The sequence below is a fragment of the Arvicanthis niloticus genome, chromosome 2, assembly GCF_011762505.2.
Source record: "Arvicanthis niloticus isolate mArvNil1 chromosome 2, mArvNil1.pat.X, whole genome shotgun sequence".
NCBI lineage: Eukaryota > Metazoa > Chordata > Mammalia > Rodentia > Muridae > Arvicanthis > Arvicanthis niloticus.
Window position 1 is genome coordinate 55,577,171 of NC_047659.1, and position 72,089 is coordinate 55,649,259.

At 38.7% G+C, this 72,089-nt stretch overlaps 1 protein-coding gene across 1 annotated transcript; it reads left to right on the top strand.

Annotated features, from left to right (window-relative positions):
- The first annotated feature begins 6,199 nt into the window (after positions 1-6,199).
- On the top strand, positions 6,200-46,938 carry Dnajc10 (DnaJ heat shock protein family (Hsp40) member C10). The gene is made up of 23 exons (XM_034494579.2): positions 6,200-6,333; positions 7,705-8,053; positions 9,368-9,530; positions 11,235-11,285; positions 15,371-15,453; positions 15,706-15,837; positions 16,323-16,416; positions 17,329-17,406; positions 18,847-18,890; positions 23,184-23,321; positions 26,166-26,255; positions 26,980-27,093; positions 28,753-28,867; positions 33,364-33,491; positions 33,690-33,806; positions 36,826-36,927; positions 37,861-38,016; positions 39,485-39,618; positions 40,305-40,358; positions 40,588-40,735; positions 42,116-42,235; positions 43,438-43,542; positions 45,725-46,938. Exons 2-23 carry the CDS (start codon positions 7,850-7,852, stop codon positions 45,734-45,736), a joined length of 2,382 nt encoding a protein of 793 aa, XP_034350470.1. The 5' UTR covers positions 6,200-6,333; positions 7,705-7,849; the 3' UTR covers positions 45,737-46,938.
- The last annotated feature ends 25,151 nt before the right edge of the window (positions 46,939-72,089 follow it).

The following is a 72,089-nucleotide window of genomic DNA, read 5'->3' on the forward strand; positions in this document are numbered from 1 at the left end:
CAGTCTTCTCTGATAACATCCTTAAAGAACATCCCAACAAAATCTGTCACCAGTTTCTTAAGTATTTGTTAATCTCATCAAGTTGACATCTAAAAGTAATAATTGCAAAAACCCTTACATGTTTTGATGCAATTAAGAATTGTTTTTTCTTGTGAAGGTGTCTGACATATATAGGTAGTTAGTTATGGGTCCTCAAAAATCTCCATAATTATATAAGCCAGTTCCTCTAATAAATATTCTCATATCTGCTTGTCTGTCTGTCTGTCCTCTTGATTCTGGCCCACTGAGAACCTTGATTGGTATAATGACCTCCCACACACAATGAGCTAGGTGTATCATATTATCTTATAGCATAGTGCCTGATTCTTTGGTTTAGCCCTTCTTCACATCTTATTTTGTTTTTTGTTGTTGTTTGTTTTTTTTTTTTTTTCACATCTTATTTTGAATTGGCTTCCTTCAGGTCTTTAGAAGTAAACCCATTTTCACTTATAGCTAATAGCTGTTCTCCTGTCCATAAATCACAATATTTTCAATTTGTATGCATGCATGTTCCTTTTGCCCATGGGTGCCCTCTCTTTTAGGACTATTTCACATTTCCATGCACCCCTGAACCTGTCCTGAGTAGAAAACTAGCAACTCTCAGAGTGTCCTGTGTAGCATTTTTCCTGAGCACTTCTCCGGACTGTGTCATGGTATCTCTTCCCAGTCTGTTTCAGGTGACTGGGATGCACTACCATCAGAAATGACAAAGCTCTTTTATCCTAGGTGGAATGCAAAGTTATTTGTTCTTGAGAAGGTAATACAATCTCATGATTGGTTTTGTGATCCGACAACAGTTCTATTAACAGGAATCTCATTTATTGCCTGTGAAAATTCAAATTGGTATAGCCACTCTGAGAATTATTTACTACTTTTCTTTTAAAAACTAATTATGTATTTACCATATAATCAGCTATAGCATTCCTGCCTATTTATTCCAGAAAAATGAAAACCTATGCGCACTAAACACACTCTGCATCCTACACACAAATGTTCAAAGCAATACTATTTGGCATAGTCCTAAACTGGAAACCCTCAAGGAGGCAAACAAACTGTGATACATATATGTTATGTAATGTTTCAAAATGATTGGGCAGCGGTGGCACACGCCTTTAATCCCAGCACTTGGGAGGCAGAGGCAAGCCGATTTCTGAGTTCAAGGCCAGCCTGGTCTACAGAGTTAGTTCCAGGACAGCAATGGCTACACAGAGAAACCCTGTCTCAAAAAACAAAACAAACAAAAAAAAAGATAAAACTGCAAAAATGTAAATCAATTGCAAAGGCTTACTGCTGAGTACAAGGAAATCTTAAAAGGTCGTACAGTAGTTTAAATAACACCGTCAATGATGATAATATAAAGATGGAAGTTTCATTCCTATGGAGTGGGGATGGGAGAGGGGTCATGTGTGGGTAATGTGTGCATAGGAGACCTGAGCCAAGATGGTTTGGCGTTGTGGTTGTTATGGTTACACACAACTGTATGCTCACTAAATATAAAGAAAGATAGAAGCTCTGTGTCAATGGCACTTTTCTGTCTCAATCTGGATCATAGCTATATAAAGCCCAGCCATGAGAAAACCTGAGAGGGGCCTCAGTGGAGCTCTCTCTACTATCTTCCCCAAACTTCTCTCAATACAGAATTATTTTAAATTTTGAAAAAATGAATAAATATACTTAATAGCCCTGTATGTATTTTTAATTGGATTTTAAAGTTTAAAGCACCACAACTTGGAATATAACTTAGTTTATGAAGTCAGTCTAGGCTGAGAGGATCCTGTTTCTTAAAAAGTCTAATCAACCCTCTTTTTAAACATTTATTAAACACAATATTGTTTTCCTTTTGACAGAGCTAGGTTGTTGTTCTCTTTCAATATAAATTTATTCTTTGTATTCTGTTCCTCTAGAGAACCCTGACTAGTTTAATACTTATAGAATATGTTATTTTCAAACATCAATCAAATATTTTCTGTAATTAAGTACAAACTGCAGCCAATAGATATATGTTGCTCCTATGTCCGGCAACCTCTCTCTGATGTTCACAAAGAAGGTGCTGTGTCAATAATCAGTTTTCTAAATCTAACTTGTCCTCCTCCCACCTTGCAGACAAAACCTGTTCTTTGATATTTCAAAGCTCATGACGTCCTTGAATCTGTGGCAGAAGGTGCTGGCTCTGTGTACCACCCAACCGGTGAGAGGGTAGGGGTGACTTTAGGTACACAGTAAAGTGTTATCACAGCCAGCAGGACAGCTGCTCTTAGGAGTTCTTCTCAAAGGGTTAGCCTTTGGCTAGCATCCAGAAATTTAGCTGGTCAATAGTTTCCTCCCACGTTATTAAACTTTCTTTGAATGATAAGACTGGCCCTGCAGTGCCTGAACTACACAACGTGATTTGAGCTGAAATACCTCCTTTCCTTCTGGGAGGCCAGAGCGTCGACAGCTGCTAAGGAGATATTTTTGTGTCTGGCTCCTATAAAACCTCAGGCATTTAGCTTTCACTACATTTCCATGGGCACAACATAACACATATCAAAGCTTGTTTCTGGAGTGGGCAGCTCTACTCAGCTCCATAGGGTCAGGACTTGGGGACCTTAGACCTTGTCTCCTTCAAACTTTGTCCAGACTCCTTTGCCTTCCAGATTTTGTCTTGTATTACTGTGTTATTTGTTTTGGCATATTTCTGATAGAGACTACCTATGATGGAATCCAAAGTCTATCACAACTGACTATGTGATGAGTGCAAGAGGCTTACCCTCCTCTTTGCTTTGGTTTCCTCCTAAGTAGAATTCCAACAGTGCCTGGAGGGCCGGCTCAGCCAGTAAGCTCTCACTGCCTACTGCCTGACTGCTCAGACTCTCCCTGCTGGGACTGCCTGAGTTGGATTATCACAACCAATGTTGGGTGGTTCACAACTGCCTGTGACTCCAGCAGCTCCAGGGAGCCTTGACACCTCTGTCCTCTGAGGTCACCTGCACATGTCCAAACACAGATACACACGCATACACATAATAATTAAAAGCAAGAAATAAACTCATTTTTTTTAAAGAATTGCCAATAACATTGCTTACCTCAGAGGGTTGTTGGGGTAATTAAATGTATTAATGGTGTGTTTTTAGATAGTGACTGAGACATATGAAGTATATGCAGTTTTAGTTATAGTTGTCATTTCACACTAAGAATGCAGAAGATAGAGACTGCACTTGAGTGACTTATCCAAAGTCACTCAAGTCTTCCTGTGAGTGGAAGGAATAGGGGTAATGACTGCAGGATGTACCCAATTCTGAAAGTTCAAATACTTTTAGAAACGCTTTTTATTAGAATCCCACATACTTTCCTCTAATTCTCTGAGCATGTCACCCTAAAATTCACCATATGGACCATACTGTTTCTATCACTCATTTGTCATTTATTTTTGTCCTGTGAATGTGCGCTTTACTCAGCCCCTAACCATAGCTTTAGGAACAAAGGGCTACTCTTGCTCTTTGTATAAACCAAATATTGATTCTTCATGCCACACTAATGCATGTGTTGAACAGATGCCAAGGTCTCTTCTAATGAGGCATTGAGTGAAGAAGTAAAACCAAATTTCTGATCTCAAAGAACCAGTACTATAAACCAGCCAATAAGACGTTCTTGCAATATGTTGTGATTAGTGTAACAGTAAAATATAAAAGTGGTCAGATACACTTTCTGTAGAAAGTGTCTGCAGAAGAAACATACTGAATCTTGAATGATACTTAGTTCCCCAGATAAAACTAAAAGTTAAAGGGAAGTACCCTTCTTGTTATAATGTGTCTCATGCATAAATGATGCAGTTACAATGTTGAGATTTGATATTTCTACTCAGACAATGAATATCTTGGTCTTGCTAAAATGGGTATCCTTCTTTTTAGTTATCTAAAATAAAGATATGTCTTCAATATCCTTCCTCATCATGGCCAATTTATTACCAAACCATCTATATAATTTTTCTTTCATTGAAAAAATTAGCCATGTCTGTCAAATGTACACAACCTAAATCGAATCATGAAGAACTTTCAGTCAAATAAAAATAGGAAGGAATGTGTAACATAACTGGCCTGTATTCTATATAAGTTTACGACCTTGAAATCTAGGGAAAACTGGATAAACATTTCTCATTAAGAAAGTCTAAAACACTATTGTGATAAACAGAAAAAAAAATAGCTCCTTACTAGATACTTCTATTGGCAAGTCTTACTCATAACTGGAAAAACCGGAATCTGACATTTGTGGACTACACATCGATAATGTGTTGACAGTAACTTCATGTTTTTGAAGGTTGTACTTATAAAAGAAAGTATCCCATCTGTGAAAAATGCACACTAGTTTTGGGAGGTCATGGGAGAAGTTAACTTACTCCCAAACTATTGAGAAAAACAATTTTTTTGTGCTACACATTTAATTCCTTGTAACTTTGAGGTCATTTTCAAATTAAGCAAAGTCATCCTTACATAAAACATTTCATCATTTAAAACTCTTCTTCAGCTTCCCATTGAAAAGAGGAGGGCTTTTAAAATTTATTTTTAAAGTCGTTTATTTTTATGTACATTGGTGTTCTGTCTACATGTCTGTGCAAGAGTGCCAGATCCTCTGGAACTGCAGTTACAGATAGTTATGGGCTGCCATGTGGGTGTTGGAAATTGAACTCAGGTCTTCTGGAAGAGCAGCCAGTAATTTTAACCACTGAGCCATAAAACCTCTTAAAATGAGCTGAAAGCTGTTGGGGTGGCCGTTTCTACCTTTTTGTCTTGCTGCAGTCTGTGTTTCTTTTTGTTTCACTAAGTAATTTTCCTTCCTAATTACAAATATATTTGAATAACTAACAGACTAATGTGTCCCTCCATTATCCAATTTCTTGGGGGGCAGTTAGTCTTTGTTCATGTTAGGCACCAGTACTTATCCCAGAGAAGAGATTCACATACTGCTTTACTTGCAACATGTTGCCTGTGTCTCTTGTGTTCTCCCTGCTCTCCCTTTCCTAAGCATGTCTCCTTTGTATCCTTCCTTCAGGAGTTGTAAATTATGTAAGATGCAACTCCAGTTCCTTACAATAAACCTTTAAGAAGCTTCCTTATCATCTAAAAGATATAGTCATGTATTCACCATGGTAACAAAAACCTACTATTAGCTTTCACTTGATGCTTCAGTTCTTTGTTTTGCTTTCAGATTTTGTTCTCAGCAGTTTTGGATCACTGTGGCATAATGAACTAGTTTGCTTAAGTGTTAATCTTATTTTCTTCAATTTTCAGTTACCCATTTATTTACCCATTTTGAAACGTGTATAATAATCAGCAGTATCTCCCAAGATTATTTGTAGGAGTGAGTTAATGCATGTGTACTTCGGCCAGTTTAACAGCTGCTACTTCAGGCTGTTTCTGATATTTCTGCCTTTGTTCGTTATACTTCCGCTTCTTTCCTACAATATGTTGGTTTAGCAACAGGTCCTACACCCATAAAATTATTAACTGACATCTGGTTTACTACCCAAAGACTTATTATCAATTTCTACTTATTTCAAATTATGACTATCAGTTTCCATAGTTTCCTCTTTCAGGGACTTTAAGTATGTCTACTTCAGTGGTCAAAGTGTCGTGACTCAAAAAATGCAGTTTCTGTATCAAATCGAGTAAAGGACCAGAAGGCAGATTTACAAACCCAGAAATCCTATAGAACGCTTCATGTTTGTTGGTACACAAAAGTTGTAAATAATTTTATTTCTAGAAAGTTTTTTATTTAATTATTCTGTCCGGTCCCTTGCAAACGGGGTCAATTCAGGCGAGTTCTCCACTTTCTGCCAAATCTGCCCTTTCAAATGATACCCACCCTTTAACCAAACCTCTGGAGAGGACTCTCAAGCCGGATCTCTTCACCCAGGTTTTCCCGTCGCCCTGGCAACGGGACCGGAAAAGGCGGGCTTCTCACTCTTCCTTCCGCTAGCGGTTGAGTAGTGCCGCAAAATGCCTGTGGGCCGCGCTGCGGGATTCCTCCCTATCTCTGGCTAAGAGCGGGACCCGCAGCCGCCGCAGCAGCTGCACATAAGGCCACGTCAGCCTATGCGGTCCCACCCGTCGCACCCGTCCAACCCCACCGGCCGCTTTCTGGCCTTCTCCCCGCCCCCATGCCTTTCCCACAATGCCCCGCGCCAGGCCCCGCCCCTCCCCGCCGGCTCGACGGGAGCGGCAGAATTGCTGTTGCGCGCGTTCGCTGGCGGCGACCGGTCCTGCCGGGTCCTGAGCTCGGTGGCCTAAGGATGGGGCAGTAGCTGAGGACGCCGAGGTGGGCGCGGGCCGGACTCCACACACCGCGGGGACATCAGGGAGGGAAGGGGCTAGACTGCATCCCACCGTCTCGGTTCCCCCCATTGTGCCGGTTCTCACTGCTCCTAACACCCTACCTCTGCGGGCCCCCATTTGCTCGCACTTTCTTACTCGGGTTCTCTCTCCCAGGTCCGACCTGTGACCTCAGACGCACTCTTGCCAGCCCCGTACCCTCTGTCTTTGACCTCTCCCGGATCCCGCTCTGTAGCGATGGCACCATCCATCATTAACATTGCGTTTACCTGCAGCCTCACTGGCTCCGGGCTGTTCAGTTATTCCCAGGCTGCCTGAGAACCACCCTGAGCCGAGGGACACCTTATCCCAAAGTCCTCATTGAGATTTGTTCTTCATTTGTTTTCCTTCCTGGTGGTTGTCAGTCTGGATATTTCTGTTTTTCTAGCAGTATATTTTACAAAGGTATATTGGGGGGGGGGGGGGGGGAGAGATGAAAAGGAGGAGTTAGAAGTGAGGTGAGGCCTATTCCCTGGTAAAGAGGAATATTTAGAAACATACCTGGACTTCAATGAAGAGAGCTGAAACTTGGGATGTTAGGGAAGTTAGATCTTTTTTTCCCAAAGCATTTTAAGATATTAAAGAATACTAGTTTAGCTGTAAGGGTAAATGCTAGTGTTTTACCCTCAAGCATGCTTGGTTCTCTTTGTTTTCCTATTTTTGTTTACTCCAGACAGGAGCTTTACAGTGAAATTGAACTGATTTGCAGTTATTAATTCTGTTTTTTATAAAATAATTTCAGTGCTAACACTTGAGACCACGTGTTTTGGCCTGCTTTTTAAGTTACCTGTTTTTATTCTGATGTTCTTAAACGGTTATCTAAAAGGTTCAACCCTCTTAGAAAAGCTTTATGCTTCTTTTTATTTCCCACAAAGGCATTCTCTACAAATGAGATTAGATTAAAGAAAGAAAACTGAGCAGCTTTCCAGTCGTGGAAGGGGCTGAAAGAGAAAAGATATTGGAAAAGGGCATCGGGCTGGGAGAGGAAGGAGATACTGCTGATTCTTATCCTGGTAGAGTCTTATTGACCAGAGCCTTTTTGTCCCTGTCTCTCTCCATCTCTCAGTCTGTCTGTGTGTGTGTGTGTTTCTTGTAGCTACTACCACTCATCACCTTTTTCCTGCTATCTAGAGTGATTTTACACACATGCCTACCTGAATATAGAGGCAAGGGAGGGGCCTAGAGGATAGGTGTGTGAAGCCATTCACAGTGATGTGACCTTCAGTGGAGACTGTACTGCTGACTGTGTCACTTGGCAAATCATGTTATAAATGTTTGGTTTGAAGAGTGTTCTAACGGCCTGGTTTGCTCTCTTTAGGTTAACACTTCTGAGCTGTGTTCCGAGATGTTTGATTGACCCTTGAAGTAATATGGACAGAGATTCTCACGTGTGTTTCTTATAGCCACGGACCCGGCATTGTATCTTAATGTTCACATAAGTCAGAACTTGCATAAGAAAGAGAATGGGAGTCTGGTTAAACAAAGATGACTTTATCAGAGACTTGAAGAGGATAGGTCTCTGTCTTCTGATACTGTATGTGGTCATTGTAGTGGGCACAGATCAGAATTTTTACAGTTTACTTGGAGTATCTAAAACTGCAAGCAGTAGAGAAATAAGACAAGCCTTTAAGAAATTAGCACTGAAGTTACATCCTGATAAAAACCCGGTAGGTAAAATTTCTCTTTTAAATATCTGATTATTTTGCTATGTCTCTATTTTAATTATTTTTAAATAACCATTTGAAATGTTTAAGCATAATGTCAAAAATTATAATTTGGGAACTGTAGATATAATTCAAAAGTAGAGCCCTTGCCCAGCATGCCCAAGGCTCAGGAGTTTGATCCCCACCACCTGAAACTAATAATTCATCTGTTAAAGTAAAACCAGGAAAAGCAAACTGCAATGATTTGGTTGGTATCAAATACACAGTTACCTCTTCTGTAAACGGATTTCCAGCAGAAGTAGAGACGCTAACACCAAGCCCTGTCTATGAAGCTGTGTTCATATTCAAGCGGGTGAAGAACGAGAGAGACAAATCTGCCCTCAGAACTCAAGTGTCCTGCAGATGTGACAGCAGTGGCTAGTCACAGTGTGCTCTGACTTTCAGTCTTGTTTTCCATGCACGGCTTTAACTTTTGACGTACACACTTACAAATGAAAACTTGAGAGCTCCAAATGGATTTCCAGCTGTAAATATTTGATTGTGCACCCAAGAATCTTTAAAAACAGTTGTATTTTGAATGTGATGGTATTTAAAGTTTTTTTCATTAATTTTTAGCTTGTCATGAGAGGACATGATGGAGGTAATTTTGGATGTAGAAATTTATAAATGAAATTATTTTGTTCAATTATATAATGCTGAGCATTTTAAACTCTTAATTATCTTTCCCAGAGATCTGTAGTATATTTAAAGATTTGTTCTTGTTGTCTTTCAAGTTTTTGTCTTAAAATTTCCAAGTGTGATTTCCAGAAGTCATTTCTGTGAAACAGTAAAAAAGTAACTTTTTTTCAGTCCAGTTTTGAATTGTTATCTTGGTATTATTTCTTACTTAATAAACTGATGCATTGAAAAATACACTTCATGTTGAGTCTCAGCTGGGAAAATTACTATTGTTACAAAAGTAACACATTTTGGAGTAAGATTTCAAGGGTCCCTTAGGTTTTTTTCCTTAATTGCGTATTTTTTTCAGCATTTTTTACAAGAGAATTACTAATCTTTACCCATTGATCTTATTTGGATACTTTATATAGACATGAGAAACTGTGTTTTCAGAACTGTCAAGCTTTTCCCGTTTTGAAACTCCGCTTCCTTAGAAGGACTTCCTTTTTTCATCTTGATGATTCATGTCCTATTGTACTGCCCTGCTTTTTCTGCTGATACCTAGTATTCAGGAATATCTAGGATCAATTAAAGCTGTGTTTCTAAGAAGATTCAAATCTCACATTTGAAGTAACTATTGTATCTCATATTTTTTAACAGAATAACCCAAACGCACATGGTGATTTTTTAAAAATAAATAGGGCATATGAAGTACTCAAAGATGAAGATTTACGGAAAAAGTATGACAAATATGGAGAAAAGGGACTTGAAGATAATCAAGGAGGCCAGTATGAGAGCTGGAGCTACTACCGTTATGACTTCGGTAAGGTGCTGTTACTGCTGAGGGCTGAGTTGTCTCCTCCCACCCATGCTGGGACTATGCTCTCCACCACCAAGCTGTCTCCCGATCTCAAGTTTTTTGTAGTCTGAGTGAAAGAAAAGTTAGTTTTGTTCTGCTATTTAGTTTATATGTTTCATATATGTTAATTTGATTAGTTTTCTAATTTACTCTGCAGTTGAGTTGAAAAGGTAAATGGGTTGGTATTCAGAAATTACTGTACATATATTAGATTATATTGGTCAGATTATACTTAATATTCTTATATATGGTTCCTGTTAGTTTAACAGTGTTTTGTGCTGTATGTTGCATTAGAAATTAACCATTGAAGCTTTTCAAAACTTTGAAGAGCATTACATGTTCCAACAAAAGCTAAACTTTTTTTAAGTGTAATGGCAGCTTGTCTAGTAGAAACACTGTCTTCCTTTTGTGGCACCTTTGTTGATTATGCTTTTACATGGTGACAAGAATAAACAAGAAAAGCAAGAGGAGAGGGGGCACAGATCAGGAGTATGGTCACAAAACCAGTGTTTCCTGTTGTCACTCGTTAGCTTCCAGTGCAGGCTAAGACGTGACGTGCTTTTATATTAAAATAAAGAAAATAGTTTAAATTTATTTCTGCAATTTACTCAAGACTTGATTTGCTTTCTAAAATATTTAAATATATTACCTACTGACTTTCTCCAGCAAGTCCTGGTTTGCTACTTGCTTAACTAAATCAGATTTTATTGGCTTGTACTTCTAATCGTTTGTTATATATGATCTATGACTTCTATAAGACTATAAGGGCAGAACTGAGTAAACCAAAGAACACTACTGAAACTGTGTCCTATAATGTCCTATAAAGTCCAAAATATTTATTTAGAAGTGGCCTCTGTAAAAGAAAAAAAAAAAATGTGCTATTTGTACTTTATATACCCATTGTTAATAGTTCTTTGATATTTTAGGTAGTAATGCGGAGTTTTCTCACATTAAGTTTAACCATAGTAAACTTAATCTGCTTCTACAGATTTTATAGTCATACGATTTTAAGCAATATAACATATTTTAAAGTGATAATATATATTAAATAGCATATCATCTTTAGGAGAAGTTAGGTGAAGGATACATAAGAATTTGTGCTGTTTTTTGCAACTTCTTTTTTTTTTAAACATTTATTTATTTATTTATTTTTATGTGTATGCATACACTGTACTGTCTTCAGACACACCAGAAGGGGACATCAGATCCCATTACAGGGGTTGTGAGCCACCATGTGGTTGCTGGGAATTGAACTCAGAACCTCTGGAAGTGCAGCCAGTGTTCTTAATTGCTGAGCCAGCTCTCCAGCCTGTTTTTGCAACTTTTAGTGAGTTTGTAATTATTTTCAAGAGTAACAAAACAAAACGGGTTTCATATGGGATAGGAGAAGGTGATTGGGAAGTATTCACTTGGATTCTAGTAGCTGACTAGAAACCTAGTTCCCTCCCCAGGGAGAAGACTTAACAAAGGCGTGGTCAGTCTTGAAATGAATCATCAGTAGCTGTAGTTAACATTGCTTTTTCTCTAAACTTGATGTGTAATTTTCAAGTTTGAAATTCAGTGTAATCTGATTTTTGTATACCTAAGGCAAGAGTGAATAATCTTTTATGTAGTGATTTGTTTTAATAAAGTTTTAATTTTATGATTTTTATCCACTTTTTAAATTAGGTATTTATGATGATGATCCTGAAATCATAACATTAGAAAGAAGAGAATTTGGTAAGTTTATAGACATATGACTTTCTGAAAGTACATACAAATCACATCTCTTACCCAATCACAGGTCTAAATGTAATCAGAAGTTAAAAATTCTTCAGGTTTAAAAAAAAAGATATACATGGTCCATTAAACTTTTCAGAGAAGCATATAGTTTATTGTTTCAAATAAAGGCAACAGCATGGGACCAGAGCAGTGGTTCTCAGCTTGGAGAGTGAATGACCTTTTTACAGGGATCACCTAAAATCATCTACAAATCAAATATTTACATAACTCACTTCAGCAGTGAAATTATAGTTATGACATAGCAACAAAATAATTGTATGGTTGGGAGTCACCATAGCATGAAAGATTGAAGCATTAGGAAGAACTACTGGCTAGAGACCTTACTCAGGAGTTAAGAGCCTTCTACTCTTCAGAGAGGACCTGGGTTCAATTCCTAGCACCCACATGCTGGCTCAATAACCATTGCTAACTATAGTTTTCAAGGATTTCAATTCTTTGCAGAACTATCACATATATAAAATAAAATTTTGGAAACTTTCATACTTCTTAGCCAGTACTTAACAAGATACCTAAATGTGAATCCCAAAAAATAAAAATATTGTACAATTCAGGTTTTGATTCTAGATTATTCTAAGTTATTTTGCTGTATACTCACAACAACAAAAAAAAGTAATTTCAGAACTTTTTGATTCTTACCTTTTACAAAAGTGTGGTTATTATGGAAGAGGTTTAATGTTCTATATGATGTGTGGTAAAATGCCCTATTCTGCTCATCACACTTTAGAATGTTAGAAGAAAATCAGGTTACAGTCTTCTTCCTTCTGTACCCTCTGTACAGCTATAATGATCTTTTTTACCTTTGTGTGTGTGTTCTATGTTTATGTGTGCCTGCTGTGTGTGTGTGTGTGTGTGTGTGTGTGTGTGTGTGTGTGTGTGTGTGTGTGTGTGAAGTTGAACCTAGAGCCTCAAGCATGCTAGGCAAGTGCTCTACTACTTCTGTTCTACTTCAAAATAAGGTGTACTCAAAAGAATTCCAGTTTTATTTTGCTATATTATGATCACACTTCACTCTAAAACAAAATGCTAGTTACAAAAAATATATGCTTTTTTGTTATTATGAAAGATGTACAGTTACTAGATTTTTAAGTAGAGTTCTTTCTAAGCAATGATTCTTTTTTTTACTAACTTTTATTATAGGTGAATTCCAGTATAAAAGGTAGTTAACTATTTAATATGGTGCCATTATAAGTTGTATATATGAATATTTCAACATCTTTTCTATGAAAGAAATAGGGGAACTCGATTTGTTGCCAGGTGAAAGTAAAACCTGTATCACAGTCTATGTGGTTCTGTAGCTCTGTAGCTTTCTTTTCCTGTGTGGTTCTTAGTCTGACTCATCTCATCTCTAAGTGTTTGTGGAGCATTTGTGGTTAGGAAACTGGAGATCACATACAGAATCAGAGGAACTGAACCAAACCTGCATCTAGGTGCTCTGTGAGACCCCAGGAATGAGACTTTATAAGGTTTATTATTGCAAATGAATTTATAATTTTTCAGATGTCACTGCAGAAAAGGGCCTCCTTAATTAGGTCACATAGAACCCCAAATGATAATTTTAAATTCAGCCATGAAATTCTAGAGATGATTGAGAGATAGTTAACTAACACTAGCTCCATTCTCCACATTAGTAAATTGTGATAAGATGATCCTGACATTTAGTTCAAGAAATGGAGAGAAGGTGACAAATGTGGTTATAGAGACTTGTATTTGGGCAGATGCCACCATTGAACGTGTGTGGGAATTTCTACTGCCATTTTTTCTATTGGCTTAAGTTATTTAATCTTTCAATAAATAGAATCATTTTTAAATGATGTGTGTATTCTTGGTGACTTCTGGGATAGTTCCCAGTACTCTCAAATCAGCTCTATTCAGATAGAACAAAATGGTCACATGCTGTGCTGTGGTCATGCCCCAGTTCATCTCTACTTGCAGAACCCTTCTTCTGTACCCTTAAGTCCTCTTATCCTTCGACCTGATTAATCCATTGAAATCTCTGACGTTTCTTGCCCCTCAGGCATCTCTTCTAGCAATGGCCAGTACTGGCTCTGATTTCCACTGTCCATATATTGGCATTGGATTCCCTTACTACAACTGCCTCAGGCTTTCAACATAGGTCTTTATATTTTGTCCAGTTTTCAGTTGTTAGTACTGAGAAATTCAGCCTAAATTACACAGTTCACTTTTACCAGGAATGAACCCCAAGTGTCTGACTTCAGTCCAGAGGAAACAGTAGTAGTTAGTGAGCTCTGATTTCAAAGCTGTCAGGATCTTTCCCTTTTGTGAGGAAGCCTATTCTCCAGTAAGCATAAGCATATTATCTTCTTCTTTGTCACAGTGCAAAAGTGCATCAGTTGTGATCAAGTTCTAGGCTGTATTTAAAAGGTAGAAAACACCTCATCAAATAAGGCCACAGTTCAGGCATCATTTTGAACATGGCTCAAGAAAGAGGAACTTAAGACTGCTGTATTTTCTGTACCAGTAGAAGCTATGATACAGATATTAATAGTCTGGATTTGCAATTTAAAAGAAATTTGCATTTTTAAATAATTCTTGTTCTGTTTTTGGTTACTGAGTTAATATAAAAGCATTTTGTTGTGCTATTTTACTACACTTTAAAAAATACATGTAGCCCAGCACAACGGCCTAGCCTGTGAGCCCAGCTACATGGGAAACTGAGGTAGAAGGACTGAGTTCCTGCCCAGATTAGACAACATAGCAAAACTATATTTGTTTCTAAATCTAAGTAAATAAATGAAATGAAAGTGTATTTCTAATCTTACTACTGCATAGGCAGTGAGAACTGAGCAGATACTTACTCCATAGATGCTCCATATCGTGTGTTTATAATTCATACGATGATCTCTTTTTCTATTGAGGTTTTCATTAACTCTGTTGAAGACTTTCCCTAAGTTAATACCAGTTGCTGCTCTAAGCCAACATGACATTTGTTGAGATTATCTAGGTAGTTTAACACGTCCTCAACTTGGCTAAAGAATGACTGAGGAAAATCCTAAGTTATGCACTCTTACATGCAATGTGTAAAATGATAAACTGTAGTTTCTCTACGGAACTGCCTTGCCACTGAAACGTGTTTCTGAATGTTTTCAACTAACCAGTCAATTAAGCAAAATAAGCATAGTATACAATTCTTAATAGTTACAATTTTATGAAAATTTTATTTTAAAATCACTGACAGCTGATTTGGGTATTAAAACTCTTAAAGCAAATTGCCCTCATATTTTTATCTAGAATATTAGAGTGATCCTTCTTTAAAATCAAAAAGTTTGTCTTCATCAAGTCATTCTGTAGTTCTATTCTACTGCCTAGGTATTACATGGGGCTTAAATCTGTTAGGAAAAATATGTATTGATGTTTTAAGGTGACAGAGTTCTTTACCTTGCATTCTTAAACAGCATGCTTTTCAAAGGTAAAGATCTTATTTAGGAAAGGGATTTAATTTAATCACTGTAATCTTTACTCTGTTATACAGGTCACTAGCACACACCTTTGATCTCAGTGTCCGAGCCAGAGGCAGGAGGATGCCTGTGAGTTCAAGGCAAGCCTAGTCTTTATAGCAAGTTCCAGGTTACTAGGGCTATACAGTGAGACTCTGCCTCAAAGATCAGTTTTAGCATCTATGAGAGGCTCTGGCCTTCCTGAGCCTGGCTGTCAGTGGTGGAACAGCTTTAGTCTCAGCTCTGGTGCTCCTCTTTATCTCCTGTGTGCACAGACTAGCATGAGCCCTGCCTGCCTCCTGTGCCACGCGTTGTATGACTTCATGACTGTCATTACCCTACGAGGCTGCTACTCATTCAAGTATAGCCTTAGGAGAGGTTTGTAAAAGTTACATGGGCTTGACGCTTGAAAAGAAAGACTACTACTAAGGAAACCACAGGAAATAAGGGCAGTGTAGACTATTTAGGACCGATTTTTTTTTTTTTTTTTATTCTGATCTTAGCAAAATGATTTGTGATTGAAATATGCTGAACCTTCAGTAAACTGTATGGCTTATGTGCTTTCAGATGCTGCTGTCAACTCTGGAGAACTGTGGTTTGTAAACTTTTACTCACCAGGATGTTCACATTGCCATGATTTAGCCCCCACTGTACGTATGTTTAATAGCCCAGCCATTGAAGCTTTTTTCGTAGTTGATGTTTCCTTTTTTTCTTAGCGTAGTATGTTGGGAATTATTTTGTATTAGTAACGGACTATGAAACCATTATTAGATACTTTTCCTATATGCCTTATTTAGTAAAACTTTTCTCCTTTAAGTTTATATAAAGTATGTTTAAGAGAAGAAACATTACCGGAGAAGCACTTGGTTTTTGTTTTTTGTTTTTTTTTTTCCCTGTCATAGTGGAGAGAATTTGCTAAAGAAGTGGATGGATTACTTCGAATTGGAGCTGTCAACTGTGGTGATGATCGGATGCTTTGCCGAATGAAAGGAGTCAACAGTTACCCCAGCCTCTTTATCTTCAGGTCTGGAATGGTAAGGAATATTTCTATTTTTAAGATTTGTGAGACTTTATAACATGCAAAGTACTAGAGAAAACAACGTGTAAGCTTTTAGGCTATTTTCTGCTTTTTCTTATTTTAGGAGCCAATTTATAATAAACATTTTTGTATTGTATTATGAAACTTTTAGGGACCATCAGTTCCTGTCATATAGGATATTTAATACACATACTGTGTTTTATGGTTTATAAGGTATTTTAGGCACTGTCTTGTGGGATAGAAAGCTCTAATCTCATCCTTTTTCCCAATTTCTAGTAATGAAACTGAAGCTAAATTGTTACAAATGTTATAAAAGAGTCTTCTATACGATCTTTACTGTCAAGGCTTCTTAAGTATTATTTGTAAATACACTGTTGTTTAGAAATAGAACTTCCTGCATTATCAAAATAATGTTAAACACAGGTATTTAGTAGGATTTTAAAATGAAAAAGTAAAAGATATTTTTATGAAAACCAACAGGCTGCAGTGAAATACAACGGAGATAGGTCAAAGGAAAGCTTAGTGAGCTTTGCCATGCAGCATGTCAGGAGCACAGTGACTGAGCTGTCAACAGGTAATCTTTTCTTAACTGCGTGGGGTTCAGTGATGTTTTGAAATCAGTGTTTTGAATTAACTGTGCTAGTTGTACATTTGGCTCACAGTAATGATGTTCTGAAGTATCTTTTCCTGTGCTTCTTAGGAAGTGTGTCACTGCTGAGCTTCCTGCTGGCTTGCACATAGAGCAGGTTGGGTTTACATAAGGACTGCTGCAGTTCAGGTGTAGAGGGCTGTGAGATGGGAGGACATGACCTCCTTCAAACACCCATCTCAGCACTGAGGCAGTGCCTGCTTCTATGGCTACCGGCAGAAAGTTTATTTAAAGTTCAAAAACATTTCTAGTGGTAGATTTTAATTCACCAAGTGATTTTAGGTTGACTATTTGAAGTATCCATGAGGCAGTTCTTAGCTAGAGCAATGTCTTAGTCATGCATTTTGCACCAGCTGTGTTTCAGAAACACTGTTCAGCACTGTTTGCAGTAAGAGTATATAATCCCACTTCACTTCAGTGAGCAACTGAAATGCAGCCCAGTAACTTTGATGGTTAGAAACTAAGCATAAAAGATACAAAACAACCCAATTTAGGAAAAGAAAGGTTAGAATATACTTCTTTAAAGAAAACATAACTCGTTTCTCATAGCCTTGAATAGGAAGGTTTCAGAGAGCACTGGGTATTTGGAAATCAGCAGCTCTTTCCAAATCTAAAGGAGAGCAATGGAGAGCAGCGAGCTTGTGTGGAGAACTGTAGCTGGCCGATAGACAGGCAAAGCGCAGGTTAAAGGGACTGTACTGATGCTTGAATTTTCTTAAATAATTGTTGTCTTAAAAAATAATTAGTAAGATTTAGAGGGTACTGGAAATACTTAAATTTGGAAAGAAATCTATTTGGAAGAGTTAGATGTACTCAGAAATTTTATTTTCTTTAAAGGAAATTTTGTTAACGCCATAGAAACTGCTTTTGCTGCTGGTGTTGGCTGGCTGATCACATTCTGTTTTAAAGGAGAAGGTAACTTTGTCTTTTTGTTAGAATAAAAAGACTGATATCTAAATTTATTAGAGGGTAATTTATCTGCTGAACTTGATTTTTTTTTTTTTGCTGTCAGTAATCAGTTATTGCAAACTACAAGTTAAGCCTCAAGTTACAAGTGTTTACTTAGTAAATGTGATGTCTTTATTTTATACATAACAGGTAATGAATTAGTGATGTGTAAATATCTTTATAATTTCATGTTGAATAGGTGAGGTTTTCCGCCTACTTATTCTCAGGATACATTGGTACCTCAAATAGCCAAAGGTAAACTGGGCAGTTTCCACAGTAATTAATTATATCAATTATAGTTGCTTCCAAAATAATGTTTAGAAATTTAGATTTTGAAACTTACATATATAAAAAAAATGTGTTCACCTCATAAGATTATGTTTTTGTTGATGATAGTCTCATTTTCTAAGGGCCTTTGCAAGTTGTTTAAAATTCAGTGTCCTGCATGCCAAATGTTAAAAATGTAAATTGTGCTCAGTGAGCTCAATTAAAAGTTGTTTCAAATATTACAAAACAGACCCATTGTTACTACTTTTTGTGTCTGATCCCAGTATGGGTGTTTTTCTTACTCACCTTTTTATGTTTGTGCCCCTTTGCTGGGGATATATTGTTTTATCACTAAAAAGAGCCATTCACCCATCTTCCAAGACCTATGTTAGGAAAACATAGCCTTGCAACCCATTGGTTCTCAACCTTCCTGGTGCTGTGACCATTTAATACAGATCCTCAGGTTGCAGTGACTGCAACCATAAAATTAGTTCATTGCTACTTCATAACTGTAACTTTACTGCTGCTATGAGTGGAAATGTAACTATCTGAAATGCAGGATGTCTGTTAGGTCATGACTCACAGGTTGAGAACTACTGGTCTAGCCAATGCTAAATGCTGATTTCCCTATCTACACATGAGCTTTTGAAACTTTCTAACATGTTATCATTTATCTCTAGCCTATGACATACCCCAGTTCCCTTTCTTCCAACTCCTACCTCATTGTATCCTATTGTTCATATTTAACAACATATGTATTATGTATATCTGTGCCTTTCTTAAGATTAAAATTTATTTTATTTTGAGGATTCTGCATATACCTTTTCAAATGGTTCCATTACATTTTAGTTCTTTCAAATCATGAGGCTTCTTGGCCAAAAGAGAATTACTGAGAGAATAAGCCCTTACAGAAACACTGGCTGCTCTTCTCTGTGGGTGGAAATCCTGAGACATTACAGGGAGAGAATGAAAGATTGTGTGTGAGACAGAGACAGATTGCTTGATAGCCCCAAGTCTACTTCCTGGGACTGTCAGTCTTTACCAAGACTGCTCAGTTACCTGCCATAGAAACAACATGTTTGTACAGGGGAACCATCCTAATGAAAACTAAAATAGCCTCATAAATTTTCTTCCCCTCAGATTGTTTGACGTCACAGACACGACTCAGGCTTAGTGGCATGTTGGTAAGCATCCATCCTTTTGGTAAAACTGTCACCATGTAAGAAGTAGACCTAGAAATCGACACCAAGAATCCTTTCACTGTTTCTTGAGCACTTTATCCTACTTACATGTGTCCTACTTACATGTGATCTTATTTTCTGATAGACATGATTTAGCTCTGTGTCTTTCTAAATGTTAGCTATGTTCAGTCAGTGTTAACAAACTCACCTTTAAAAAGTCTTCCATGTTTATTATTTTCTATGAATTAATCCAGTTAATATGCTAACATTTTTGTCATTTCCAGACTTTAGATTTTATTGTCTCAGTTTTTAGCCACTGTTTCTTCTGCTTACTTCATGTAGTGGTTGGGTATTGTTCTATAAATGATTCTTATCCTTTTAGTATTACTAAAGCTCTCACTGTGGTCTGGGAGATTTTCAGTTGGAAAAGTTCTATATAATACTGACACTGATACTGATTGGGTGTGATTTTTATACATAGACCAACTTTGTGAAGTTTGTATCTGCCTCATTTCTATATTGTTTAATTTGAGGGATGGACATATTAAAACAACTAAAATTGATTTATGTATTTATTACATATATCTATTATGTGTGTGTATATGTATGCATGTATGTAGGATAGTCATCTTATTTAAAGATTAAGGATAATGTACTAAGGAATACATTAGACAATTTTATCATTGTAAGGCATCATAGCATTTACTAAGACAAGACTAGTATGTTCACGGTGCCTAAAACCCAGCCCTTAAGAGTATAGTCTGTTGCTTCTAAGCTATAAAACTGTGTAGCATTTTACAGTGCTGGAAATATAGGAGGTGGCAGCACATTGCTAAGTATGTGTGTATGAACATAGAAAGAATATGATAAAAATTTAGTATGAAAACTAAGAATTGGCAGACCTCTACAAAGCATGTAACATGAGTGGTATTTACGTGATTCCAAGCTGCTGTGCAGGCCTGAGCCCACATTATTACTGTAGTCTTTACATACATTGTACACTTGGACCACACCAAGTTTGAAAATGTGTGTTTTTTCTTCAGTAATTATCCTTAACCAATGGCCTATTAACTAAAGGGCAAATGCACACCTTGACCTGCTGCTCAGGGTCTGGGTCATCTATATCATCTCCTATAGGATGAAATCTAAAGGTGGCAGTTTTGTCTAACCCTCTAGCTCCCAAATAATTGAGACAGAGACCTGTTAATTTGTTGAACAAGCTTTAAGCACAATAACTGAGGTATCACCTCTCTAGCTACTTGCCAGCCACAGGCCTCAAGTTACTTACATTTACTCTCTCCTGGGCTCACTCTGATGTAGCTGTCTGAGCTGATGGAGAACTCCCTTAGTGACTGCTCCTCATTCCTGACCTCATAGTGACCATATTCTTCCTCCACTTAGTGGCTCTTCTCCTGAAACTTCACCTGCCTAGTGACCAACTCCCTTCTCTCTGGCTCTACTCCCTATTCCTGGGATTGGAAGTCCAGTCTTCCTCTCTTCTGACCAGTCATTGGTGGTTCCGCTTTTTATTAGCCAATCAGAGATAATTGGGGAGCATTCCTTATACCACATTAGTACAGAAGATTCTTCAATATTCATGACAGTGCCCATGTCCAGACTGGGACTGTAACTGCATCTCAGGGGATAGAAATCAACATCTGAGTATATAGTGCACAAGACCAACCAAACCCCAACAATCTTGCACTTCCAAATTCTGTCCCACTGGTAGGTCTTGACTGACAGTAGCATGCAGGGAATCACTCTATAAAAGCAATACAACCTTTGGGTCTCTTCTAAAGGACCTGATTAAGGTTCTTCTTGAAGATTAGACCCCTTTGGGGGAATTATGTCCATGACAGTCTGTTAATTGTATTCCTGTATTCATCATAGATTTACTTTTAAGCAGATAATATGGCATAAGCATCCCTCTCTTTTAATGGAAGCCATTTGTGTTGGGTGACCATGTTTTAAATTTTTTTACAGAGCTTACTAAAGTCTACAGAAAGTTTGGCAAAACCTTTCACTGAGTTGAAGCTTTCTTGGTTTTTTTCTTCCACATTCTCCTTTTACCGACTGTGACCTCTCTAAGCCATAGCCTTGCTATTCCACTGCAGCCTTCCAGGATGACTGTCAGATACATGAACAAAGACAAAGACCGAGCTCACCATGACTACTTGTGCAGTACATGGCTGTACTTTGACGTTGTTAAAAGCAACATGATCGTTACAACCATTTGATAGCTGTTTGTCTTTGTATATTATGGGGTTTTCTTTTAAAAATGGCTTTGGCTAATATTAAAATCACAAACTTTGTTTCCTTATTTCACTTTGAAATTAGGCTACTGCTCTTTCAGAACTACTTTAAAATCACTTAAGGATCTTAAAAAATACCAAAACCACATCGCCCAGATCAGTTAAAGTAGAATATTTGAAGGCGGGATGTGAACATCAGTATCTTTTACTGGTTTGCTTGTTTATAATCTTTGGTCATCACAACTACTGGCCTCTATTCTTCTTCCAGGAAACTGTAGTTTTAGCATCAGGGATGCACTGTCCTTGAAACTGTGTTGGAAAGGCTTGTCTTTCTCTCCCTTTCAAAGAGATTTTCACCTTTCAACTACGTTTTTAGTGCAATAGTATATAGCTGTGTTTAAATGTAGTTTGATAACATTCATTTGTAATATTTAGACTATAAATTACCACAAATTACAGCTTTAATGACATACCATAGTATGTTACATAGTATTTTTGTTATCAATTCAAATATTTTCTAACTTTTTAATTATGAACTATGTAGTACTATGCTTAATGTCTAAAAACAGAGGTAATTTTTTGAAGCTTCATGTTATTTTGGCTATGTTAATTTCAGCATGGGTAAATGAACATGGTTTTAGTATTTTTAAGCTACATTAAGATATGTGTATGGCCTGATACCTACTTTCTTAAATATTCATGTACTTCATAGATGAATGTCTCTATAAGATAAATTGAGGGTGTGTGTGTGTGTGTGAATGAAGTTATCAAGTCTAGATTTAAGTTTTCTTGTAAGAGAATTGTATCTCCTACTATTACCTTTCTACTTCTCCATTTCGTTTTGTTAACTTTTTCTTATGTTTTGAGTCTTAATAATAATACAGATTAAAATTGTTGGTTTTCTTTGTAGCTTGTATACCATAACATTACAAGTCTCTAACATCCATTTTGTTAGACAAAGCACGAGACTTGGAATGTAAATTCTTTCATTACCTCTTGCAGCTTTGCTGTCATCTGTGTTAACCTTACATGGGTTTTCATAAGTCTTCCATGCAATATATTGAACATAGTTTTGTATGTATTTGTATCTGTATGTGGTGCTGGTGACTGAATCCAGGGCTTGAGGTGTGCTAGATATTTCCCCAGCCCAAGTGAATTGTGTATCTTAAGTGTACAATTAACGTTTTACTTAAGATGCTCACATATAATAATTCCATCTGCTTTTAAAGTATTTACCTCTAATTCCCTGAAGTTTTGTTACCACATAGATGCAATTTTCTTGTTTTGCTTTTATATTATTGGACTTTGTGAACCTGTAGGTTAATTTTTTTTCAACCTGTTAGCCATTATTTCAGATTTTGCTTATTTCCTGATCTTTTGTCTTTCTGGAATCCCAGTTAAATAGATGTTATTTCTCTATGTTTTATCAGCTTAACTGAGCCATTATTTCAGATTTTGCTTATTTCCTGATCTTTTGTCTTTCTGGAATCCCAGTTAAATAGATATTAGTTCTCTATGTTTTATCAGCTTAACTGGTCTAGAAATTTTCTTGACATTTCAGTAAACATACACTTTTCATGTAGGATTTTAGTGCTCATTACAGGAACTCAACCAGCACTAGGTGAGAGCTGACATTGTGCTGATGTAAATACATCATAGACGCAGAGAGCACCTGAGGACCTCAGTGATTGTGGACGGACAGGTGCAGTGCTGCACCGTGCACAAGTCACGGTTTACGATTTTTAAATCTGAGACTAGTGAGCAATCCAGTTTAAAATAATACTGTCGAATATAGTTCTTGTAGGGATGTACAAAGAAATATAAAAGTAGATGGTTACTGTGGTAGGTGTTTAATATTGAGGAAACTACATTTTATTGTTTGAGGTTATAGGATACTGTAGAGTACTAATTTTGAATATAACTTAATATTTTAAATATAACTAATTTTAGTTATATAATGGAAAAGCTGAGTTTTACGTAAAAGTAAGTCTCAGAGACCTTTTCTTTGCATCATGGCATTTTCATTTGTTTCACTTGCCCTAAGGATGGCCTTGTTAACGTGGGATGGGTGGACTGTGACACCCAGGACAGCCTCTGCAAGAGCCTGGATGCCACAGCCAGCACAACTGCTTACTTTCCTCCTGGAGCCACTTTGAATAACAAAGAAAAGTCCAGTGTTTTGGTATGTATGACTTTAAGAAAATTCCTTTGCATATGATTAGACACATGCACATACTAGAAGGTGGGCATAGTAACATTTTGTTGTTGCGGTAAATCTTTTGCCCATAGGGAGTCCAGTGAATAACGACACAAGTCAATAAGTATCAAATGAATGCTGCATGCCTAGATTGGGCAGATTTACCATTAAACTACACTATTCCCCGGCTATGAGAGCTCTTAACAACTTGCGGTTTCCTAGGTCAAGGTCTTCTTCGTCTTCTCTCTCTCCACCAACTGCCTTCTAGCTTCGACCAACTGCCAACCCCGCGCCGCCTTCTCTCTCCTCGTCTTCTCCTTTTCCTGCCTCTGGCTCCTCCCACTCCTCTTCTACTGCCCAATCACTGGCTGTAGCCTTTATTTAACAAATTTGATTGGACAGAAGGTTTACAAGATTCACTCCTCCTTCGCAGCCCCTCCCAGGAGTGGAGTTACCATGACAACAAGAGGCTAGGGCTATCCACCACATTTTGTGAACAATGTGGAAGGAAGTAATCAGTTTACATGAGATTGTGGAACATCTCATTACTTGGCACAGTTCCTAGGTGTTTTTCTTTCTTTCTTTCTCTCTTTTTTTCTTTTTTCTCTTCTTTCTTTCTCTCTTTTTTTCTTTTTTCTTTCTTTTTTTCTTCTTTTGGTTTTTCGAGACAGGGTCTCTCTGTGTAGCCCTGGTTGTCCTGGAACTCACTCTGTAGACCAGGCTGGCCTCAAACTCAGAAATCTGCCTGCCTCTTGCCTCCCAAGTGCTGGGACTAAAGGCGTGCGCCACCACTGCCCGGCTAGGTGTTTCTTATTTAGTTTAAGAAATCTGTTTTAGTGATTGTTTTCAAACCAGCATTTACACAATGTTTCAGACTTTCCATTTAGAAATGACAAAGAAATGGAGTACATTTTTATTGGTTCCATGTAATTGTAGTTTTCAGTGTTGAATATATAGATCATTAGATGGGGCTGGGACTGGGATAACATTTTTTTTTTCTTTTTCTGTTTAACATTAAATATTTCTCCCATCCATCCCTCCGGTTGCTCCTGTATCCCTCCCACCTTCATGTGCTCTCTTATGCCTCTTACCATCCCATAATTTGCTTACATGTGTTGTCATTGTTTTCTCCTACATTTTGAAATATGTATTACAAGTTTAAGTTTGTTGATAAATAGTGAACACATAGAATGGATGTGTGTGGTCAGAAAAATCAGAAAAAGATTTTACTATATTTATAATATTTTAATTACTTATTTATACATTTATTTTAAAATGTTTATTCTTTTAGAAGTAATTGCTATGTATAATCTACTGTGACATACTTGGGTTTTTTGTTTTTTGTTTTTTTTGATTTTTCGAGACAAATGTAGCCCTGGCTATCCTGGAACTCACTCTGTAGACCAGGCTGGCCTCACAAACTCAGAAATCCACCTGCCTCTGCCTCCCAAGTGCTGGGATTAAAGGTGGGATTAAAGGTGTGAGCTACCACTGCCCTTTGAGACACATCCTCTTTGAGACATATTTGTGTACGTTCATGGTTATAAGTAGTATTGTACAATCTTGTATGTTCATCTTGTATATTTCTTTAATTATCTGTTTGAAATGAGGTAGTTACAGCAATTTTTCCCAATTCATATTATCAGATTGCAAAGCCAATTCCCTAGCCAAGAAATCATTTCACATAAGAATATTTGTGCCATAATTATTTATTATAAAAGTACATTTAAGAAACTGAGAAGAAGAGTGAGTTTTCTGCTCATGGTGTTATGAGTATGTTTCTATTTATTATTCATTTGCATGACCGGCACTAGTACAGTGTAGGTCTCATGACAGTTCCTCCAGGCTTAAGGAATTTTAGTAAGTTTAAGTAATATTTGAATTTTTAAACATAAATGGTTCATAGCTATAAAGATACATACTAATCCCTGTACATTAATTAATACCTTATACATTTTCTTGTTGCATTTTTTATAGTAGCATATGCTTCATTTATCAGTCAGCACAGAGTACTGGTATGCCAAGGGTAAAAACAGGCAGAGAGAAAGTGTTTGGTGGGAAATGTGCGTCTTCTAAGCATTTGTGTTTTAAATAAGAGGTCTGACCTTCAGACATGTTTGAAGAAATCTTTGTCTATGTATTTTACTCTTAAAAACTCCCACCGATGTAATTTGGTTCCTGAAGACATCCATAACCATGTTTTCAGCTCTCAGTCCTTACAGATAGAAATACTGTAATGTTAGAAATGCTCTGTCCTGTGAGACTGAAGCATGGGCATTGTGTGAAATGTAGCTAACACTGAAACTAAGCAAGCATATTTTCCTAATGACTTAGAATTCACTTCACATTACAGAAAGGATCACCACAGAAAGTTTAACTACTGAAGTAACATCTCATAATTCTTTTACATCCTTATTAAAAAAAAAAAAAAAGCCTAGAAGGCTGGCAGGATGTTTCAACAAAGGTGCTGCCTCGCATAAGCCTGGGGGCCTGAGGTGCTGAGTGGAGCCCACATAAAGGCAGTAGAACACAACCAGCTCCACAGTGTCTTCTGATCCCGCTATACATGTGTGGTATGCATGTACACACATGCACACTAATAGACTTTTTTTAATTAAAACACACACACACAAGTCCAGTTATACAATATTTTCAGAAATTACCAAAGTATGGTGTGCTTTTAAACAGTGTCATTTGTAATAATTTGAAAAACTGCTTAACATACACGATTGTTTTCTTAAAGCTTACTCTATAGAAATTGAAATAAGATATCAAATATACCAAATGATGTTTACTTAAAAGGCTTACAATGTGGTTTCCTTGTTCTAGTTTCTTAAATCATTGGATGCTAAGGAAATATACATGGAAATCATACATAATCTTCCAGACTTTGAACTGCTTTCAGCAAATAAACTAGAGGTAATGTTTTCACAATAATAATAATTGTTGGTAGCATTGAGGTTTTAATATTTCAACAATATATTTTGTTTATTACTAGGAAGACTCAAATAGCACTTTCAAAGGCTTAGATAGATTAGATAGTTCTGGGTTCAATTCTGATTACTGAAATCATGTTGTTTTTAATTCAAAAGATGTAAGTGTCCCTGAATCTGAGTTCCAGAAGGGACCAGAAAGGCAGGGTATGGTTGACAGAGCAACCTTGGTCTGACTTGAGCTTTGCATTCTTACACAGTTCTGTCCCTGGGATTCGGGAGCATCTTTTGAGAGTGTTTACAAATGAGCAGTTAGTAGTAGAGTCAGTCACATTATTCTGTTCATCATTTACCTCTGCATTTAGTATTTTTACAAGTTACAATATTAAGCCTAAAAAGAAATCTGACTTCTTCAGCCCTACCCTAAATATTAAGTTATTAAAGTTATATTATTTTCTTGGAACCACCACTCCATTAACAACCCTTGCATTATTTTATAATTCAGTGACCCACCACCTCTTATCATGTGCTTTATGTCGCATTATTACTAGTGACTACAAAATAAGAGTATAGTTGACTTTGAATTTAGATGAGACTTGAATTAATGGGTAAGGTAACTAAACTTTATTTTATGTCTAAGAAATCAACATTATATCCTTAGAAATTATAGTCACCACTTGCTGACGTTGTGTTTTGTGTGTTTCTTCAAGGATCGTTTGGGACACCATCGCTGGCTTATATTTTTTCATTTTGGAAAAAATGAAAACACAAATGATCCTGAATTGAAAAAACTGAAAACTCTACTTAAAAACGAACATATTCAAGTAAGGAAAGAAAATATACTTTACACAATAGTGTGCTTCCTTATTTATATCTGTTTTTTGTCAGTATGGCTGAAGGTTTGTCAACTTATTTTTCTTTTCAAAACCGGCTGTAATGTCTGGAGTTATAATTGGCTAGTAGAGTGCATGAGGCTCTGAGTTTGATTCCCCCGTGTATAAACCTGCCAGGAGCACAGATCTGAAATCCTGTGGAAGCAGTAGGATCAGAAGTTCAGTGTCTTCCTCAACTACTTAGGAGCCATCCTGAGCCACATAAGACTCCACGATCCCTGAAGTGCATGTTTAGCCTTCTTGTTGATATCTTTTGGTCTATAGACTTCTGTGCTTTGTCCCCTTTTGGTCTGTTAGTTAATATTTTTATATACTTTGTTTCAAGAAAAAGGACCTGGCATAGCACTGCCTGACCTGGAGCTTGTCCCTCCTCATCCTGACTTGGAGGCTGGGCCAGCATGCCCATTTCAGAGCATTTTCACTTCCTTGTACACTTCTTAAGAGACCCATTAATTATTTTGTTTGTTGTCCAGATACTTGTTTGTTCTCCATTGTTTGTCTTGATGTCTACTTTTATTTCATTGTAGTCTTAGTGAATGCATGTGATACTGGTTGTTTTAGGTTGTTGGTACTTGTTTATGGCTTACATAGTTTGTTGTAGTGTTCTCATAAAGGATACTTCTTAGTAGCATCCACTGAATAGTAATGATTGTGAACATAATCCTCCATACATAAGTGGATGGGGAAGCTAGAGGTCAGCATCGTGTCCTCAATCACTGTGACCTCAGTTCTGAAATGGTGTCTCTCACTGAACCTCAGGTTTGCCAGTTGAGGCAGGCCAGCTGGTCTGCACTCGCCAGTAATGCTCTTGTCCTCCCTTTCCATCACTGAGATTATAGGTGCAAATCACTGCAATCAGAATCCATTGTTACTTTTTTATTAATTTATGAGATTATAATTATAATATTTCTTCTTTTCCATACCTCCCTCCAAACATTCCCATATGCTACTCCTTGCTGTCTTTCAAACTCATGGCCTCTGTGTTGTTTTTAGCATGACTACTGGGTACTCAACTCCAGTCCACATGGCTGCACAGCCAGCAGTTTCCTGCAAGAGCTACCTCCTCGGGCCTCTGAATGTCACTCTTGAGTCACAGTTCTTCTCTGCTCTCTCTATAATCCTGGCTCATTTTCCTTCCTGCTCAGGTGTTTGTCCATATGATTGTGATTTTTTAATGACTCGTTTGTCTTAAATGCTATACTCCCCTCCCCCAGTTTATCATTTGTTTGTGTTATTCATGCTATTTTCTTTGACACTGGGAACGTCATCTTTTTTCTACATTATTTTTGAAGTGCCTCACTTGTAAAGTTATCTTTGCCTTACCACAAGATGAAATAGTCTTTACATTCTTTTCAAGGCTATATTTCTTAAAAAATTTTCTTAGAAATTTCCTGAGGCTTCTGAACTCTCAAGGGAGCATTCTTTTTTTGAGTTCAGTATTAAATGTAAATAAAACATTTCTGTCCACTTCATTTTATAACCTGTTGACTTCTGATGATAAACGTACCATTTGGGGATATTTGTGGATCTTTGTGAATATTTGGAAATTGTATAAAATGTTTGTATTTAATTCTGTGTTCTACTTTTCAGGTTGGAAGATTTGATTGCTCTTCTGCACCGGGTATCTGTTCTGATCTCTATGTTTTCCAGCCCTGTCTAGCAGTGTTTAAAGGACAAGGAACCAAAGAATATGAAATTCATCATGGTAAGTCTATTAGTTTCTTTTCTCTTGCAGTTATATTATAACACCATGACCAGGGCAACTTACAGGAGGAGGATTTATGATTCCAGAAGAATAGAGTCCATCATCATCACTGTAGGTAACACAGCAGCAGCAGACATGGTGACAGGAACAGCTTAGAACTCACATCTTGAACTACTAGACAGAACAGTACAAACTGGGATTGGCATGTGGCTTTGAACTCTCATAGTCCATGCCAGTGACACATTTCCTCCAAGAAGGCCACATTCCTAATCACCCCCCCCCCAAAGTGCACCACCAACTGAGGATGACCATCCATCACAGTGAGAGTAGGAAAAATTACAGAAATTCATCTTGACTTTCAAATAGAAATGTTTGTGATTTGTATTTTGTGGATATAATTATTGTCAAAAATTTGTTCTCATTAACAAATATAGGGAGAGACATTTTTAATTATATATAATCACTTTATTATGCTTATTCTTCTTATAAAGATCTTTGTTAAATATTTTGATAACTATTATAGCAAAAAAAAAAAAAATCTGAGAGTAGCACATCACTGTGTAGGAATTAGCTTATTGTCAAAGCAAGCAGTCCCTGCAGTCTTTATCACCATGCCATGCCTGCTCTAGACCTCAGGCCTAACTAACTGCTTTGTCTCTTGAATTCAGAATTATGTTTCTGATGTCCTGCAAGACATGCATGTAAATGAGTAACAGATACTGGTTTGATGCCTGTGACTTGAGCTTTATCTTGTGGAACTGCTTTAAGTATGAGGTTACAGAGTTGTAAGACATAAAACAGTTTGTTGCTGTAAACAGACACTGTTTCCAAGGCAACTTAGAAGAAAGTATTGACTTGCTTATAGTTTCTAAGGGTTAGTTCATGACCATCATGGAGAGTGGCAGGTAGGTGGTCATGGTGTTAGAGCAGAATCTGAGAGCTCACATCTACTCCCCACAAGCTTTCAGGAAGAGAGAGAGAATGAGCTTGGGCCTGGGCTGGGCTTTTCCAACTTCAGACTCCACCTCAGATACTCCTCCAACAAGGCCTCGCTTCCTAATCCTTCTCAAACAGTTCCATCCACTGGAAACTAAATATTCAACTATGTGAGCCTATGGGGGCCGTTCCCATTTAAAAAAAAAAACACGAAAGCAGTGCTCTCAAGAAGTTTGGATGGCAATGTGATAGGGACAAGAGAAATCTCTAAGGAAAACATGAAAAATATTCAATGGCCACTTCATATAAATCTCAACGAGACCAAAAGTATTTGTCTATATCATAGGTCAAGTGACATTTGAATTGAGCATAAACTGCTCACCTACTAAAAAGCAAATACAGAAATAAAAGAAATAGGGCCCTTTAGGCTAAAGCAGTAGATCTCAACCTGTGGGTCACAGCCCCTTTGGCAAAACTATCTCTAAAAATATTTATGTTATGAAGTAGCAATAAATATAATTTTATGGTTAGGGGTCACCACAGCATGAGGAACTGTATTAAAAGGTTGTTGCATTAGGAAGGTTGAGTACCACTGGGCTAAAGGAACTGTATGAACAGAAGTACAAGATGACCCTAACTACCAATACTGTGTACAGTCAAATAAGGGCCTCGCACAAGGGAACTGTTGACTTCTTCATAGCTTCCAGTGAAGGGAAAACTGAAGTTGACGTGTTAAGTAGGTTGCCCCAGCTATGCCAAGTAGACTTTTACATGTACATGTGTCTGACACTAAAACCAAAGCTTAGGACTCTAAGCTATGTTAGAGCCTCACAGCAAGTTAGGTTTTGCTGTGAGCCATGCTAGCCTGAAACTCACTGTACCTCTTCCTCTGCTGTCTTCCTGCCTTGGCCTCTGTACAGGTTTGCAGCAGTGTGCCCAGGTTGGAGTTACATGTGTTACCTCTGAAGTGTTCCTCATATCTTCTCTGCATGTCTCCTTGTTTCCGGTCCACCATCACTTTGTCTACAGTTGCTTCCTGCTCGTTTGCACTTAGTACCTAGAGCACCTTTTTCATGCCACTGCTCAGCCTTTTGAGTCTTCTGGAAAATGAACTCCTTAGTAGGGCAACGATGTCATTGCCTATCTTGCTCACTCTTCTGTCTCCAGCACTTAGAATAATGCCAGATATACAGAGTAGGAACTCTGTGAAGAGTTGTTAACTAAACAGGCTGCTTTCATACCAGTTTTCTTAGCCTTCTCCTCCACCTCTTCTCCATCACATATTCTTAGCTTCAACTCCTTTTGAATCCTTGACATGCCATGTTCTTCCAGTACTTTATGCCTTCACATGTGAGCCTACCTCGAGAATTATAAGTAGTCCTTCCTATTCCTCCAGATTGCCAGCAAACTCCAGATTACCCTTCAGACCGTACCCATACCCTTCTTTCCTAGGAAGCACAGATTCTAGAAGCACTTCTCTCTGTGTTGATAAGAACTATAATTGCATTTTGCACTCAGCACTTTTGTGTCCCATGTATAATATGCAAAATAGGGTGGGAGGTGGGAGTGAGCTCTTTTTAACCTGTGCCCTAAAGAACTTTATTGACTCAGAAAGAAAACAGACAGGTAAATGGACAGTTTGTAAATGTTTGAGTGTGGTGAACTATCCATTACCCAAACAACAACTGTTTTCGTGGTTAGGAGTCTGGGAACAAGTTATCTTAGTTTCTCTGTGATCCTGCAGTCAAGGTAGATGAAGGGTCATCTGAAGGCTAGGCTGTAGCCAGCACCTCAGGATTCAACATGGCATGTGGGATCCTTGAAAAGCTTCATATAGCAGGCAGCCTTAGCTCTTCTTGTGGCTCTATGGATTGCTTACAGTGTGGGAGCTAACTAATCTCAGAATAAGTAATCTGAAAAGGAGGAAGCAAGCCAGAAGTAGCAATGACTTTTATAACCTGATAAGATCACAGTCATTTTCACTGGTCACATATACAGGAGCTGTCTTGGAAAGAAACTAGCTATCAGTAAATAAGTATACTTAAAAAAAAAAAAAAAAAAAAGCCGGGCGGTGGTGGCGCACACTTTTAATCCTAGCACTTGGGAGGCAGAGGCAGGCGGATTTCTGAGTTTGAGGCCAGCCTGGTCTACAGAGTGAGTTCCAGGACAGCCAGGGCTATACAGAGAAACCCTGTCTTGGAAAAAAAAAAAAAAGAAAGAAAAAGGGGGAGGGGGAGGGAGGGAGGGAGAGAGAGAGAGAGAGAGAGAGAGAGAGAGAATGTCATAGATAAATAGATAAATGATGGTAACCAAGAAAATAATGAAGGTCAATAGGCCAGTTTCAACCTTATAGAAGCTCGGTATAATTTGGTTATTGTTAAGATGAGGAGGTTAAGAGACAAGAGTCAGTCAATTCTAATTTTATTTAGTGAATCGTACTTTGAGTAATTAGATCTTTTTGTGAGGAAGAGGATATTGAATTAAGAGTTGACCAGAAGTGGAATGTACACTTTGTCTTCAAGAAATTTAAGACAAAAATGAAGACATTAAGTTGTATATTAACAGCTAGAGCCTGCGTGAGTCTGAGTTAGTTTGAGTAAAGAAAAACGATCATTGGTCAGGACCACCTTTCAGGGTAGTCAGAAAGAAAAGTGTGAAACAGTTCAAGAAACAGCACTCAAGAAAACTGGCAGGAAAATATACTGTCTCGTGTCACTAGTGAAAATAGTGGTCAGTTGACCTCTGTTGCACGTGACTTTAAAGGAGGAGCATTCTCTTTTTCTGTTTGCCATGACAATATGGATGTCTGATCACAGCACTCAATTTTGATTGTTCAGTCAATAGGTGAAAAGACACTTGGAAAAATAGAACCTCTTGTTACGAAAGGTCTGCCAACCCAAGGAACATGTACTTTTTTTAGACTGTGGCAAAGCATTAAAAGCATTTTAAGTTTCTTTTTTTTAAAGGTGACTATAGTGGTGATAGGAAAAGGGGTTCATTCAGGAAAGCTGTGGCCAGAAGTACTAGTGTGGGTGTTGCAGTAGGCCAGACTGAGCTGCAGCCATGGCAGTAGGCATGGCGCTCGGGCAGGAAACAGAGTAGATCAGTCATACAAGAACCCCTCTGGGAGTTTTCAGTTAGGCGCCTGGTAATGATTATAAGAAGGCAGAGAATATGAAAAAGGACAAGTGGTTGGGGAGAGAAGGACCCATTACAATTGAGATGCATTATGTTTCCAACACCAAGTACATGTTCCCACTGGACACTACTGTGTGGTAGAGTTTGGATTCAAGAGAATACTTTAGTGATTATTGTACTCCTGATGGTAAGAAAGCATACCGTAGAGTCTTGTCATTTAACTAGTCCAAGAAGCAAAGGAACATACAGTAGAAGGGGATTCCCAGAACAGCAAGCCAAGGTGAAGATAGAGAACACAGAAACCTCACCAGAGCCAGTCCGTTCATAGGCCCTTCTTTCTTTCTTGAATATATTAAATATAAAAGTTGGGATGTTTCTGTAGATACAAGACAGCACATATTTTAATTTTTCCCAATTTATAGGAAAGAAGATTCTATATGATATACTTGCTTTTGCCAAAGAAAGTGTTAATTCGCATGTTACCACACTTGGACCTCAGAACTTCCCTGCAAGTGACAAAGAACCGTGGCTTGTTGACTTCTTTGCACCCGTGAGTCATTTTTATCTGTCAAGTTTCAAAAGACCATTTTCTAGACAACATGAAGGCTAGTCCTAGAACTGTTGTGGCTTTGCTGCTCCTTCTGGGCTCTCCCAGGACAGAGTGATGGGCAGAGTGTGTGTCCACAGCAGAGACAGTGTGGTTCTTCCTCCTTACTCTTGATGCTTTTGCTTATCCCTCTCTTCCCAGTGGTGTCCACCATGCCGTGCGCTTCTGCCAGAGTTACGGAAAGCATCAACACTGCTCTATGGTCAACTCAAAGTTGGTACCCTAGACTGCACGATTCATGAAGGACTCTGCAACATGGTAAATATTAGAGCAGCTTTTCAGAGGCATACCCATTTATAGCAGTAATGTTGAAACAGTTTCAACAGAATAATAAATTATGGTTGAATTGTCAATGGATATGTAGAAAGTTGATGGTATCCAAGATTTTGTTTACCAGACTTTGGCATGCACTTAATTGACTTCATAAAATACTTATATAAATTTCTATTTTATCTAAGCCTCTGTACTTTTGTAACATACTTTTAAGTTTTTACAATTTGTATTAGATTTCTTTATACTTGTCAGCTTAGAGTAGTTGTTGATTTGACCAGACAGGATATCCAATTTAAAAGAAGTGCTTATGTGGGTGTTGATGTCTTATATTTTAAATATTTTCTGGTATTTATGAATGGGATGTGAAACTTTATAATGTTGGTATAAGAATAAACTAGAAGCAGGAGAGGTATAGATGATGTAAGAGTAGCTGTCTTAGTTTGGGTTTCCATTGCTGTGAACAGACACCATGGCCAAGGCAACTCTTAAAAGGGACATTTAATTGGAGCTTTTTTACAGGTTCAGAGGTTCAGACTGTTATCAAGGTGGGAAGTATGGCAAAATCGAGGTGCTGGAGAAGGACCCAAGAGTTCTACATCTTGATCTTATGGCAGCCTGGAAGAAGACTGTCTTCCAGCAGCTAGGTAGAGGGTCTCAAAGCCCACCCCCCGGTGGCCCACTTTATCCAACAAGTCCGCACCTCCTAATAGTGCCACTTCCCTGGGCTAAGCATATTTAAACACATGAGTCTATGGAGGCCAAAGCTATTCAAACTACTGCAGTAGTCATGACTGGATGATAATTATATCTATATAAGTCCATAAAAGTTTATATCCTTTCTGTAATATAAATGTTTTAACTCAAAAAGTTAAATGTTAAAGAAAAAGTTAGCAAGGAAAGGAAAGCCTGTTTTTTAATGCATAATAGAAAAGCAAAAATGTTTGGCTTCGCTAGTCAAGAAAATATAAGCTCCATCAAATTTTTGAAATCTTTCCCTACCCAAGTTTATCAAATTGAGAAAAAAAATTAGCAATGTAACAATATTTAGAAATGGTATAGTGAAATACCAGAGCATCTACAAATAAGCCAGGCAAGGGGTGTAGCTCAGTGATACAGCACTTCCCTCCCATGTTTAATTCCTGTGTTCGAAACCATGCACTGAAAAAGAAATCTTTACCAGCTTGGGTAAATCCTAAAAATCTCAATGTAAAATGAAACATAGCAGCAGTTAAGTATTCTCAGAATCAGAGAAAAGTCTCTAAATATTCAGAGCAGTGCAGTGTGCTGCTTAAAGAAAAATATACATGTGGGAAAGCGTAAAACGCAGTGGACTGGATACCCACCAGTTCAGCAGATTAGGGAGGATCCAGACCAAGGGAGACAGTGTCAGCCACAGTATCACACCTATTAGTTGTTAAACATAAGGAACAGATATGTAGGTAGTTAGGAGATTACTCTCAGTTTTGGTGTGTTTGAAATTAAAAGTAAGTTTGGTTGAGATGGACTGTGTATTTTAAGGAAATAATAAAAAGAGTCATTGTCATCTAATGTCCTTTATGTGACTTGGAAATTAGATGACAACCAAAGATGCAAACATCATGAATAACAGTAGTTAATTTAATCCCTTTAGTTTTTCTACATTTTATCTCTAGTAAGTACATTATCAACAATTAAAGTATACGGGATAAAAATGAGCATCACATTCACCTGAAGTAAGGTCAGGATTTCCCCACTTAAGCACCTCCTACAAGTTCACCAAGTCACATACTCCTCAGTAGCTCAGTGTCCTGGTCTGTAAAGTAGGTTTTATAATTTAGGGAAGGGGGGATTTTGTTTTGTTTTGTTTTGTTTTGTTTTGTCTTTTGGGTTTTGTTTTGTTTTTTCAAGACAGGGTTTCTCTGTGTAGCCCTGGCTATCCTGGAACTCATTCTGTAGACCAGGCTGGCCTCGAACTCAGAGATCTGCCGGCTTCTACCTCCCAAGTGCTGGGGTTGAAGGTGTGCACCACCACCGCCAGTCTAGGTTTTGTCATTGTAATTGCTGAGTAAAATTGCTCTGAGACATGAATGAGAGTTTCTGGGTGGCTAGACTAACTCAAAAGATAATAAGAACTTGTAAACTTTTACCTAGTCTATGTTAACCTAATAAATGCTTTGAATTCACACATTTTTAAACCTCATAATATGCTATTTTTTTCTATAATTATGACTCTTAAAATTTCCCATTTACTAATGAGCTAGACAAGAAAATCATTTGGTCACTTTAAAAATTAAATCTTCAGGGCTAATGACCATGTTAACTGTGAGGAAGGAATTAAATATTTTATTTTATACTCTTAAGAACTTTCTTGAGTAAACAATAAAAAGTGACCATTTTCTTAGAGCATGACTCATAATTCTTTAATATAAAATATAGTCGTGGTCATTTGTTCTTCTGTTTTATGTTGCTGACCATTGCGCTCTAGGATGATTAATTGCTGTCACTAGAAGAAATGACTGCTGTGTGTATATCATCTCTTCCCTCCTAGTTTGAAGAGAACAAAAAGATGAAGTGTGCACTAAGCTATTACTCTGGCTCACTTCCCATGTTTTAGTGCCATTGGGTTAATGTTGAACTATTCATCAGTACAAGCTTCAATGCATTGTCTTTGCTAAATTTGTCTAAGCTACCAAGAAGATAACATTGGATTTCTACAATCTTTTAAAAGGCTGCTAGAGACGTGGCTCAGCAGTTAGGAACATTTGTTGATCTTACTGAGAAACCAGGTTCTGTCCCTGCACCCACATGTTGAAAAGAGCTGTCCATTAGTTCAGTTCCAAGGGATCAGACACCATCTTCTGACCTCCATCACATGACATACATACATACATACATACATACATACATACATACATTCAGGAAAAACACCCATGCATATAAAATAAAAATAAATATATGTATAAAAAGCAAGCATTACAAAATTGAAACTAATAGGTAAAGTATGTGAATTTCTTCTTCCTCACAGTATAACATCCAGGCTTACCCAACAACAGTGGTATTCAATCAGTCCAGTATTCATGAGTATGAAGGACATCACTCTGCGGAACAGATCCTGGAGTTCATAGAGGTATTTGAAATCCTAGGCTATGGGTAGAAATCTTTCTATTTATATGTATACTTTGGACGACTGTTTGTATTAGGACTTATTCTTTTTGTGCCTGGAGATGGTTTTCTGAAAACCTTTTTTTTTTTTAATTTAAGCTTTTTATTACTGTAGTGTTTTGTACATGGGAGATGCTGCTATTGGGTATGTGAAATGATAATTTTCTGTGAAGCCTGTCACCCCTTCCCTGTTTTCCTTCAGAGCATTCACAGCATCAAGGCTAGGCATCTTGCACCAAGCTTGTCATAGTTAGCACAGAAGGGCCTGTTTTTATTCAGTCTTGACTAGAATAATTTCAGTGATTTCTGAAGAAATTGAAACTGTAGCTTATTGTTACTCACTAGTGTCCATTCTCCTGTGTCCTGTTCATCTGACCTCCTCCAGAGTAATATGTTGTGTTGTTTTGTTTTGATTGCTGTCCTTGTGAAGTTAATGTGTTAGTATCACTTGATACAGGTTGAGGCTCTGTTAAAACTGCCTTTGGGATATACACAGTCTCTAGAAAGGTGTATAGCATCTCCATTTAAATATCAAAAATAGTAGTAGTAGGTGTCGTGTTAGTCATTAAATGGTCACTTCTAAACACATATTCCTGCTATCATAACAGATAGTGGGGCCTATGTAGGTATCTTGATTACTCCTAGAACTTCATTATGATGATCTATTCACAGTCTCCTCGGGATACCTCTTTTCCCAGCTTACAGTGGTTTTAGAGCTAGTGAGAAAATAAACCTTTTAAGAAAATTGATTGGCAAAAGCCAAACTTAATAGATTCTTTTAAATGTCTATGTCTTCTGATTTCTCTAAAATAGAAACTTTTTCAATGACAGGCCCAGCAACTTGCCAGAAATACATGAAAAACTTGGTGTGTGTAATAGTAGTCTTTTTATTTCTTAGGATCTCAGAAACCCTTCAGTGGTCTCTCTTACACCCACCACTTTCAATGAACTAGTTAAACAGAGAAAGCATGATGAAGTCTGGATGGTTGATTTCTATTCTCCATGGTGTCATCCCTGTCAGGTCTTAATGCCAGAATGGAAACGCATGGCCCGGGTATAGTATCATTAGTTTACTTACATCTTACACCTACTAGAATGTTTGCTTAACAGTTACTTTGAAACCAAGGGGATAAACCTATACTCAAGACAATTTACACAGACCTGATTGAATCATTAAGATGACACACTGCCTCTACCCACTAACTGAACTGTCTAATACACTTTTGACAGTGCTGCCAGTGCTAACCCTGAGGGTGTCTTCATTTCTGTTTAAATTTTTCTATAATTTTATTTGTAGAGCTTACAAATACTGTTTGCTCACATTATTGGGTCTTTAAAATAGCTTAGTAGGCAAGGATGGTGGTGAATCCTGATAATACTAGCATTCAGATGCTGAGGCAGGAGGATCAGGAGTTCAAGATTATCCTGGGCCATCAATCTCCAAAACAAACAAAAATGAAACAAAATAGAAAATAATCTCAAACAATTATATATATATATATATAATTTTCTGTAAACAGGCGGTGTTATAAGATACTGAATGAAGGCAAATTTAGAATACTTAGTCAGACAGCTTACCTTCATTAGAAAAAAATTTTTTTTTTTAAAATACTGATTATATTTTGGTTGCTAATGTTTTTTGTGTTGTTGACATTTTGTTTTTGTTTTTTTTTTTTGTTTTTTTTTTTGTGAGACAGGGTTTCCCTATATAACCCTAGCTGGCTATCCTGGAACTCACTCTGTAGACCAGGCTAGCCTTGAACTCAGAGATCTACCTGCCTCTGCCTCCCAGGTTCTGGGGTCAAAAACTTATGTCATCACAGCCCAGCTTAACATAGGGTTTTTTTTGGGGGGGGGGGGGTTGTTTGTTTGTTTTTTTGTTTTTGTTTTTCAAGACAGGGTTTTTCTGTGTAGCCCTGGCTGTCCTGGAACTTACTCTGTAGGCCAGGCTGGCCTTGAACTCAGAAATCTGCCTGCCTCTGCCTCCCAAGTGCTGGGATTAAAGTGTTTTGAGGTTTTTTGTTGTTGGTTTTTTTTTTTTTTTGGGGGGGGGGTGTTTAGAATTTTTGAAAATTGTATTTACCTACATAGTAAATGAATAGAACCAGTTATTTCATCTACAATAACTGTGGGAAGTTCTTAATACAAAGTCATGGCATTCAAATTCATTAGTTTAAATGGCATATTTTAAATCCTTACCTATTGTTCCTCTGATACTGATCAATACCCATGTTAGGATGACTGTTTAGAATACATAAAAGTTGTGGTGAGGGCTAGATAGTTGAGTTGGTCAACAAGATTACTGGGCTGCTGTTGCAGAAAACCTGTTTGGTTCCAAGCACTCTCAGCCATTGTTAACTCCAGATCCAGTGCCCTCTTGGCCTCCAAGGGCAGTGCATACATATGGTGCATATACATGTAGACAAAGAACTCACACGTGTAAGTTTCTTTTTTAAAACAAAATTGAGTTATAGAGATAATTTTAATCATTGACCCATGTGTTGACTTTTGTTCTTTTATAGACATTAACTGGGCTGATCAGTGTAGGCAGTGTGGACTGCCAACAGTATCATTCTTTTTGTACTCAAGAAAATGTTCAGAGATACCCCGAGATAAGATTTTATCCCCAAAGGTCAAATAAAGCTTATCAGTATCAGTAAGTATTCTGTCACATTTGAAGATATCCATTATAATCATTTGATTTTACAGTTAACATTTAAGTTAGGTCAACAGATACGTACTGGGAGGCCACTACTGGATGTTCCCTCAGAAGATAAGGGAACTGGACAGTAAAACTAGCTATGAAGTTCTAGTCAAGAAGCTGTGAGAGGAGGAACTGGTGTTAAGTCCTTACTTGGCCCTAAGTCCTTATACTTAGTGGGGGGATGGGGATCATACGCCTCCTACCATTACTGAGAAAGAACTAACCCAGCAGACTTATAGCTCATCTGCTAAAGTTGGGGGCTAAGATTTGAACCCAAGACTGTCCTAGTTCTACACTACATAGGTATTAAAAAAAAAAAAAAAAACACAATTGTAACTAAGTGAAAATTGAGCCATGGGTTTCTCTATAAAAGATAAAAGAATCTGCTCTGGGGAAATCACAAAAAGGACACGTAGTCCTAAGGTAGCTCTTAGGGGAGTACTTAAGGGAGAGGAAGATACAAAGACTCAGAAAAATAGACCGGAAGTCATACAATTCTTATTTCCTTTGTGGAAAGAGGTACAAGGTGACATTAGCCAGTCAAGAGCTATATTTTTTATTACTGCAGTAGACTGTTTGTTGACCATATGCAGTACTAGGAAATACTATTTACAACTAGATTTTTCTTCTTTTTTCAGTAGTTACAGTGGCTGGAACAGGGACGCTTATTCCCTGAGGAGCTGGGGCCTCGGGTGAGTGATGAAAATGTATATTGTTGTTTAACACTTGACTCGAAGCTGTTTATCTTCTCATGTGCATAGTTTCGTGTGAGTTAGGATTCTGGCATTTAAAATACTGGGAAAAGGATGACATTTATTAAGGATTGAACCATTTCTAACTAAGGAATGCTTGCAGTATTGCCATAGAATGCTTGCTTTACTTTTGTACAACAAAAACTGATGTTTGGTTCCCTTACTGCAGATTTTTACCCCAAGCATCCATAGATTTAACACCTCAAACTTTCAATGAAAAAGTTCTACAAGGGAAGACTCACTGGGTGGTTGACTTCTATGCTCCTTGGTGTGGACCTTGCCAGAATTTTGCTCCTGAGTTTGAACTCTTGGCCAGGGTAAGTATTGTTATCTAGTTAAATAAATTTTACACGTATATATGTTTTAACAGTTGGTTAAAACATTGTAAACTAATTTTTAATTTAGTTCTTAAAAATATCTCTCAATTTAAAAAAAAAATGTGTTTCTATAACTATTATCTGTCTTTCTTGAGACAGGTTTTAGTGCATTTAGTGACAGATTACAAGTGTCCCAGTGTGTGTGCTTGTGTATGTGCACACTGTTATTCTATGCTGGTCTCCCTGTTTGTATTCATTTCGGTAGTCATAGAAACCAGAGGAAGCAAAGACACTTTCACTGATTGTTCTGGAGCTGGAGAGGATACCATAACTCAGTAGAGGAGAGTGATGGTAGAAAGAGAGAGACACATGACAACCACAAGGACAGGCAGAACTATGTTATGAGACATAGGTGAAACGAAGGGAACTGAGGGTACAGCTAGCTTCCACCTTGAATGACCACAGAGGGAAAAGACTCAGATATCTTATGTATAGGTGCTCATGAGGCAATCACAAAAAACAGTCCAGAAATGTAGATTACCAAATCAAAGGAAGATTGATCAGCATAGGATTATATAAGATCTAACTGAAAGACTGTTGACCATGAAGAAACCCAAAGATGGGATGAGTGGGATGTAGTAACCTGAAGGTACAGAAGAAGCTCTCTGTTCTGGGGAAGGGTGGGGCTGGAGTGCCTGTAAGTGCTGTTGGGAAATACAAGAGGCAGATGCGGACAGCAGTGTAAAGCACACAGGAAGAAGTCCAGTAATTGTCTATTTGGTTGGATCAAAGAGGTCACTTGTGACCTTAAAGCCGTTCTTGTGTTGAGAGTGATAACAGGGATCAGTGGAGAGAGAGTACCACATACATAGATGGGGAGGGAGGGATGAACACCCAGATGGCAGAGACAGGATGCACGCTGCTGCTGAGAGGAAATGCTGCAGTGCAGGGAAACTCCTTTGTAGCCATCTGGAAATGCATGGAAAGAGCAAGACTCAACGTTGACTGTATAGAAAGTCTGGATTCATGACCTAGGCAGTCTAAGTGGTGTGGTCAGCCATGCACCAATAAGAATGCCAATTAGGATTAAAGACAGATGTTGGTTGTGGTGGGCAGACTGGGGTGGCTGGACAGTTGTAGAGGTCAGAGTTAAAGCCTCCAGGTACTCACGAGGAAAAGCCTGCGTATGTTAGACAGATGGCAGCAAATGGAAGCTTAAAGGGCTCGGGAAAAGTAGAAACAATCTTGTTTGAATATGAAGAAGTACAACTGAGTTTGAAGTAGAAAAACTTTATGTAAATATATAAAGATTTGAAATCTATTATGTTGGAAAGTGGCAAGATCTGTGAATTTGGGTTTTTTTGTTGTTTTGTTTTTCAGATGATCAAAGGAAAAGTGAAAGCTGGGAAAGTGGACTGTCAGGCTTACCCCCAGACATGCCAGAAAGCTGGCATCAAAGCCTACCCCAGTGTCAAACTGTACCACTATGAGAGAGGAAAGGTGCGTGCAGACTGACTCTGCCTTCCTTCAGCAGGCCAAGCCCAGAATGTTGTAGGGGAGGACGATTTTGTCTAGTTTCTAGTTTTTCCCTTCATCTTTTAAAAGTATTTCTTACTGAGACATCTTCTATTCCAGTGTACCAAGGGATCTTAAAAGGCTTTCTGGTCTGTGTGCTTTCAGTTGCCTTACAGACTTTGTGTTCCATAAATAGAAAGAAACATAACTAAACATTAATACACGTTATGTGTCTAGGTTGTACAATGCAAAATTATTATCTTCTATGCAGTTTTATTTTTCTACTTTTTAATAATTGCTTTTTAAATATTCTAAAAATATTGAAAGAAATTAGTTTATAAATACTTCAAAATACACTTAGTAACAGCATTTTTGAGGGATGCTCACTAAGGACTTAGATTACAAGTGGGGACTTTTGCTTTGGGGGCACGACTACCAATATGCCTTTTTTTCTTTGTTGCTTAGGTTTGATTTTTGTTTGTGTTAGCTAACTTGCTTTGTGGAGCCGCTGGCATTGGCCTCTCAGATATATCCACTTGCCTCTGACTATTAGGATTTCATGCACCACAGTGCCAGGCTGTGTTAGGTTTTCAGTGAAAGAAACCTTGGTAGACCAAGGTCTCAGAAAACCAGGGTCTGGTTTCAAAAGTTGCATCTTTCAACTGATAGAGTCGTTAACAAAAAGCACATAAGACCTGTCCAGTCTTCCCAAGTACAACACAATGATTTTGAATGGAACTATGATATTTTAGCAAGAATATTGATCCTTTAAAGATAAGTGACACATTTTGTCTACTAAAATATTTTGTCAGAAATAAAAAAAACTGGGATGTGAGCTGATGGCATCCTCGTCTTGGTGGTTTTTACCACACAAGGGTAATCAGTGCTCTGCTGCCGAGCTACCCCTGGCTCAACCTGTTACACACATGCTCCCCGCCACATAAGAATATTTGAAACCAGTGATGTGCTTTTCCTAGAAATCATTTTGTGCTCTCATTATGCTGCAAGTATTATCTTTTCTAGTGAGGTTAACTACTTTTGTACCATTATATACTTGAAGAAACAGGAAATTTAAACAGTTTTGGAACAAAAAAAACTTTAAGGAATAAGTAAGCAAGCTTCTTGTGTGGAAATATCATGTTTTGATTTAAGTACTTAAAAGATAACATGAGTGTTTTTAATTTTAGAAAAGTATTTGGGAAGAGCAAATAAATTCCAGAGATGCAAAAACTATTGCTGCCTTGATTTATGGAAAATTGGAAACGCTCCAAAGCCAAGTAAGGAGAAATAAGGTAAGAGCCAAGCCTACAAGTGACTGGCAGGTTGCCGAGACGTATTCTTGGTGTGCATTCCACACAAAAATGAATATTCAAAGACATACTCACTTTGGAGAAATACAGCAGCCAACATTACAGACTCTAGATAATGAAATGCTTGGAAATTTGTATACTCACCAGTTAACAAAAAATTATCAAGTTTCTTTCATAAAAGAACTTGGACTCTAGTGTATATAGCAACATCACTCATACAGCAAATAGGGACAGACAGCCACCCCGCAACAGGGGATCAGCAAAATGTGGCAGGCACATTGATGCTGCCTGCAGTCTTTGTAAGGGAAAAAGTGAAGAATGCATCCATGGTACATGGTATAGTTTTGAAAAAAATTGTAATGTGAAGGCAGGTGGATCTCTGTGAGTTGGGGTATACCCTGGTCTACAGAGCGATTTCCAGGATAGCCAGGGCTATTACACTGAGAAACCCTGTCTCAGAAACAAAAGAAAAAAGGATGGATATATGGGAATATTCAAGAAGCAGGTTGATGGTTGCCAAGGCAGGGTGAAAGTAGAAACTGCAATGACTACTTAAGAGTGTGACGGAGGGGCTGGAGAGATGGCTCAGTGGTTAAGAGCACTGACTACTCTTCCAGAGGTCCTGAGTTCAATTCCCAGCAACCACATGGTGGCTCACAACCATCTGCAATTAGATCTGATGCCCTCTTCTGGCTTGCCTGAAGACAACTACAGTGTACTTATATATGTAAAATAAATAAATAAAATCTTTAAAAAAAAAAAAAAAAGAATGTGAAGGAGTCTGGCTCTGAAGTGCAGGAAATGTTCTGAAAGTAGTTATATAACTCTGAGAATACCTGGACTTCCATTGCAGATTTTCTATTTTTAATACATGTAATATGAAAGCTGGGTTTTGTGGTGCACATCTTTAATCTCAGCACTTGGATGTGGAGACAGGCAGATCTCTGTTCTCTGTGAGTTTGATACTAGCCTGGTCTACATAATAAGTTCCAAGCTAGGCAGGAGTCCTGTCTCCAAAATATTTTTTTAAAAAATACATGTCTGTCTGTCTGTCTGTCTGTCTGTCTGTCTATCTATCTATATCTATCTATCTATCTATCTATCTATCTATCTATCTATATATAGAAAGAGAGAGAGAGAGTAATTTAAAATAGTGATGTGGTTAATAGTTATTTAAATGTTGTTTAGTATAAATAAAATACTGAATTACTAGCGGTAAATATTCTAGAACCTGAACATATATTTTAGAAAGCAAAGTTTCCTTTGTGTTTGGTCTAGATGGACTGTGTTTAAACCGTAATCCCGTTGTTCCTGAATTTTTATCTGATCATCAGCACTGCAGGCTCCTTCCTGTTGCTCTCTCTTCTGAAGCCCACTTGTTTGATCTCTCTTAAGTCTGTTCTCAGTCTGTGGAGCCGAAAACTCCATGAGTGTGGGAGCTGCTGAGTAGAATTTAGTACAGTTGACGGCATAGCCTCTGGAGAGTCTCAGGCCTTATAGAAAATAGTTCTGCATAGCAGCGAGCGGGAGCTCTAAGTGGGGAAAGGCCTAGTTCCCACACATCTATGTACATCCAAAGGGTACAGGAGATAGGAATCCATGTCTTCTTAGCGTATATAATATATTTTTCTAATGTTTGAGTTACTTTAATTTTTCAAAGTCTTTTAGAACTTATGATTTTACCCAAGTTAAATAGTTTCAAAGGCGTTATTACACATAAACCAAAATACTATAACTGAAGTTAAGAAAAAGAACATACTATATTACATCACTTAGTGTCTTAATATCTTTGCTGTTGCTGTGGAAAATACTCTAACAGAAGCAACTTAGGGTAGAAACAGTTCTTCTGACTCACATTTCAAGGACACAGCGCATTCACCTGTTGGGGAAGTTATGAGGCAGGTGCTAGATCATGATAACTCCATCAGGAATTCCCAGAGATCCCATCAGGTTGACAGTAGTAACCATCTCACACAGGATGACATACCAGTACGTATGACATTGCCTACAGTGTGCAGGTGAAAACTGACATTTCGATTGTTAATCAAGCAAAGAGTGTTTGTGTAATACTCTATTCAGTAAGAACATTGAGTATGTGTAAGAAAGCAAAATATTGATTAGCTTATAATACCTTTATTTTGTAATCACCTTTACATTTATGCAGGATGAGCTTTGATGATGTTGAAGGAAAAAAATCGTAAGGAAAAGAATCTGGAAAATGGCATCAGAAGCTCCCTTTCCCAAGTTAAGATGCTCTTGGGGAAGCAGATGCACGTGACCTGGGCCTTGCAGTTGCACTGTGCAGACGAAACACCTGTGCAGTGCTACGGTCTGCAGAGGCTTCCTGTCGAGAGCCTGGCGGGCGGCACCATCTGAGACTGGAGTCCACATATGGTTCTTTGTTGTGTCTTTGTTGTTGTTGTTAATCCTTTTAGAAATACAAACATCAGTCTTCGCTCAGGGCCATATAGAAGTTCTCCACAGGCCAAGTCCAGCCCACAAACTAGTTTGCTGACCATCAGAACTGATGTTTGGACACCTGGCCCTGCGTGTGGGTCTGTCATTTTCCTACTGTACAAAGTGGACTTGGGTTTTCACTTGTAATTTTGTGATGGGCCTGAAAAGAACTGACTTGCTTTTCAGTTACCCCTTCTAAATGTTCTGTCTATGACCGTATATTTTATTTTGACTATTTTCACAATATGGGAAAATAAAAATGTACCCATCTTTCCTACTATGTACTACTGTATAGACAGAGGTTTTCTTGTAAGAGTTGAAGAGTTGTTTTTAATTTATCACAACTATAAGTGTAAAAATCCTGTAAACTACAGTCTTAAGAACAAGGTAAGGAGAGTATTTACAGCAGTGTGATATGCGGATGTCACAGGTCTAAGCCCTCAGCCCTGTTTCTAGTGTGCACACCTTCATTTATTTGCTTTCATAAATGTTCCTACTGATGGTTTCATTTGTTTTGTTTCATGTGTCTTCCTGATACTGACATATTTTACTTCTGGGTTCTCTGTTTCGATCACTCACGTTGATTTTTTTCCCCCGTAGCTGTGTTTTTTCCTTCTGTCCAGTAGTCACTATTCAAATAGGAACAATAATTTTAGATTCATTTTAATGTGGCTCATGATGATGCTGTTACTCAATTATTATCTTTTTCAGTAAAGTATTTCCATAACAACTGAAGTAATTTTTACTAAAATCAAGCACATGATGGACTCTTCCCATTTCTCAGTTGTTTGCACTCAAAGGGTCCCAGGTTTCTCCTACAACTCCAAAAGCAGAGTGACCTAGTTCAGTTCCCGCCCCCGGTGTGTGGGATGGTCAGAGGGTGCCAGTGAATAAAGTCAAATTATTTTTTCTAAAGCTAAAGATGGTTGTTGTGTTTGGAAGATTTTATCACTTTACCTTGCTCCTTAGTTGTCTTTATAGAGGCTGTGCCATAGGTGTGAGTTAAGGAAAGCAGTGCACTTTATTGTCCTTTCCAACCTCATTCAGATTGTCCTGTCTGTTATTACATTTTACCTCCCTGACTCAGACTCTGTGCTGTTCGTGTGAGCACACACAGGAGTTGGCATTCCTAACCAACTGTTTGAATCATGACTAATAACAGCAAGAACCTTTATTTATTAAACTTTGAAAACCTAGAATTTCTTTTAAAAGTGACTTGTTTATGCAAAATTCCACAAGTGGCATGCCCAAAAAAGTCTTACGTAGTTAAAGTATACTAGCATAGTGAACTAGTTACTTGCACACTACTGTACTGGGCAACAGAGGGTACATGAAGGGAGCCTACAGACTACTCTCCTGTCACTAAATCATAAATAGTGAGTAGGTACTCAGTGTCTACCTATAATTGTTTCTTATACTTGCTGGTAAACATTTTCTAGGCAGTATTAGACAGTAGGTATTACTTTTACTTAAGCTGTATGTCTATGGAATGTGTGCTGAACATAGGACCTGCTGCTGGACATGAGGTTAGGTCACTGGGATAACACACTGGCTGACCTCAGGTTCATGTGCATCTGCAGTGTTAGAACTCCCAGAACTGACTGGCAGGTTGATGCTTAAATGGGAATAACCCTAAGGAGCATCACAGGTACAGTGCAGCTACACCATTGCTATGTGCAGCTCCTCCTAGCAGACCAGAGCAAGCCTGGGAAACAAGCTGTGTACAGCCAATTAGAACTTGTATTGGATTCTTGGGTCCTTAATGTCTTTTTATTCAAGAGTATACTACTGTAGGGACTGGCAAGATGGTTCATTGGGCAAAGCACTTGGCCATGTAAACTTAAGGATCTGAGAACCCAGCTAAAGCCAGGTGAGGTAGTAGTGTCCTTCTGTCCCTGCTCTTCCTGTGCTCGCCTGCACTCCAGCCATGCCTTTACAATTCCTGCCATATCAGAGCATAGAGCGTGGCTTTACCCACAGCTGTACGTTCATATTTTAATTAAACAGAAGAATTAATTGAATTCTAATTTTAATTCAAACTGTGCTAATAATTTTTTGGTAAGAATTATAATTTCATATGAGATGGTCCAAATAGAAATACTTAATCATAGAAATAGAAGCAAAAATTGTAAAATACATATCACACTGAGAAGAAAAACAACAACAACAAAAACAGAATAACCAGAGTGACTTGGTAAGAGAAGAAAACTGGAAAATACCACAAAACCTGACTTCAAAATATACCATAAAATCACAGTAACAAAGCAACATTCTACTAACATTAAAAACTGGCAGGTCAATGGAAGAGAGGGTCCTGAAATTAAACTATACTCATGGACAGTTGATTTTCAGCTAAGACTCTAAGAGTATACAGTGGAGAGAAGAGTATCTCCAGTAAACCCTAGCGAAACTAGATACACATGCAGAAGTAGCCTCGGATTTTGTAATTACTGTGAGGAAATATAGAGAGAACACTTTAAGATAGTAGTATAAATAGCAATGACTTTATTTAAATATTTATTTAAATAGACACCAGAGGCAGGGGCACAAATGGATGAAATTATATTCTACTAAGAAGCTGTATGGCAAGGGAATAATTCAGAGAAAACCTTATAGTATATGGAAGTACAAACTTTGTCTGTGATATTAATGTCCAGATTGTAAAGAAAAATTCAAAGTAGGATGAAAACATGACCTGTCTGTAGTCAACAATAAGAACTGCTCAGCCTCACCAATGAAGAAATGCAACCCAAAACCAGAGATCACAGTGGCACACGTATTCCACTTACATTCCAAGGAATATAAGTGCCATGGCACAGGACGTGATTCAGCTGTTACAAGCAGCATGCGGAGAACTGGAGTTCACTCTAAGTTAAGTAAGCCAGGCACAGAGAAATATCTTCCTTCTTTCTTATGAAAAGGAAAGCCTCCAGAAGACCAGAAGTGGCCACTGTGCCACCGCAAACCGAAGGGAGGAAGGGGACCTAGAGTAAAATCGGGGCTGGTCAGACAGCAGTGCTTCTTTTGGTTCTTAAGCAGTTGAGTGTGTAGAGCGTCCTACAAAAGTGCAGCTGAGATGGTTTTGAGTTAAAGGCACCTGCTGTGAATCTAACCCCGCCCACAGCTCCCCACCCTCACCTCAACAATCGGAGATCAATCCCCAGGACCCACATGGTAGAAGGAAATAACTCCCATAAGTTGTCTTCTGGCCTCCCCCAGCGTGCCATGGCACATGGATGCTCAGACACAAACACAAAATAAATAGTCTTGTTTTAGAAGTCTCTAATGCACTGCAGTGCACTAAAGGCCAGGAAACTGACACACAGGGACGCTTACTGCTTGGAGAGATAGCAGCCCATCTCTTGACTTACAGGAAAATGGTGCACTGTGTACCTCGTATATAATTAGCATGCTGTGCCCAGAAAAGTGCAAATGCCACCAAAAAAGTGTATCTGTGATGGTTCCTACTTAATTAGTATCCCTCACAATGCCTAAGAATATTGTAATCGGTGTTTTTAAGATGTTTATTAGAAAATCTAATTTATCTTTGCCTATGAAGCCACACCTACTCCTACTTTAACTTTTCCTTTTTTTTCTCCCTCACACAGGCTTCCCTGTGTGTTTTAATTAGAAACACCATGCACCAGTAGGGGGCAGTGAAAAATAAGAAGGGAATCCATTCTACCTAAGGGAAGGTGGGGGGAGTCTTTTCTACTTTGGGCAGTTCTGTGGAGTCAGACCCCTCATTTGCATTGTTTTTCTAGCTAAAAGGATCCTGAATATCAAGTGTTTACTAGTGAAATTGTAAGCAAGCTGACATTTGTGACATGTGTTACATGTGATGTAACATGTCTAACAGTGGACAGAACAAAAGGACATAGGCACACAGCTACTATAGAGCACAGGCTCTGCCCATGTCATGAAGCACAGCAGACTCCCACTGATGGAGAGCACTGCCTCATTTACATATGTCACTTCCCAAGATTTTAAAACAGTCCTCAATTTGTACTGATGCTTTTTTTTCCCCAAAATTCTCAGAATTTTCTGTGCTTCCTAATGTTCTTTTAAACACATGACATTCTCATCCTCAGTCATAAGGGACTCTTGCTCTAAAAATGGAGTTCCTGTCTTGTAACCCAGTTCCTTAGTGACTTTGGTAATTTCGCTTACTTTATCTGTCTGTACCATGACTACTTAATTTGCTAAGTAGAAAAAAAACTAAACTGTCTGTTTTACCTACTTTATCAGCTAGTCATATAGATAAAATACGTTTTTTTAATGAGCAGAAAAAAACTAAAACATAGAAATTTTATGAAACAGAAAAATGATTTTTTTATCATATTCTCCAAATATACTATGTGGACTTCTTGGGTTTGATTTGCGTGCATGCATGCGCGCGCACGCACACACACATACACAGGACCTCAGATATAGCTCAGTGGTAGAACATTAACTAAGCAGGCACAAGAGCCTGGGATAGACCAACAAAACAAAACAAAACAAAAACAGTGGGAGGCAGAGGGACAAGGACTAAGAATAAGGAAGGAGTAGGAAAAGAAAAGAAACAAATAAGAACGGATATTTGATACTTTGTTTTCAGGTACACTGATTTTATTTTTATGATAACAATGTCCAAGATTTCCTTCAAAATATAGAAAATACAGAAGAAACAAATGGGTGTGGCTGAGTATCTTAGGGTTTTACTGCTGTGAACAGATACCATGACCAAGGCAACTCTTAAAGGAACAACATTTAATTGGGGCTGGCTTACAGGTTCAGAGGTTTAGTCCATTATCATCAAGGCAGGAGCATGGCAGCATCCAGGAAGGCATGGTACAGGAAGAACTGAGAGTTCTACATTTTCCTAAGAAGGCTGCTAGAAGACTACTGGCTTCCAGGCAGCTGGGATGAGGATCTTAAAGCCCACACCTCCAATGACACACCTACTCCAACAGAGCCACACCTAATAGTGCTACTCCTCTGGCTGAGCATATATAAACCATTACAGTGACTCAGATAGGGATTGATGCACTGCTATGAAATATTCCATGACAAAGATTTTGTATTAACCAAATCCAATGGCTAAGAAGCACTTAAGGAAATGTTCAACATCCTTAGCTATGAGGGAAGTGCAACTCAAAACGACTCTTAGATTCTATCTTATACTCCAACAGAATGGCTAAGATCAAAAACTCAAGTGCCAGCACATGCTGGAAAGGATGTGGAACAAGGACACTCCTCCATTGCTGGTGGAAGTGCAAACTTGTACAACCACTCTGGAAATCAATCTGGTGGTTTCTTTTAAAAAATGGGAATAGTTCTTCCTCTCAAGACCCAGCTATACCACTCCTGGGTATATGCCCAGAAGATGTTCCACCATACCACAAGGACACATGCTCCACTATGGTCATGGAGCTTTATAAGTAACAGCCAGAAACGGAAACAACCTAGATGTCCCTCAACCAAATAATGAATTTTAAAAATGTACATTTACAAAATTAAATACTTCTCAGCTATTAAAAACCAAGACATGAATCTTTCAGGCAAATAAATAGAACTAGAAAATATCCTGAGTGAGGTAACCCAGACCCAGAAAGACACCCATGGTATGTACTAACTTATAAGTGGATATTAGCCATAAAGTATAGGGTACACATGATACACTCCAAAGACCCAAAGAAGCTAAACAAGGAAGACCCACAGGAGGATTCTTGAATCCCACATAGGGGAATAAAATTGTCATAGGAGGTCGAAGGAGGGAGGGAATGGGGTGGGAGAAGAATTGGGGTGTGAAAGGGGGGTCAGGATCAGGTGTGAGAAGACAAAGGAGAGAGTAGAGAGGGCCAGGAGAATGGAAATCTACAGCTGACAGGGGTGTGGGGGACATCTCTAGGACATGCCAGAGGCCTGGGGTGGGGGAGGCTCCCAGGAGTCTATGCAGGTGACCTTAGCTGAACTCCAAGCACTGGGGACATGGAACCTGAAGAGGCCACCTCCTATAGCCAAGCAGGATCCCCAATGGAGGGTTAAGGACACCAACCCATCCATAAAATTCTCGACCCAAACAGTATTCTTCACAATAACCACAAATAACTCAAAATATCTTGGTGTAAATCTAACAACGCAAGTGAAAGACCTGTATGACAAGAACTTCAAGTGTGTGAAGAAAGAAATTGAAGATCTCAGAAGGAGGAAAGATCTCCCATGCTCATGGATCGGTAGGATTAACATAGTATAAAAAAAAAGAAAGAAAGAAAGAAAGAAAGAAAAGAAAATGGCCATCTTTCAAAAAGCAGTCTACAGATTCAAAGCAATTCCCATCAAAATTCCAACACAATTCTTCACAGACTTTTAAAAAACAATTCTTAACTTTATATGGAAAATCAAAACAACCCAGGGTAGCTAAACGATCCTGAACAATAAAAGAACTTCGGGAGGAATCACCATCCCTGACCTCAAGCTGTACCGCAGAGCAGTAGTGATAAAAGTAAAAGCATGGTATTGGTATAGGAACAAACGGGTGGATCCATGGATAGAATCAAAGATCCAGAAATAAACCCACACATCTATGGACACTTGATTTTTCACAAAGAAGCCAAACAATACAATGGAAAAGGGAGAACAGCTTCACAAATGGTGCTGGTCTAACTGGATGTCTGTAAGTAGAAGATTGAAAATAGATCAATATTTATCACGCTGCACAAAACTCAAGTCCAAATGAATCAAAGACCTCAACCTAAAACTAGACACACTTAATCTAATAGAACAGAAAGTTGAAAATAGCCTTGAACTCATTGGTACAGGAGACAACTTCCTAAACAGAACACCAATGGTGCAGACACTAAGGCCAAGAATTAATAAACAGGACCTCATGAGACTGAAAAGCTACTGTAAGTCAAAGGACACTGTCATCAGGACAAAACAACAGCCTACTGACTTAGAAAGGATTTGCACTATTCCCTACATCTGACAGAGGGATAATATCCAAAATATATAAAGAACTCAAGAAGCTAGACACCAACAATCCAAATAACCCAATTAAAATATGGGGTACAGATCTAAACAGAATTATCAACAGAGGAATCTCGAATGGCAGAGAAGCATTTAAAGAAATGTTCAAGCTGGGCAGTGGTGGCGCACACCTTTAATCCTAGCACTTGGGAGGCAGAGGCAGGCGGATTTCTGAGTTCGAGGCCATCCTGGTCTACAGAGTGAGTTCCAGGACAGCCAGGGCTACACAGAGAAACCCTGTCTCGGAAAAAAAAAAAAAGTTCAACATTCTTAGTCATCAGAGAAATGCAAATCAAAACAACTCTGAGATTCTATCTTAGACCCACCAGAATGGATAAGATCAAAACCTCAAAGGACAGAACATGCTGGCAAAGGGGAACACTCCTCCACTGCTGGTGAGACTGCAAACTTGTATATCCACTCTGAAAATTAACTTGCCGGTTTCTCAGAAGATTGGGAATAGTTCTGCCTTAAGATCTAGCTATACTACTCCTGGGCATATACCCCCCCAAAAAAATGTTCTACAATCCCACAAAGACACTCGCTCAACTATGTTCATAGGATCTTTATTCATAATTGCTAGTAACTGGAAACAACCTAGTTGCCCCTCAACTGAAGAATAGATACAGATAATGTAGTATATCTACACAATGAAATACTACTCAGCCATTAAAAACAAGGACATCATGAATTTTGCCAATGGAACTAGAAAATATCATCCTGAAAATGAGGTAACCGAGACCCAAAGGACATGCATGGTATGTACTCACTTATAATTTGGTCTCAAGTCTTCCCTTCATTGAGAGAGGCACAACAAAAACCTCCTGGTGTCCCTGCTAGTGCTGGTCGCTTCCCAGCACTGATGATTTATGTTTGATCTCATGACATTACTGAACCAGACTGCTGATATCCTGACAACGGAGAATGGAATCGCCCCAAAAAACTACTTCTAAACTACTTCTTGTACTATTTACCATCTTATCTCCCAAATCTTTGGACAGTGGGCTAGAAGTAGGGGTCAAAGCATTTGAGAACCCTTTAAAGTAGGTTATGAAAAAAATCTAAGCCTATAGAGGATATTTAAATCTTTCTCAAAAGGGAAAATTAATAGAGATCCGAGATTCACAGAAAGAGTGAACTGGGTGGAAAAGGGCTGTGGGGCGTCATATATAGGAGAGCAGGGGAGAGAGAAGAAAGATCAGAGGATGGGGCAATCTCTAGGAGGTGCCAGAGACCTGAGATGGGGAGAGGCCCCATAAGGTCTAAGGGGGTGACTCTAGCTGAGATGCCTAGCAGTGGGAGATACAGATCCTGAAATGTCCACTTCCGGTAGTCAGGCAGGACTCCTGGTGGAAGGGTAAGGACAGCAACTCACCCACAAAGCCTTCAACCCAAAATGTGCTGGGCCTACAAGATGTGGAGAGACAAAGATAGAGCCGAGACTGAGGGGATAGCCAATCAATGGCTGGCCCAAATTGAGACCCAGCCCATGGGCAAGAACCAGTCCCTGACACTATTAATGATACTACACTATGCTTGCAAACAGGAGCCTAGCATAACTGACCTCTGAGAGGCTCCACCCACAGCCTTTTTGGAAAGAAATGTAGAGACTCACACCCAAACAGGAGACGGGGATTATAGAAGAGTTGGGAGAAAGATTGAGAGACATGAAGGGGACAAGGACTCCACAGGTAAACCAACAGAGCCAACTAACCTGGACCCTTCAGAGCTCCCAGAGACTGAATCACCAACCAAAGAGCAAGCATGGGCTGGACCTAGGTCCCCTGCACATATGCAGCCGATGAACAGCGTTCAGGTCCTCCAAACAACTGGTGCAGGGGCGGTCCCTATGCCTGCCTGCCGGCCTCTGGGTGTTGGTACCCATAGAGGGCTTTCCCTTCTCTGAGGAGAAAGGGAGGAGATAATGGGGGGCGGGAGGGAGGGTTGTGAGGGTAGGAGTGAGAGGAGAGGAGGGAGGGGGCTGCAATCAGGCTATTAAATAAATAGATAAAAAAATAAATAAATAAAAAATAAGCAAGCAAGCTTAGGAGGAAACAAATGAAGCATTAATAATTGTTTGCCAATAAATTGATTCACTACATTAGAAGTAGGAAAGTCCCTTAACTCACAGGCTGACCATTTCAAATCAGTTAAAAAAGTTAAAGAAGGACTGGGTCTAAGCTTTGTATTCCTAAATGTGTTATACTGGTACAATGCCTATGGGAGTAACAATATTCATCTCACTCTTATATCACTAAGGAGCTCATGCCAATGAAAACCTTAAAATTTGTAAACAAAGTAAATTGGTGCCATTTAAGAATTTATATCTTCATCTTGATATTAATTATACAGATTTCTACTAATAGGTTATGGCTATGCAATAAACCCTAGCTAATCCTCTCTATTCCGACAAAACCACTACTTTTCCCTAGAGAGACAGCCCAACATTTACCACCTTAGTCCCCAAGCCCAGGGAACAGGGGCGCTGACTCATCATTAGCTTCTTTAAGCTGATTATGGGCGTTGAGATATTAGAAGAGGAGTGAGGGGGAGAGCAAATTGACAATCCTCTGATGCTGTGTCTTCGCTGCCTCCAGATGGAATTCACGGACCTCAGAGGTTTGAGCAGGTCTGCCCAGCTTGCTTGTTGAGTAGATACACCAAGGCTGATCATTCTGCAATATACAATTCTCAAAACAAATTTTAGTATCAAGAGTTAAGGGACTATAGCAAATTCATGACTTGGAGTTTATTATAAGGGTGTTCTCTATGTTTTATTTAGAAATAGCTGAGTGGAGTTAACAGGCAACAGTCCAGATTACCTTACATGGATAGCTGGTTTTCAAAACATCAGAAATCCTTAGAATTGACATGACAAACATTTCAGTATGAATGTTCATTTTCATTAGAGACCTGTCTGCTCCTGACAGCTTCCTATGTTAAATTGTAAGAAGAAATTGAGCATCCCTGGAGTTACTCCAGTTGTGGTGAGACAGCCACTAGGCAAGAATTGCCACTTTCCTTCTACAGAAAAATTACTGTCCAGAAAAGTACACACTTGCAGAATAGTCGACTGATTATATCTGCCTAGACAGAGTAATCAGCCCTTAATAATTCTGCAGCACTAAGGTCTGTCAGATGATCCTGGGACAGAAGGCAGAAGAACAGATGCTCCAACGTTTTGAAGTAGAGCGAGTGTCCAGGTGTTCAGGGGTCTCTATAAATTGGCTAAGTTTTAGAAGCTATGCTTTGTGCTTCCCACAATTATAGTTAACTCAGTCATTCTGGATTTCTGACGGGGTTGAAAACTTATAGCTATTTACCTTGAGAGAAAAGATTTGAGTGGATGGTCGTCAGCTGACATTCATCCTAAAGCCAAGGAAAAAGCCAGGTTCAGAACTAAGTGTTTTAGTTAGGATAGATGACAGAGGTGCTGGTTAGTCAACAAAAGGATGGACTGGGTATTAGGACTATCTTGTACCTCACTGGTACAAATTGGCATAATTATGCTCTAATTGTATTTTGAGAAAAAAGTTTCCTTTTAACAGGAAGGGTGATGTGTAGGAGGAGCTAAGGTGGGAGGAGTACTGAGAGGAAGAAAAGGAGTAAGAAGAGGAGAAGAAGAAGGAGAGGAGAAGCTAGGTGATGAAAGAGAGATAGAGGGAGGAGACAGGGAGGCAGATGTTCATGTATCTCCACCAGTCAAAGATAGTTGATATATCTAGGTTGGGTAGTGGGTTACACCTCTGATTGAACAATACCAAACTTATAAAGCCTATGATTAACATTTTTTTTAAAAAATGTATAAATGCAAAAAGGAAAAGGGGGTATGGGATAGGGGTTTTCTAAGGGGGGGGGGAATGGGGAAAGGCGATGGCATCTGAAGTGTAAATGAAAGATCTAATAAATAAAATAAAAAAAGAAGTAGGAAAGTCACCGGATGGAAATAGATTTGTCTGGACTGAGGAGAGTCCTTTTATTATTCTTTTTTTCCCTTTCAAGTATTTAGTGCAGGCTAGCCTCAAATTCAAAATCCTCCTGCCTCACTCTTCTTTTTTTTTTTTAATTTTTAAAAAATTTTTTATTAGATATTTTATTTACACTTCAGATGCCATCCCCTTTCCCCATTCCCCCCCTTAGAAAACCCCTATCCCAAGCCCCCTTTTCCTTTTTGCATTTATACATTTTTTTAAAAATAATGTTAATCATAAGCGTTATAAATTTGGAATTGTTCAATCAGAGGTGTAACCCACTGACCGACCTAGATATAACAACTATCTTTGACTGGTGGAGATACATGAATATCTGCCTCCCTGTCTCCCCCCTCTATCTCTCTTTCATCACCTAGCTTCTCCTCTCCTTCTTCTTCTCCTCTTCTTACTCCTTTTCTTCCTCTCAGTACTCCTCCTACCTTAGCTCCTCCTACCCATCACCCTTCCTGTTAAAATGAAACTTTTCTCTCAAAATACAATTAGAGCATAATTATGCCAATTTGTACCAGTGAGGTACAAGATAGTCCTAATACCCAGTCCATCCTTTTGTTGACTAACCAGCACCTCTGTCATCTATCCTAACTAAAACATTTAGTTCTGAACCTGGCTTTTTCCTTGGCTTTAGGATGAATGTCAGCTGACGACCATCCACTCAAATCTTTTCTCTTACGGTAAATAGCTATAAGTTTTCAACCCCGTCAGAAATCCAGAATGACTGAGTTAACTATAATTGTGGGAAGCACAAAGCATAGCTTCTAAAACTTAGCCAATTTATAGAGACCTCTGCACACCTGAAAAGCCCCTATACTACCGAACGTTGGAGCATCAAATCTTCAGCCTTCTGGCCCAGAATCATCTGACAGACCTTGGTGATGCAGGATTATTAAGGACTGATTACTCTGTCTAGGCAGATATAATCAGTCGACTATTCTGCAAGTGTGTCCTTTTCTGGACAGTATTTTGTCTGTAGATGGAGAGAGGCAATTCTTGCCTAGTGGCTGTTACCACACTACTGGAGTAACTCCAAGGATGCCCAATTTCTTCTTAGAATCCACGACAGGAAACTGTCAGGAGCAGACAGGTCTCTAATCAAAATGAACATTAATATATAAATATTTGTAATGTCAGTTCTATGGACTTCTGATGTTTTGAAAACCAACTATCCATGTAAGGTAACCTGGACTGTTGTCTGTTCACTCCTCTCAGCTATTTCTAAATAAAATATGGAAAACACCCTAACAATAAACTCAAAAATATGAATTTGCTATAGTCCCTTAACTCCTAGGTTAACCATCCCAAATCAGTTAAAAAAGTTAAAAAAGGGCTGGGTCTAGGCATTGTATTCCTAAATGTGTTATACAGGCACAATGCCCATGAGCGTATCAATATTCATCTCATTTTTATATTAATAAGAGGCTCATACCAATAAAAACCTTAAATTTGAGATCAAAGTAAATTTTGTACCATTTAAGAAATTATAACTTCATCTTGATAATAATTATACAGATTTCTACCAATAGGTTATGGCTATGCAATAAGTCCTAGCTAATCCCCCCTGTTCCAACAAAAGACAGACCATTATTCCCCATTAGTCCCCAAGCTCAGAGAATAGGGGCGCTGACTCTTCTTTAACTTCTTCAAGCTGATTAAGGGCGTTGAGATTTTAGAAGAAGGGTGGGGGGGAAGAGTAAGTTGATAGTTGATAAGCCTCTGATGCTTTGTCTTCACTGAATCCAGATGGAATTCCAGGACATCAGAGGTTTGGGCAGGTCTGCTCAGTATGCTTGATGAGTAGATACACCAAGGCTGTGTATTCTGCAATATACAATTCTCAGAACAAGTTTTAGTATCAAGAGAAAAAAAAAATTTCCCACCCCCAGGGGGCTTACATTTTTTTTTTAAAGATGTTGGTTCTGAAGACTTTTTTTTTCCTGCTTGTTAAAATTGGTTGTAGTATTTACGTTTCAGATTTTATCCCCTTAGCCTACTTCCTCCCACCACCCAGAAACCTCCTATCCCATCCCCCTCCTCATGCTTCTATGAGGCATTTTTTTTTTTTATGGGACCAAGAAACTCCTCTCCAACCTATGTCCGACAAGGCCATCCTCCCCTACATATACCGCTGGAGTCTTGGGTTCCTCCTTATGTGTTCCCAGGCTGGTGGTTCAGACCCTGGGGGGCTCCGGTTGTTTGGTATTGTTGCTTTCCACCTGGGGTCAATAACCCTTTCTGCTCCTTCAGTCCTCTCACTAAGTTCTCCATTGGGAAACCCCTGATCATATCAGTGGTTAACTGTGAGCATTGTCCTCTGAGTGTGTTAGTCTTTGGCAGACCTCTAAGGAGACAGCTATATCATGTTCCTCACATTATGCACTTCCAGCCAGCCACAACAGTGTTTAGATTAGGTGGCTGTACATGGGGTGAATACCCAGGTGGAATGGTCTCCTGATGGCCCCTCCTTCAGTTTCTGTTCCATGTTTTGTTTCCCTATTTGCTCCCTTGAGCATTTTTGTTTCTCGTTCTAAGTAGAACTGAGGCATCCCCTCTTGGTCTTCCTTCTTCATGAGCTTCATGTGGTCTGTGGGTTGAGTCTTCGCTAATCCAAGCTTTTGGGCTAACGTTCGTGGAGATATGTTTGTGTAACTATCTTCTTTTGGGGTTTTTGGAAGATTACTTCCTTGCTTTTTCTAGGTTGTAGTTTCCCTCCTTGTGTTGGAGTTTTCCACCAATTATTCTTTGAAGTGCTGGATTTGTGTTGAGATACTGTGTAAGTTTGGATTTGTCATGGAATATTTTGGTTTCTCCATTAATAATGATTGACAGTTTTGCTGGGTATAGTAGTCTGGGCTGACATTTGTGTTCTCTTAGGGTCTGTATGATGTTGATCCAGGATCTTCTGGCTTTTATGGTCTCTAGTGAGAAGTCTGGTGTAATTCTTATAGGTCTGCCTTTATATGTTACTTTGCCTTTTTCCCTTACTGCTTTTAGTATTTTTTCTTTGTTTTGTACATTTGATGTTTTGACTATTATATGGTGGGAAGTATCTCTTTTCTGGTCTAAACTATTTGGAGTTCTGTAAGCTTCTTGTATATTTATGGACATCTCTTTCTTTAGGTTAGGGAAGTTTTCCTCTATAATGTTGTTGAGGATATTTACTGGTCCTTTTAGTTGGGAGTCTTCTCCCTCATCTATACCTATTATCCTTAGGTTTGGCCTTCTCATTGTGTCTTGGATTTCTTGTATATTTTGGGTTAGTAGCTTTTTGTATTTTGCATTTTCTTTGACAGTTGTGTCAATGTTTTCCATGGTATCTTCTGCACATGAGATTCTCTCTTCCATCTCTTGTATTCTGTTGGTGATACTTGTGTTTATGACTCCTGATCTTTTTAGGTTTTCTATCTCCAGGGTAGTCTCCCTTTGTGATTTCTTTATTGTTTCTACTTCCATTTTTAGATCCTGCATGGTTCTGTTTAATTCCTTTTCCCGTTTGGTTGCATTTTCTTGCAATTCCTTAAGGGATTTTTGTGTTTCCTCTTTAAGGGTTTCTATCTGTCTACCTGTGCTCTCCTTAAGTTCTTTGAGAGTGTTATTTATGTCTTTCTTAAAGCCCTCTATCATCATCATGAGAAGTGATTTTAATTCTGATTCCTGCTTTTCTGGTGTGATGGGGTGTTCAGGGCTTGTTCTGATGGGGGAGCTGGGTTCTGATGATGCCATGTAACTTTGGTTTCTGTTGCTTACGTTCTTGCTCTTGCCTTTTGCCATCTGGTTAACTCTAGTGCTGCCTGTACTTGCTGTCTCTGACTGAAGCTTGTCTTTCTAGTTATCTAGCTTGTGTCTGATCTCCTAGGGGTCCAGATGTCTCTGTGATCTTTTCCAGCTGCACTGATTACAGTGGTACCTCTAGGATGCCTCAGGATATGGTGCCTCCAAGGTAGTAGTCCAGCTAGGTGTCTGCTGTTCTGGTTGCAGTGTCTCCTCTAGAATATCTCCGGATATGTTGTCTGAAGCTCTGAGTTCATTTGTTCTTCTGTGGCTCTGGATTGAGTGGACCTTCCAGTATGTCTCAGGTGGAATCCGGGGTCCACACAACAGCAGACCTGGCAGAGGTCTGATCCAGGCCTCAGATCTGAGAACTAGTTTCTAAGACACTCACTGTCCAAGTTAGAGCGCCTGAGATCCCTGCTTCCTCTGGGTTCTTGGAGGTTGGGGGCAGAGCTGCCACCCAAGATCTGCTCAGTGCTCTGGCCCAGACCGAAAGGAACCAGTGTTCCGGGCCGGGAGTGACTTCCTGGGTCCTTTTGGTTCCCAGTTACTCCCTGTTTAGGGTGGGCCCTGCTGTCTGCTTACCTAAGATACTGCCTGAGTTCGAGCGCCTGGGATCCCTGCTTCCTCTGGGTTCTTGGAGGTTGGGGACAGAGCTGCCTGCCTCACTCTTCTGAGTGCTGGGATTACAGGCTTATACCATTAGACCTGGTTTCCATCATTACTTAATGTCACCTAAATTCGTATCACTGGGGAACCTAGATCAGCTCTCAAGACTTGTTTCCATATGCCAGCTATGAGGAATAAAGGTTGTATGGTGGTTTGGCTAGAAACACCCTCAGCTAAACTCTGATGCCCCAAGTTAGGGGTATAAGCTAAGTCCTAATCAATGTAGAAGTATAAAAAGGGAAGATAACTTAGTTAGTAGTTAGTTAGTTAGTTTTAAAAGGGTATAATTAAAGGTTTAAGTACTGAATGTTTTGTTTTAATGTAGTGACAATTTTGGTTTCTTTAAAACATAGAAATAAAGGGCTAGAGAGATGGCTCAGCGGTTAAGAGCATTGACTGCTCTTCCAGTAGGTCCTGAGTTCAATTCCCAGCACCCACATGGTGCTCACAATTATCTTTAATGAGATCAGATGTCATCTTCTGATGTGTCTGAAGACAGCTACAGAACTCATATACATAAAATAAATAAATAAATCTTAAAAAAAAAAAAAAAAAAGGACACACCAAGATAAGAATGTTTTCATTTTAATCCCAGGTGTGGGATATGGGGCTGCTTCAGACTTTCCACAGCAGCTAAATAGGATTTACACTGTGCTCTAGAAGAGGTGTGATTTTTGCAACTCTGCATTTGTGTGACATTTGGAATTTGGGGCCTTTTCAGAGAGTATATAAATGCTAGGGCCTCAAGAGGCAGAGTGAATTGTTGGTTGATTAGTGGGGTGGTGATGGTAGTGTTAGTTGGTGTTGTCTCAGTTTGTTAAGTAGTCATGCAAAAAAAAAAAGAGAAAGAAAGAAAGAAAGAAAGAAAGAAAGAAAGAAAGAAAGAGAGAGAGAAAGAAATTGGATATCCTGATGGCAAAGATCAAACTTGCCCCAAGGAACTCAATGCCCCTAGTCAGCAGGAAGAAGTCTAACAATAAAGTTGTCAGGGCAGCCTTGCTTATACACTGAGGGCCTAAAAATCAGCCATAGGCCTAAGTCAGCCTGCAAACACAAAGTCTTGGTCTCTGTGGAAAAACACTGAACAGATGGCTATAGGATCTTGTAAACAAATAGCCTTGGTGGAAATTTACCAGCCTGGATAATAGTCATAGACCTTGTGGATAGAAGAAGCCTTGGTGGATAGTACCAGCTTAGATAAGAAATGAGTGAATCATAGAATCATAGTGACCTATTCCCTGAACCTTCACCCAGCCGATACACTATTCTGGAAGATATCTGTACTCCCACTGAACACCTACACTCCTGCGTCATCTCCTTCCCCACATCCTGCCTTTATGTGTTTATAACCCTTGTGTGAAACAGTAAAAATCAGCGATTTGATCAGACTATAGACAAATTGTGGTTCTTTGCATTCACCTGTTTCCCCCATTCTCTCTTTCAGGTGATCTCCCTGGACCCTGTTCACTGCCCTGCTGGATGGGACATAAAATCACTCATTTCTGAGCCCTGACTTTATTCAGGGATCTCTTTCCTTTACTCTCCATTCTCTTCTCTGCCTTGTCCAGGGTTAGGCAGTCGAAAGGGTGGAAGAAAAGGAGTGGAGAAGGGTTAAAAAGAGAACCCATGAAATAGCAAAAGATCAGCAACAGTTTTCAAATTTTACAATTGCCTAGATATTATTTTTAGAAATTGTGGTCTGAATGTTGGTGCCCCTTTTCACACACACACACACTCACACACACACACACACACACACACACACACACACACCAGTTTTATCCATTGAAATCCTAATCCCATGTGACAGATACTGTTAGGAGGTGGGGTTTGGAGAGGTGACTAGTTCATTGATGTAGAGCGAGAATGCTAGCCTAGACCCAGATAGAAGGTTCTATCTGTGATACAAACCAGGAAACGGATCCTCATCCTTTTTTTTTTTTTTCTTCCACTAAAAGAGTATTTTCATTTTCTTGACCCATCTCTAATTTCCTAAATGCACAGGTAATACATGAACATAGGCTTGTTACAAAATCCAACACAAGGGGAGCCACTGGCTGCTCTTCTAGAGTAGACTCAGGTTCAAATTCCAGCACCTACATGGCAGCTTACAACTGTCTGTAACTCCAGTCCCTTAGAATCCAACACTCTCTTTTAGCCTTCGTAGGGACTGCATGGCACTCAAGATGCAATGCAAGACATTCATTCAGGCAAAACACCCATGCACATAAAATAAAAATAAAATCTTTTTTAAAATACAATTAATAAATAGACTTCAACATAAGAAGTAAAGTTAAACCAGCCCAAGAGGCCTTTGGTTCTCAGATTCCTACCTACAACCTAAAACATAAGCAAGTCTCTCTTTACGTGTATATAGTAATTACAAAGATTAGCTGCCTTGAAGAAACACTGAGAAATGGTTTGGTTTGGTATGGTTTGGTTTTTTTCTGAATTTATGGTTTATGCCAGGAATCCCAGCTCTTGAAAGGAAATTGGCTCCAGATTGAGGCCAGGCTGGGTGACAAGGGTTTTCAGGCCAATTTGGGCTACTGTGTGAAAATCTGTCTCAATTACTCAAAACAAGTAAAAAATAACCTTTTGTAACTTGAGTCTTCATCTAACATGGTGTCTTGAAGGCTCCAAATCACTACTACCTAAAATTAAACTTTTTTCCTATTGTTCTATAATATTTTAATAGCATCATATAAAGTGAAATTAATATAATTTTAAGTATTTATTAGTAAACATTTAGATAGGATTTTTTTCCTTTCTGAAAAAGCTATGAATATCATATTATATCATATTCATTGTTCAAACATGTATCATGCTTTGTGTGTGTACACTATGATGGTGTGTGTGTGTGTATACTGTGTGTACTGTGTGTACTCTGTGTGTGTGTGTGTACTGTGTGTATTGTATGTTATGTGTTATAAGTGTCCTTCAAACAGATCTGGGTTTATTTCTGGAACAGTTTCTAGTGTAAAAACATCTGGTTCATACTCATTCAATGTCATAGACTCAGGGTACAAACATCTTCCAAGTTTTCTATCATACTGGTCAAAATATTTTAATAATTCTTCCATTTGTCAATCATTCCATATATTTACTAGTCATTACCCTTTCTTCTGTGAATCGCCTGTTTTTCCCCAATTTTTCTATTCACCTATTAATACACTACATTAGCACATCAATTCTAAACCTTCATACCTTCCCACAGTAAGATTTTACTTCTCCTTCACCGAGCATGACCAGAGTGACTCACCCAGACAGGGCCAGGGACAAGGGTGGCTCCGAAAAGTCGATCGCAGCCTCCTCAGCAGGAAAGGCTGGAGAACTATATCTGGTTTGCAGAAGCAGAAAACATCACTTGTAGAAATAGTCTTGCTTACACTAACAGGAGGAGTAGAAAAGTGTAAAATTGCTGTGGAATACTCGCTAAATGTCACTGTCTCTGACACAATTTGGAGTATTTTTTTTTATTTTACTGACAAATGTTGATATTACATGCATATGATTTTGTTTGGTTCATTTGAAATATATGATGTTGAATTTTACAGACAAAAGAATTCTCTTGAAAAGGATCACTGGGAAAAACTACACGCTAGGAACAACTGGGGTTAGAGTGAATAAACAGAGTTCTCGTCACTCGGCCATTAGCGTCTCCGTCCACTCTATGTACTTCATGAAGTCAATTTTAGCTCAATTGATCACATCGATAGGATGCATGAGACCTCTTCTTGCAGATACTATGGACTTGGTGGGCTGTACATGCTAAGCCAAGCTGCAACAACATGCCAAGCACATGTTCCTTGTTGTAGTCTCTGTTTCTTCAGGCTCTGAGATGTGTGTAAGAAAGGGAGTCCTGGTCCTGGAGAGATGGCTCTGTAGTTAAGAGCACTTGTTGTTCCGACAGAGGACCTGGGTTCAGTTCCTAGCACTCACATGGTTGACTCAAACCATCTATACCTCCGCTTCTAGGGAATTCAACATGCTTTTATGACCTCTGTGGGCACCAGGCACATACATAAAATAAGTATTTTTAAAACTGTTTTTAAAAAAAGGGGGAGAGGTGGAGAGCCTTTGAGGCTCCTTGGCAAGAATCTGACATGGGCCAAGAACAAGGGAGTGGGCTTCAGGTAGGAATCTGACATTAGGCTAGAACAAAGAAGTCATTTCAGGCAGGAATCTAAATATTAGGTTAGAACAAGGAAGTAGGTTTCAGACAGGAAAATGACCTTGGGCTAGGACAGGGAAGTTGGCTCAGATATTTTGGTCATCCTGATAAGCCCTTAGAAACAGTGATCACGGGAGTGTTCACAGAATATTGTTTATTGCCTTGCTTGTTCTTTGACTATTTGTGTTTACTGTCTTGCTTATTCCTTGACTATTTGCATCTATTGTGTTGCTAGTCCTTCAACCTAGAACAAACCAGCTGTACAACAAAATAGGCATAGGACTGAATGTATATTTTCAATGACTTGTAATAGGCAACGAATGTTTAAGAGTTGGGCATTTCCAAGATGAGATAAAGTTGAGCAGAAAAACTAAAACCTTCTCTGTTGCTGTAACCTCAGAAACAGGTATGACAAACATTGAAAACAATTCTTGAGAGAATCAAGGGACCAACAAGAGAGTTCAATGGTTAATGGTGCTTGCTGCCCAAGTGGGGCATCCTAAGTTCGATCCCAGGAACCCACATGAGGGTTGAGGGAAAGAGCCTAGGTCACAAAGTTGTTCTCTGTTCACACATGTCCTGTGGCACACATTCCCACACATCTCATGCACACACACACATAAAATAAGTGAGAAAACTAGAGTAAAAATAGTATTCATAAAAGTCATAAATTTTAGAAAACACCAAGAAAGTAACAATAGAGTTGAAATAGTTCTCTCAAAAGGAAACATCCGCCATGGGTAACATTAATGAGTCCTATAAGAGATGGCCATGTTTATTATTTAGTTCCAGAAAACGAAAGGCCTCTAATCTTACAGGTATCTTTATCTCAGAGGAAAGCCAAAGAGTTTTCTTACTGCAAGATATTTACTAGTTTTTGAAAATGGGAAACATCTGGGGACTTCATGATCACATGACAAATTATTTTTCTCGGAGCACACAGAGCTAACTGTTGCTATTTAATTTTAAGAAAATTATCTACCAGTGACCAACCTCCAAAACTATTTCATCTTGAAAAACTGAAACTTAACACCACTAAGCAGCAAGTCATCTTCCCTTGGCACCAGCTTCTAGAGATTGCCATTCTGTGCCTATAACTTTCATTTTAACTAATCTAGATGTTACTTATAAACGAATAATAACCTAATAATAACCATCCCACAAGCCCATTTGTATGGACATCTGTTTGGGGCTGACCACCTAAGACTGAATAACATCAAGAGAGCTAGTCCCTGGAGAAAACTGTCTCTCCCTCTCTGGGCAGCCATTGACTGTCTGTAGCTCTTTACCTAGGAGTCAGATATTCATAGTTTGGGTTTCTATTGCTATGATAAAGCACCATGACCAAAACAACTTGGGGAGGGATTTGCTTGGCTTATGTATCCTGGTTACAGACTATTGAGAGAAGCCAAGGCAGTAACGTAAACAGGGAAGGACCCTGGAGGCAGGAACTAATACAAAGGCCATGGAAGGGTATTGCTTACTGGCTTGCTAAGCCTTCTTTTCTATTGAATGGAGGACCACAACCTTGGTGGTGTCCCAATCACAATGGGCTGAGTCCTTCCGTCAATCACTAATTAGGAAAATGCCCTTGCAGGCTTGTCTGCCTACAGCCTAATCTTATAGTAGCGTCTTCTTAACTGAGGTTCCTTCCTCTGAGATAATTCTAGCTGTTTCTAAATGACATAAAACCAGCCAGGAAAATTGCTTGTGAAATTTTCCCCATCTGTGCTGGCATGTCAATCCATGTTATCATTTTTCAGGCCTTATTTAGGAAACTATATTCCTGAGATTTCATGAGTGCAGCTTCCCCATCATGCCTATAAGACACTATCTGGCCACAGGAATCTTAACCTTCTGGCTCTTCCAGTCTTTTAACCCCTCCCCCATGGGTACCCGAAGCCTCATATTCAGAGGATGCATTGTAGATGTATGAATTGGATTTGAGTATCCCATGGTCACCTAGTCTCTGCAGTTTGCGCATCATGAGAACTACACTTAACTGTGGGTATAAGGGTAAGCAGTTAGGAATGATATTGGTTTAGGAAGATGGCAGTAGTATGTTCTCTCTAGAGTCTATGCACTTCCCAGCCACAAGTTTGCTTCAATCCCCTCCTGTTAAGCTGTATTAATCTATTAGACAACTGATGGCTACTTCTAACATAGAAGCGCCACTATTACATCATTGGGGACATCTTCCTAGGCTGGTCATTGTTGTGGTTAGTAGACTTTGCAGCAGGATAGAAGTACTGATGGATTTTTCTCCTTTGTCAGCTTTCATGGCACCTTCGGGTACTACAAGAGCTAGTCCTCAGGGCTGAGACTTCTGAATCAGTTTCAATTTCATTCCTCCAAATCCTATGACCAAAATGGGTGGTGTCTTCAATAGTAGGATCCTGTCAGCAGCTGCAGGGTCTCACCAAGGCAACCAAGGGTGATGGCAATAGCCTGTATTGTTTTGGGAGTCTCTTGACTGCTCCTGACCAACAACTGGGAAGGAAGTTTCTCATGCTTGGCACTGTGGTTTTGTTAGATAGTCTATCTTATGGTTTGTTTGTTTGTTTGTTTGTTTTCCCTTTTGTTTTGGTTTGGTTTTGGTTTTTTGTTTTTGTTTTTTTTTTGTTGTTTTGTTTTGTTTTGTTTTGAGACAGGGTTTCTCTGTATAGCCTTGGCTGTCCTGGAACTCACTCTGTAGACCAGGGCTGGCCTCAAACTCAGAAATATACCTGCCTCTGCCTCCCAAGTGCTGGAATTAAAGGCGTGAGCCACCACTGCCTGGCTTCCCTTTTGTTTTGAGAAAGAATCTCACTGTGCAGCCCAGGCTGGCTTTAAGTTCATAACCCTGCCTCAGCTCCCAAGTAACAAGACTGCAGGTATGTGTTTACCCAATCTAGCTTAGATTTTCTTTTAATCATTTTTTTTTTCATATCAAATATTCTAGAAATTTGGTTAGTTGCATTTTATACCTTGCTTCACATTATTCTGTGTGGATGCAGTTCATGTTGTACCTGACTCCTTAAACTCCAAACTGTATCTTCTACTGACTTTTTAGTCAACCTACAGTGATCTGTGAACTTCTAAAGATACTTATCTCTCAACCACGTGATTTAGTAATTACACACACAGACAAACACACATATACACACTTTTATTCAGTCTTGTGTTAGCTCCTGATTTTCACAAACATCATTTTCTTTCTAGCAGACTGTTAGATTTTTAAGAGTAGGAGAAATGTGTTTCATACAGACAGACATGTGTTTCATACAGACAGACAGACTGTTACTGAGGTCACTCTCTAAAACATACTCATTTCATTGACATGGCTGAAGGCAAAAATTGGAGATGTTTACATTTCGTTCATGCAGATCTGAACAATACTTAGATATTAGTGCTTAAATCTACTAGATAAAATGTGGCAAGAGGCACTGGCTTTTGCAATCTCTTTTCTCGAAGAAGATGGCAGAAACCGACTTTCCAGTACAGAAATCAGACACTTCACGACATCGCTCATCAGTTTCACTGAAGCTAAGTGAGCATGTTTTCTGAGGACAGCCTTGTTCTGTGTTGTCTTAGTTTCCCAAGTTCCAGGTTCCTCTCCCCCTCCCACCCTCACTCTCTCTGCCTTTGTTCATTCTTCTAATAGTTAAGCTTGGTGACGTAGTTTCAACTAAACACTTTAATAGTTCTTCATTTATGATAAAGCGTGAACTCTATAAATTTATAGGATAAACACCCACACAGAGATTTACCCTACATGAAATGTGTCCCTCAGAAGTAGGGCAATTCATCCATTACAGGCTTGAGCCATAAAATTGGAATCCAAGCAATAATTCTCCAATTAAAGAAACTCTAGAGCTAGGATTCAGTTCTCCTGAATCATGACTAGTTGGCAACAAAGCCAGCCTGCCCTGGTGTGAATCGCCTTACAGAAAACCTCTTCACCCTCCCTGAAAGGTTAGAAATTAAGGGGGAAATATATTCAGGTGGACATTTATACACAACATTTTGCATACCATTTTGGTCAAATTAGTCTCAAATGAGTTACTGTAAAGTGAAATTTAGAAAAGAAGAAAAAAACCATATAAACACCTTGAACTTCAACAGCACAGCCCTACTAGAAGTCAGTGTGGGTTCTGATACAGGGCTGGGAAATAGATTTGCCCATGATGATTATACAGCTGGTCATAAAATATCGTCCACTCCTACAACAGTCCTATGCCTTGTCTTCCAAATATTCTCCACAATGGCCTCCTCTATGGAATCCAGATACAATGATGTTTACTTACTGTGCCTCTCACTTTTCTTTAACAAATCTAGCATTCTGGTGTATGAGCTGTGTAAAATGTGTCAAAGCACACACTCCAATATGTTGATAAAACGGAAAAACAGCTCCAAGAATTTTGTGGTTTCTAATGTTCTACAAGTTTCTATGTAGAAGTCGTTGTTTTAATTTGTTCCAGCATGGGTATTGAATTAATGCTCAAATATCAAAATTGCATTTCAAAAGAGCGAACATGTAAAGACTTCATAAATTACATTTGTATTTTATAAAGTACTGAGCATATGAGTTTTAAATTGAGTTCTAAACAATAGAACATTCAAGGGAATCAGAGAACCAGATGCTAAAGCTTGGTTACTTGCCTGGTTCCCCTGCCCCAGACTACATGAAGTTTGAAAGCTGGGTGCTGTCTTCTTCACTTTCTAGGTTATGGATTCAAATCTCAATATATTTTAGAAAAATAAATGAATGAAAGAAAAAAATAGGTATACAAAGCAATAGCCTCCCAGATGCACACACAGCATCAGGCTCACTTATGCTAGAGCCATGCACAGGTCTCTGTGGACCTAGACGCATCTGCTGAATTACACACTGAATTTGCACCAAGTAAGGTTACACCAATATACTGGGTTATTATTATGAAAGGTTCCAGGGTTTGTGGAATGGAATACAATTTTGAGTTCAAAGAATAATGTAAAAATTCTATTCAGTCTCCTTCTTACCAGGAAGCTTTTTTTTTTATATTATTATAGGTGTCAAAGAACTTAATAAAATCAAGTGATTTCATTTTTAGCTGCACATTTGGTTTCTCATGTTAATGCCACCAAAGTATCAGTCCAAAGATTTATTGTTTAACTTATCTCATTTGTATTAACAAATTCCAGGCCCCTTGTACTTAATTTACGTAAGTCACATACCAGTTTCTTACTGTCAAGTAGTTTTTAATCTCTTGTTCTTTTGTCCACTTGAAGTTTCATAAATGAGGCCAAGAGTCCTTACAAGCAACAGTATCAAATTCCATTGCTGCATGGAACCTAGAAAAGATCTCTGTGGTCCAAAACTCAATCAGAGTGTTATTGATGCCATAGTCCCCAGGATTGGTGATGCACATCTTATATAGCTGGGGAAAGTTTACCTCACCCCATAATTCCAAAACAGAGGGAAAGGTATGAAAACCTCCATAACCTTCCAAATCAATACCACTTATTGGGGACCAAATTCAAACTCATAAGCTTGTGGGGGAACATTTAATATCCAAAGCACAACGGTTACAAAAGCAAGAATGACAGGTAAGACTATATCAATAGTAAAAGAGTCTGCACATCAAAAAAAAATAAATAAACACAAAACCAGCAACCCAAAGAAAGCACTAAAATGTATTCAAGGTTTCCATCTGACAGGAAATTCACATCCAGAATATAAACTGAACAGCAAAACCCAAATAATCCCATTTCAAAGTGAGCTGCAAATCTGAATACACATTTCTCCAAAGAAGGCATACAAACAGTACATGGGGAATTGTCCTGTCTCACAAATTATTAGGGAAATGTGACTCTGAATCACTGTATCCCACCCCAGCTACAATGGCTATCATCATGAAAAGAAAACCTAAATGCTAAATAGAATGTAGATAAATGCAGTCATTTTTGACATAATGAAGCTATAAATTAGTTCAGTCCCATGAAAGCCAGCATGGCAATGCCTCAAAAATAAAAACTCTGGGCAATCACAGAGATGAGGAATAGTGCACTTCTTGGACTGGACTTCCTTGAAGGACTACTATGGTCTGTGATGCCACTGAAGCCCATGTGTGAGTCCTGATGCAACCAGGAACCAGGTTGATGTCCAAGGCCCATGTTACCACCTAACACCATCCAGATGCCTGTGGTCTGTTTCTCAGCCTGAGGCCATGTTGGTATGCATGGGCCATACTGCTACCAGGGCCATATAGACATGAGTGGCCTACACCGTCACTTGAGGCCATGGTGATGTCTAGGGACCAGGCAACCTCTGAAGGTCTTGTCTAGGTATGTGGTCCTCCTGCAGCTGGGTTACTTGTTCATGGTCTGTGCTGTCACCAGAAATCATTGATCTGTACTCTCATTGTCCAAAAGGGCAAGGAAGCTACTTTGACAGTGAAATTGATGGCTGAGATAGAGGGACATGAAAGGCTTCTGTAACA

Bases quoted from the DNA above. Each gene is read 5' to 3' on its own strand.
- Dnajc10 (XM_034494579.2), top strand. From the start codon at position 7,850: ATGGGAGTCTGGTTAAACAAAGATGACTTTATCAGAGACTTGAAGAGG. The intron at 18,891-23,183 runs GTAAGCATCCAT...ACTTGCCCTAAG, and splicing joins TCAGGCTTAGTGGCATGTTG to GATGGCCTTGTTAACGTGGG. The intron at 39,619-40,304 runs GTAAGTATTCTG...TTCTTTTTTCAG, and splicing joins AATAAAGCTTATCAGTATCA to TAGTTACAGTGGCTGGAACA.